We start from the raw sequence: 72,089 nt of genomic DNA on the forward strand, positions 1-72,089 counted from the left end.
CGAAAGCAATGCTAGGCAATCATTCGTCCCTTTATTTCTTCGGAAGCCAAATTGAGTATCTGATAACAAACCTTTCGTCTCGACCCAAGTGTCGAGACGTCGAAGAATAATTTTTTCGAACAATTTTCTGATGGAGGACAACATTGCAATAGGTCTAAATGAGTTGTGATTGGAAGCTGGTTTCCCCGGCTTTTGAATGGCGATAACTTTCACTTGTCTCCAGTCAGGTGGAACAATATTTTGCTCAAGAAACTTGTTGAACAATTCCAACAAACGTCTTTTTGCGAGGTCGGGCAGATTCTTCACCAAATTGAATTTAATTCTGTCCAACCCAGGAGCGTTATTGTTACAAGACATGAGTGCTATGGAAAATTCCATCATTGAAAAGGGGCTATCAATGGAATCATCATTTGAAGAAGACTCCCTAATAATGCTCTGCGTAGGAACAGAATCTGGACAAACTTTCCTCGCAAAATCAAATATCCATCGATTCGAGTACTCCTCACTCTCATTTCCTACGTTACGATTCCTCATTCGTCTGGCCGTATTCCAAAGAGTGCTCATTGAGGTTTCTCTTGACAAACCTTCGACAAAATGTCTCCAATAGCTGCATTTCTTGACCCGAAGTATGTTCTTGTACTTGGTTTCTAAAACCAAGAATTTTTCAAAATTCTGAGGAGTTCCTCCTCCTCGTTTTAAAAACGTCTTGAAAGCATTTTGTTTCGCGTGTTTAGCATCTGAGCACTCTTTGTCCCACCAAGGATTTGGAGGTCTTCTGATAGACGATGGACCAAGAAATCGTTTGGTTTGTGCTTGTTCAGCGGCCTCCAGTATCGAACAAACGAGGAAGTCATATTCTTCAAGTGGGGGGAGCTCTTCCATTGAAGTTAAGACACTTGAAATATTACTTTGGTATTTAATCCAGTCAATATTTTTTGTCAAATCATATGGAATATTAACTGAATTAGCAATGCCTTTGTTACTGCTAATTGAGATGATGATTGGTAAATGATCGCTACCATGTAAATCAGGAAATACTTTCCAGGTGCAATCTAGTCGAATTGAAGTCGAGCACAGAGATAAATCTAATGCACTTGGACGTGCAGGAGGTCTTGGGATCCGTGTCATGCTACCCATATTCAATACTGTCATGTTGAAATTGTCGCAAATATTATATATTAGAGATGATCTGCTATCATTGTAAACGGAACCCCACATCATTCCGTGCGAATTGAAGTCTCCTAAAATCAAACGTGGAGCAGGAAGGGCTTCGACAATTTCATTAAGCTGTCGTTGTCCAACTTGAGCTCTTGGTGGAATATATACCGAAGCAATGCAAATGTCTTTTCCTTTAATGTTTATTTGACAAGCAACAACGTATATACTAGAAGTCGAAGGAATGTTTAATCTATAAAAGGAATAACATTTCTTAATTCCTAAAAGCACTCCACCATACGGAGAGTCTCTATCGAGACGTATAATGTTAAAGTCATTAAAATTTAAGGCTATGTTTGATGTAAGCCATGTTTCGCACAAAGCAAATACATCACATTTTTGACTATGCAACAAAACTTTAAATGAATCAAGTTTTGGCATGATGCTTCGACAATTCCACTGCAGAACAGTGATTGAATCATTTGCGGCGGATGATAAATTATCCATCAAATGATACAAAACCTGAAAGAACTGGCCATTGAGCTGATAACTGTTTCAAAAAAGTTCTAGCTATTGGAAGGAATGCCGTTATGATAGTCTTTAGAGGTTCAGAAATATTGAATGCTGCGAAAATCCATTCTATAATTTCCGAAAACTTAAGTAATCCTGTTGGTGAATGTGAAACGGAGCCCACTGGATTATTGTCTTTTCTTGAGCTAGTTTCTGGATTGGTTTGTGAATTTGACAAACCAGGAGGCACAGTTTTTGGTTTTAAATTTGGCTTTTTAGCTTTAACACGGGGATCTTTTTTTGAAGGTGTAATTTTAGGTGTCTTTTTGGTATTTTATGGTTTGGTAATCTCCTCTTAACAGACCCTTGAGGAGTGACAAACGAGGTATCTTCACTATTTCCGTCAGAGTCAGATTCCTCTGGCTCCGCAGGATTTGAAAAACCGTTTTCGGTTTCCAAAGGGGAGACATGTATGACCGTTTTAAGCATTTCTGCATATGTGCGCTTAGACCGTGCTTTTAAAGAAAGCTTCATTTTGTCTTTACGCAGCTTAAATGCAGCGCACACTGAAAGATCATCATGAGGACTTTCCCCACAATAAACACATTTTTCAACATCTTTATCGCAAAGATTATCCTTATGAGGCCCTTGACATTTGATACATTTGGACTTATTACTACAGTAAGTAGCTGTATGTCCGAATTTTTTACAGTTCGTGCAATTCATAACATGCGGTACGAAAAGCCGAACAGGAAGACGAATTTATATCGATATAGACATGGCTAGGCAATGCAGATCCTGCAAATGTTACGCGAAACGAATCTGAGGAACGATAAGACTTTTTTCCATCGACAATAGATGCTGAGTACAATTGTTTGCACTCGAGTATCTTAACTCCCTCAAGCATGGAGTTTTTAAAACGGCCAACTCCATTTTTAAGTAAATCATCTGCTGTCAGACCTGCTTCAGTCACAACACCGTCAATTTCTACCTCCTTCGATGGAATGTAAACTCGATATTCAATAGCAAATAATTTACAGGTTACAATATCGTTTGCCTGTTTCAAGTCGTTAACAACAACTCGAATTTTATCTCTATTAACCTTACAGATTTCTTTGACTTCAGAGAAATGTGATGTCAAATCCTTTGTAATTTGCATCAAGTTTAAAATCTTCTCTTTTTTTCGAAGATAGACTATCCATGGTACAGTGGTACCCTGTGGATAATGTTTAGCCCTCGGAGTATTTAAACTCTTACTAGTATCCGGAATCGGATTCGGATGATCTTCCATGAGATCATCCATTACATTAAATTTTTTTGTAAATTAATAATACCAAAATAAAAACTTATGTTTAGTAAAATTTCAGATATAAGAAATGAAAAATAAATTAAATTAAATCTACCTTGTAGCTGATGTCTCTGTTCCTTTATCGTGAAGAACGACGTGAAGCTCTTCCAACGATTTCCAATTGGCAGTCTTCTGCTGTTTCCAATTGGCAGTCTTCTGTCGTTTATTGCTATCTCAGTTGCTCTGCCGTCGTTGTGAACACCACTGCACTTGCTGTGCTGCCTGTACCTGACCCCAGGTACAGTGCTTTTGCTCTTGGTGGCGATCAAATGCGATGCTTGCAGTGTAGCACCTCGCGATATATGCCGTCTCTTTTGATCCTACGCAGCGTACAAATTCTGGTACCTGGTAGATCAGCACTGGGTTGCTTTAGCACCTCTGTGCCTTTGCACCCCTTCGTCTTCGCACCTTTATGCGATGGCACCTCTGTGACTCGTCACTTCTATGCTCTCGCACCTCTGTGTCTCTACACCTCTGTGCGTATGAACGGGATGGCCTTCGTTGCTAGCTTTCCAGTCGGGAAACGCCCCGAATATTGCGTTTGCTATGGGCAGTTTAACTACCTGAAGCTTAGAATTGTCTCGGTAGCAGCCGTTAACTCACGAGCCAGTACAATCGAAACACAACCTCTTCGCTTGAATGGTTTTTACTGAATGGAGATGTTCCTACTGTTGACTCTCATATTGTATCAGTCCAAGAGTTATGCGACAGTGGCTCTACTGACGACATGGTTTTGGTCTGCGGAGATTACAATCAACCACGGTTAATTTGGGTATCTGATGATGATAACATCCTTCCTGATAACATATCTCAGCTATCGCCTGCCAGTTCTGCCTTGTTAGATGGAAAGGATTTCTTAAATCTAAAGCAGTTCAATCTACATACTAATCACCTAGGGCGTGTGCTCGATTTGGTTTTCGGTTCTGATGAACAGGAACTATGTATTGAGGAATCAGCTGCTCCACTTCTATCCATTGATGCTCATCACTCTCCATTGGTTATTTCGTTCCAACAACCTACTGCAGCACCCTCATTAAGTGTTGGAGTTAGTGAAGTCCAGCCGCTGAACTACCGCAAAATTGATTATTCAAAGTTGGCAGAGTATTTATTCAGCCTTGATTGGCAATCATTATTAGGATCATCTAACGCTGATACAATGGCACTTATGTTTTGTAATATTTTACAAGACTGGCTTGGAGCTAATCTTCCTGTCACACGTAGACCGATCTCCCCGCCTTGGAGTATGCCACTTTTGCGTGCATTGCGCCGAAAACGAAATGCATGCACGCGCAAATTTCGCCGTAGACGTTCGACTGTTACTGCCCATGATTTTCATGCCGCCAGCACTGCTTATCGGAACCTTAACGCTGTCCTTTTCAGATCTTATGTTCTGCGAGTTCAAGCAGGTTGGCGACATAATCCTAAAGGCTTTTGGAATTACGTTAACTCTAAACGGAAAACATCAAAAATACCTCCTAATGTCTACTTTGAAGATGTGACTGCATCTTCAACTGCGACCGCTTGTGAATTGTTTGCGAATCACTTTGCCTCTGTTTTCGCTTCCTGCTCTGCAACCGAGTCTGAGTTGACTTCTGCCTTAGCTACTGTACCGCATAATGTTGCTGATTTGAGTACCTTTTATGTGTCACCGGATATGGTACTTAATGCTATCAAAAAACTTAAAAGCTCGTTCTCTCCTGGTCCAGATGGAATTCCGGCTGTTGTTTACTGCCGCTGTGCTGTCGCTTTAGCTGAACTTCTATCTCAAATTTTCAATCGATCGTTTAGTGAGGCAAGGTTTCCTGAAGTTTGGAAACAATCTTACATGTTTCCAGTGTTCAAAAATGGAGACCGACGAAATGTCCAGCAGTACCGTGGAATTGCAAATCTTTCAGCCGGAAGTAAATTATTTGAAATTATCGTCTATCAGTTTATTCTCCGTCAAACCACTAGTTACATTTCACCTGACCAGCATGGATTTATGCCAGGCCGATCCGTTTCAACTAATCTACTGCAATTTGCGTCAACTTGCATTAACCATATAGGAGAGAAAGCACAGGTCGACGTTATATATACCGATTTGAAAGCAGCCTTCGATCGTATCGATCACGAAGTTCTTCTTCGTAAGCTCAGTTTACTTGGCGCCACACACCAGCTAACTACTTGGCTACGATCTTACCTCACCCAAAGAATTATACGTGTTAAACTAGGTTCTTGTGAATCGTCCGCATTCACCAATAGATCAGGTGTGCCACAAGGTAGTAATCTGGGTCCCCTGCTGTTTACTCTCTTTTTCAGTGATGTAGCTACGGTTTTGGGTGCTGGATGCAAGCTTATATTTGCTGACGATCTCAAGCTCTATCTAGTAGTAAAGTCGATTGAAGACTGCCATCGATTACAAACCGTGTTTATAAGTTTCGTGGAGTGGTGTCGCTCCAATCTGCTGATCATTAGCATCGCTAAATGTTCCGTAATGACCTTTCTTAGGAAGAGCAATCCGATCATCTTCAGTTACAGCATTGATGGTATAACCCTACATAGAGTCAGTGAAATCAGCGATATCGGCGTTATTTTTGACCACAAACTGAATTTTAACTCTCATTTAGCTAACATAACTAAAAAAGCGTATAGGCAACTGGGATTCATTTCAAAAATATCCCGCGACTTTACTGACCCATATTGTTTGAAATCACTTGATTGCTCTTTAGTCAGGCCAATACTTGAGTTTGCATCGCCAGTTTGGAATCCACATCAGCTAACTTGGAGCTTGAAACTCGAAAGAATTCAGAAAAGGTTCATACGATTAGTGCTCAAGAATCTACCATGGCGTGATCCGCAGAACCTTCCACCATACAAAGATCGTTGTCAGCTACTAAACCTTGAATCATTAGAACGTCGTCGTCGTAAACAACAAGCCGTAACAGTAGTGAAAGTCCTGAATGGTGAAATTGATGTACCCGAACTGCTATCCCGTATAGATCTACGAACCTCTAGGAGAACTCGCGATGTATCGTTACTATCGACAAGATCTCATCGCACAAGTTTTGGATATCACGAGCCAGTTACTTCTATGATACGCACTTTTTCACAAGTAGATAGTGGGCCGTATGAATAAAACATAAAACAATAAAGCATGCTTGAATTTCGGTAGTAAATGCTACATGTGGATCACGTTCCTGTCAAAAGCAGAGACTTTACTACACAACAACGTTCGAACATGTAGTATTTACTACAATTTTTCGGTAGGTAGCTCCAGAGGATGCTACTCGTGTGTTTGCTGATGAAGTGAAATAGAGAAATTAAAACCGAACCAAACTTGTTTTACTCTGTGGATTATGTTTTTGAGAAGATACTACAAACAACAGACTTTACTACATTTTATTCATACGGCCTAGTGTCTTCGAGTTTGGCGACTCATCAAAAAAATTTGCATCCATCATACGCAGACTACAACTTCTGTGATATATTTTATTTTATTTTATTTTTGTATGTATTCTGCTTTCAATCAACGACAATTATATTAGTGTTCTGTATGTATTATGTCATTATTTTTAGTATAGTTGAAAAGATAGTGGTTTTTATGCCTGTTTGAGAACTATGCCATTCGATGTGTTGGTAAACTCAAATGGGCTTTTTCCCACTCAAATCATTTAGACTACAATTTCCGATGATTCAATACAAATAAATAAATAAATAAATAAAATATTAGAAAATATGGATATCGAACGTGTTATTCATACGAAAATAACTCTAACTTTACGTTTGATTCCATCCATTAAATGCCGTTTAGTTTTGTCATTCATATGCCTGGAAGTCTTCCTACTTTTTGTAAAATCGTTTATCATTATTTATCTGTTCTATAGATTTCCCAAGGCTACGCGTCACAATGACAAGCTCTGACAAAGCTCTGAGGTTTTTCTAAAGATTTTTTTATGAAAGAGTTCTATCTTCAAGAGAGCCCACTACCGCTTGATAGGTCGCAACTACGAGCAATTAGGTGGATTCGCCATTTACGGTACAACATGGACTCCATTCGCTTTATACCATTCCAAAACAACTTTGACGTAGTGACAAGATGTTAATTCAGGCCAGAATAGCGAAGGAGCGCCATGGCTGCAGAGGAATTGTATCAATCGCTTCTTTTAGATATACTTCAGGCTATATTTCTTTGTTTACCATTACGGTAGTGATGAGTGCTATTTTTTTCAGAAAACTTGGCCTATTTCTACGTTCTGGAAGACTCCTCTACGCTGTTCCGTTGCATGGCAGATAAAAAGGCATTCCGGGAAGTTGCTTAAAGTCTTCTAGCACATAAGTTTCATCGTTCATCATCACGACGGAAAACTTCTTCAAATATTCGCGATTGAGCCCGGGTCTCAGCCGTCACATAATGCTGATCATTACTGTTCGGTACAGTTTTCACCCTGAATGATTTCATGCTTTGACGTTTGAGTTTGAGACATTTTTATTTTTTCTAGCCACAGTATGTATCGAACGATCTGGGCTGACATTATGCATCTCGAATCGAGTTGCTCGAAACGATTATTTTTGAAGTCGATTCGACTGAACTGAGGCATTACGTATCGCTTTCGACCTCGTGATCGAGATCCTAACAATGTGGTACTAGATTTCGACTGACGCTGCTCGAACTGTCATAATCAGAGATGCCATTTATTCAGATTTATCTGTATTATACAGATTTTTACATGCGCATACAGATTTAACACAGAGTACAGATTTATTACAGATTTCTTAAATTTAATACAGATTTATACAGATTTCACCAAAAGTATTAAGGAAAAAATTAAACTATCTATTAGTATTTGAGCTATCTATTAGTATTTGATTGCAATGACGAGATAAACGTTTAGGAATCAACGTACAAATCACTTTTTAAAATATATATTTTTTGTGCAGATATTTAATGAAGAACACTGAAATCCATTTATATTAAAATTTGTAACTAAATTGGACTTAAAAGTTAGACAAGTCTTGGCATCATGAAACATTATTGCCAGACTGACAGTTGTATTACCTGACTCGACGTTGCATATTGGATTTTGGAAATCCATCTTAACTTATGAAGTGAACATTTTCAAATTAGACAAGTTTATGGCACCATAATACAATTGTTGTTGATAGGAAAAAACTATAAAATTTCGTCGATGAATATAATATAAGATATGAAATTTAATCTACCACTCTATAACCATAATCTATTAGAATAACACCTTTAAACATAATTGTATTGTAGAAATTTTATTTTATTAGCGAATACAGATAAATACAGATATTTTATATGAATCAATACAGATTTTCTAACCCTTCAAGATATATTCCTATCCGTGTCAGCATCCTAAGTGCCCCTGACTCAACTTTATTTTTCGATACATCCATGCAGCGCGAAGTGCGTGGAATCCCGGATCATCTACGTTCGACGGAAATCCCAAAAATATTTTCAAGTAAGTTCAGGCATATTGACTCTGAGAATATGTTTTACACGGACGGATCGCGAATTGAAGAAGCGACAGGGTTTGGTATGTTCAACAATAATGTTTCGGCCTCATTTAGGCTTCAAGAACCTGCATCTGTTTATATAGCAGAGCTAGCAGCAGTTCAATATAGTTTGAGTGTAATCGTCACATTAATTCCAAACCATTATTTCCTCTTCACAGATAGTCTGAGTGCAATTGAAGCCATTCGCTCAAACATGACTGGCAAGACTGAACCGTTTTTCCTGGGCAAAATAAAACAGTGCCTGAACGACATATTGAACAATAATTATCTAATCACTATAGTCTGGGTCCCGGCTCATTGCTCCATTCCTGGCAATGAAAGAGCCGATATTTTAGCCAAACGTGGTGCTATTGAGGGTGAAATTTATGAGCGACCGATTGCTTTCAACGAATTCTATAGCTCGTCTCGCCAAAGAACACTTGCCAGCTGGCAAGCTTCTTGGGATAAAGATGATCTGGGTCGGTGGATGCACTCAATTATTCCGAAAATATCGACAAAGGCATGGTTCAGAGGACTGGATGTGAGTAGGGATTTCATTCGTGTGATGTCCAGACTCATGTCCAATCACTACACGTTAGATGCACATCTCCTTCGAATTGGGCTCTCCGAGACTAATCATTGTGCTTGTGGCGAAGGTTATCGCGATATTGATCATGTCGTTTGGACATGCGTGGAGTATCGTGATGTCAGATCTCAACTAATAAATTCTTTGCGTACCCAAGGTAGACTATCCAATATCCCAGTTCGAGACATTCTTGCTTGTCGTGACCTTTCATACATGAAACTTATTTATCATTTCATAAAGAAAATTGGAGTTTCAATTTAATAAAGGCCCCTTTTAAGACTTAGTTCTGATCCCAGCTGCGTCCATGAGTTCAACCAATAGCTAAATTAGAATAAAAATTATGTAATGATACAAACAAACTCGAAACAGTTTATGAAATTATCAACAAAATGTCTGAAAATAACAGCTTATTTTATAATTTATAGAAGTTAATCGTTTGGTTCAAATAATATTTCCGAGTAGATTTCATAATTAATGACGAGTTACCTAAGATGATATTTAAGCTATAAGAGAATATGTTTTAATAAATTCAAAACGTTGTGACTTTGTTAGAATTAAATTAGGATAAGAATATTATGTAAAAGTGATGCTACGGCGAAGAAAAACTTATGTAAACTGCCTTAAGAAATAAACGTATTTATGAAAAAAAAAATACAGATTTTCTACGAAAATATCTGGCATCTCTGGTCATAACATACATAGGTAAACAAATATACATTGCAATCATAAAAAAAATTAAACTGAATTATTGTTTGGGTATTTTCGATTACATTTATTCAGTTCAAGTACTGAAAAGAAGCAAACTGCTTGTAATACTGCGGTTTTAAGTTGCCGCACGAAATTAACATGAACACATTTCTGAAATTTAAATCAAGAAGCAGATTCGTTTCCGCTCCATTTGAAAACGTAAAGAATTTTTTCAAGCGTGTTCTTGTACACAATTTATCGATGAACTTTTGAAATTATAATAAAAAAAATTCTTTATTTTTCATGTATTGTTTCAAGTCTAATACAATTTACGTCATCCATATGTGTAGTTTTAATCAAAGGCTTTTAGGTTTTCCAGCTTTCTTTGTAGTATTTTATCATATTTATTAGGAGATATTGCTTTAGCTAATATACCAGGAGTAACCCATTCTTTGTAGTATTCATAATCCATTTAGGTACTATTGAAAAGTCAAATACACGCTAATAGCACGAGATTGTGATGCTTTTGGCATATTCTAAATACTTTCAAGGTGTTTTGACAAATTTTTCAATTTACTAGAGTTAGATATATGGGTAAAAACATTATTTGCTCATTGTTATCGAGCGAATAAGCTTTTTCCTACAATCCGTTTGAGCGACGTTTTCTGTCCACAGGATTCCGAAATTTTATTACAAACTACAGTTACTGGGCATAGGTTAGTTTCGACTTACTTTTGTTATTTTAAATAAACACCACGCAGCTTTCAATTAATATGCTTTCTGAACAGTTCGACTTGTACTTAATATGCCAAACACACAATATATATATATATATATATATATATATATATATATATATATATAGATATATATATATATATATATATATATATATATATATATATATATATATATATATATATATATATATATATATATATATATATATATATATATATATATATATATATATATATATATATATATATATATATATATATATATATATATATATATATATATAACGATATACAAAACAATGCATTAAAATGAAGATTATCAATACTAATATGTTTACGAAAATCTAAGATGTTATCGATAACTACCTAAATAAAAAAGAAACGTATTCGAAAACTCATAGTCGATAGTACTAAGGCTTTCGACCATTTCTTATCGAGTTCAGTCGTTTACGAGCTCGATTGTTTTGGTTCCATAATGCCAAAACTTCTCGATAATCTAATACTTCTTCGAGTGAAGTCGAACGAAGCTCGATGATCGACTTCGAATCGAGAACCATAATACGAAATGTGATCGATTCGATAAAATTTCAGTGGAATCGAGATACATAATGCCACCCCTGGTCTCTTCTGTAATATTTGCTTCATCTTCGCGTTCTTCAGATAGTTCCTGAGATCCATTTTTGATCCGCTTCCAGCCTTCCTGGCCTTTTGTCGTATATCGAAAGATTTCATAACATTATGGTGGGACTTCCAGGAAAACCAGGCTCTTTTGCTCGTTTTCCTAGCAGCCTACAGAGCAAAAAGAACCGGCAGACAAAAAGGGAATAGAATTTCGAACAAGTTTTGCTCATGAATTGTTGGTGGTTTAAAAAAAAACAGATCATAATTCATGAAATCATTTAAATTGTACAATATTTGAATGCTTTAGCACGTAGTGTTCAGAACTAGCTCCGAACCCTTTTCATTCTTCACATAACCAATTAATTTCCCAGACCTTGCTTACGGAGCAAACCGGCTCGTTAGTTCTTCCACCGATGCTAAAACTTCAGTCAGTAATGAGCGGCTGATTGGAAAATAAGTACTGTAGCATGGGCTACGGGATTATGAAACTTGGTTCTTTCCTCTCCAGGAGCAAGTTTAACGGTGCTCTCAATTACATAATTTACCTTCACATGCATGCGAAGCATGCCGAACAGAAGTCGGTGAACTATAGCCGCTGCTGTAAATAAGGAAAATCCAAGATTGAGGCAAGTAGGAAGTATGTACCTTCTTCTAACGAGCAACTGCAAAGAAAGGAAGCAATCGTTGTGGCTCATTAAATTGTGGTAATGTTAATAAAAAGAAAAAAATAATCGGTAACCTAGTTTTGGTCAGCATACGGAACCGACTGGAGAAAGCCTATAAAACATTCGTGGACGAGTTGTCGTGCTGCAGCTATATCATTCATCATTATGAATCATACTTCCCTAATGAAAGTAATTACCGCATAATTCGAAACTTTTCGTTTACTTTGAATATGAAAAATCATCGACGGAGGTAGGAAAGGTTGGTAGGTAGGTACGTATATAATGACAAGACCGTTTCTTATGGTCTTATGTTAACAGTCAAGTTAATTAGGCTTATCACTGAAATAATTAGCGTGCCGGAACAAACTTTTGGTCGGTGTTTGCCGATGGGAAAAACTTTGCACAAATGGCGATGTGGGCGTCAGCGATATTTTAAGAATTGCGTGTTTGTGTATCAGAATGGTGAAAACTTTTACCATGCGAGTCGGTCTTGAGCTAATCCATGTATTCGATTCAAACTGTATCTGTTTGTACACGAACAGAAATGCTTTCGTTGCTAATGTTTTTGCTGGTGTATTAGCTTCATGTAGTAGAGGCACGATGTTTTTGAACAGTCGGATTCATAAGCTTTTTACATTTATTTTTGTATGTTAACCATAACAATAGATTCATTTGAAATTCGAACATTTATGTTTAATTGGTCGTAGATATTCGCTACAGATACTTTAGTAACAAGGTTTCATTTTTGCCATGTCGCCATTTTCACTTTTTTCGATATCGTGTATCGCGTTATTGCGTTATCCCAATCCGTTCCAATATTCTAATTTCCGGAGGTAATTGTTTTCTACTAATAAAAGCTCAGCAAAGACATGGCACTTCGGTGCCAATTGAAAAGTGTTTTGAAAATAGCATTAACTTCACGTTTGTTTAGCGGTTCAAGTTGAACTGCTTAAGTTTTCACTCAGCAGCTCAATTTGAACTGCTTTGCATTGACATTGCACTGAACGCGGACTATCACTGAGAAAGATAACGAAAATTGAAGGAATAAGTGAAAAAACTGTGCGAAATGCAATCAGGAAGTTCGGTGAGGATAACACCTTCGAGGATAAACCGAAAATGGGTCGAAAAACAGGTCCTGCTAACCCTCAGTTGGATAAACGTATACTGAAGACGTTCGAGCAAAAGAAGGAGGTTTCAGTTCGGGATGTGGCCAAAAAAGTGGGCACTTCGAAGTGAAATGTTCTTCGTGCTAAAGAACGTTTGAATTTTCGAACCTATAAGAAGCAAAAACAACAAAAACGTAGTCCGAAACAAGAAGCATCGATCAGGTCGAGGGTTCGAAGGCTGTACAATACGATTCTTGCTGGAAATTTGAACTGCATAATCATGGACGACGAAACCTACGTGAAACTCGATTACAATTCCTTGCCAGGACCACAATATTATAAGGTGCGAGAAGGACAAGTGTTAAACCAATCCGAGACATCGATCAAAGTCGAAAAATTTGGTAAGAAAGCTATTGTCTGGCAAGCAATTTGTAGCTGCGGTAAGATTTCGAAACCCTTCATCACCACTGCTTCAATGAACAGCGAAATATACATCAAGGAATGTTTACAGAAACGACTTCTACCCATGATTCGAAGCCACAAGGATCCTGTTGTTTTCTGACCAGATCTTGCTTCTTGCCACTACTCGAAATCAACGGTAGAATGGTATACTACCAAAAATGTCACTTTCGTTCCAAAAGACATGAATCCACCAAATTGCCCACAACTTCGACCAATTGAGGAATTTTGGGCATTAACGAAGGTACTTCTTAGGAAACATGTCTCGGCAGCCGAAACCATTCAACAGTTCGAAAAAGATTGGAATAAGTAGCAAAACGCAAAAAGTAGCCAAGAAGTCCGTACGGAATTTAATGTGAAACATTCGCAAGAAGGTGCGCCAGCTAGTCTACAATGGCTAGGTAGCAAATGTTGAGAATAATATTCTGTTGTTGTAGTCTAATATTATCAGTGTATCGAATAAAATTTGAATATCTAACACTTGTGAATTATTTACAGCGAAATCAAAGTTCGTCCATACTTTTTGGGACAGTCTTTAGTTCGGCTACCGTGGCAAGTTGGTTAGAAATGTTTGTATTAATGTTTGTTTGGAACGCAATAGAGCAAGACGATTTGAAGTACATTGCCAGCGGTCCCCATTGCCTGCAAAGAGATGGATATAATTTTATTGTCAACCAAAGGCAGCATCTGCTCATTCGTTGGGCAAGTGCCATTTTTCGGAATAACTGGGTAATGCTTGGCTGCCGACGTCCTAACACAGTTCCTAGTAAAACTCGTTGAGCACTTCACTCGGCACTGGGCCGCAACGGGGATTCTGGCCAAGATAAAGGGCGATCTGACCAATGGGAACAACGGGCACTGTCCCGCCTAAGTATTCGATCTCGTTGTCACTGTTTTTCTAGTGGGAGAGGAGCTTCCATTTCCCTCCTGTGAGGATTGAGGGGCACTTTGTTCGTGGCTCGTCTCGTCAGCCATTGACGCATCGGTGGTATTTTTTATTTCCGTCTTCTTTTTGTTTTCCTTGTTATTCGCAGTCTTGATCTCGTTGCTAGTTACTGTAGAAGCGCCTTGTTGTACATTGGCTGCAGTTACTTGTTGATTAGATGGTGAAGGTGTTTTTGAAACAGGAGCACTGCATTCACTAGTTTCCGTTGTTGAGCGGTTGTTCTTGTTTGTTTTGTTTGCCGTAGTTTGCAGGTTGTTCACAAAACTGACATGTAACCAGTTGATTTTCATACGTAATCAGCGTTTTACACGGATGTATCCCGTCTTGATCACAAATGATGTAAGATGGAATTGCTTTACGTAGTTGCATACGTACCACTCGTACGCCATTCCAGATACCCGGGAAAAAAATCCGCCATACTTCCCTTTCGATGGAAAGAACTTCACCGTGCTGCGACATACTTTCCCGAACGAACCCATCGCTGGTTTGTGGGGGAAAGTCATGCACGCGTACTTCTATTGCATTGTCCACCAAGTACACAGAGATTTTAAATTTAACATTGTCATCATCAACACTGTGCATCCCGTTATTAACCGAAGCAAATGCAATTGCATCTCTTTCACGTTTGAACATAATGTACACACAGTTAGACACCTTGTTGAATTGAATCTAACTTACATCATTAACGTTTAGATGCATTCGTTCCTTAAGCAAGATTCTAATTTCAGTTGCTGCTGGTCTAACTTTGCAGCGCTTGAAATCAATATAAACTGAATTTGGCCTTGTAGGCCAAGCTTCAGGCTTTGTTAAATCGTATTTGTCCACTTCGTGCACTCTATTGTTCACTGCACTGTATTGTCTTTGTTTCTGTTGTCTCGACCGTAAACGATTTGCGACTGTGTCGGATGAGATGCGAACACGAACTGCATTCCCTCCTAGTCTTGTCACAAACCCAAACAGTCTCTCTCTCTCAACAACAATAGCCCACCCCAGCCTTCTAACCCATCAAACCCTCCCCAAGTCTTGTCTCACACCATCTTTCTCGATACGTCTTACCTTACTCCCCGGAACAGTCTGTCCGCACCAACACTAACTCTGAGTTCCCTACACAGTCTACCACAATTACCCCTCTTCATACTCCCCCACACATACACCATTCGTGCTAAACCTTCCCACATTAACGACAATCTCCTCTCATTTCTCGATACACCACCAACCGCTGATATTGACCGCGGCCCTGAAGGAAGACAACACATGCCGTCGTTCACCGCGACCTGGAATGGAACCTTCAAAACTATCAAACAAATTATGTCTTTTGAAACATAGTCTTAAGCTTCAGCACTCTACCCCCTACACTTGTCTTTCTCTGTCTCCCCAACGAAACCCAACCCAATGTATTTCTCGGATTCTTAAAAATTTAGCTTTCAGCTGGTGATCGGCAGTGGCCGGTGAATTGAATATTGCATGAGTCTTCCAGGTAGCGTTGGTAAATATCTATGTTGGCCGCATCCTTCGGTCCGTGTGGGTCCGCGGGAAACACACCCAGGCTACGAAGGCCCAGTGGGTGGCCCGCATGCTGGTCATCGACGGAATGCTGGTCACGTTACGGAAGAGAATGAAAGAAAAGGTGGATCGGAAGCAGGAGCATCCGTATTCCATCACGGACAATATCGTTGTTTGGTACAGCTTGATCAGGTCTCCTGGGTGGGCACCCCACCACGATCCGGTTATTGTACGAAGAAAGTTGATTCTCTGTTGGCATTTTCGTTTCAGATACTTAATATGACATCCCCAGGTGCATTTGAAGTCGAACCAGATCCCGAGATATTTGAATGTAGCTGTCGATCTCCAAGGACCATTGCAAGATACCCTCGACAACTTGTCGACATGGGCTCTTCAAATGGGTATCGAGTTCTCTACGGAGAAACTGAGCTGGTTGCATTTTCAAGGAAGCGAAAACCAGCACAACTACAGCTTCAACTAAGGGGTGAAACCATAGCTCAGAAGACCCCCTGGTTTCACCCCTTAGTTGAAGCTGTAGTTGTGCTGGTTTTCGCGTCCTTGAAAATGCAACCAGCTCAGTTTCTCCGTAGAGAACTCGATACCCATTTGAAGAGCCCATGTCGACAAGTTGTCGAGGGTATCTTGCAATGGTCCTTGGAGATCGACAGCTTTGGGTCCTATAATAGACACAACGCTGTCGTCGGCAAGTTGTCTTAGCGTGCAAGATGTGTTGATACATTCATCGATATCATTTACGTAAAAATTGTATAACAGGGGGCTTAAACTTGAGCCCTGAGGAAGACCCATGTAACTGAATCGTATTGTCGACAAATCACAAAGCGCGAAATACATGTGTTTCTCGGACAATAGATTATACAAAAAGTTATTCAGAATTGGTGAAAGACCATGCTGATGCAACTTCTCATATAGGATGTTATGGAAACTGAGTCAAAGGCCCCCTTGATGTCTAGAAATATTGATGCTATTTGTTCTTTACGAGCAAATGCCATTTGAATTTCTGTTGAGAGCAACGCAAGACAATCGTTCGTTCCTTTGCCCCTGCGAAAACTAAATTCTGCATCTGAAAGCAAGTCATTAGTATCGACCCAATTGCAATTGATGGAAGAGAATCATTTTTTCGAACAACTTCCGGATATAGGAAAGTATAGCAATCGGTCGATACGAATTGTGATCGAAGGCTGGTTTCCCGGGTTTTTGAATGACGATAACACTCACTTGTCTCCAGTCGTGTGAAACAATATTACCCTCGAGGAACTTGTGGAATAAATTCAACAAGCGCCTTTTGGCAGAATCAGAAAGATTTTTCAACAAGTAGAATTTAATTCTGTCTAACCCCGGGGCTTTATTGTTACACGACAAGAGAGCAAGTGAGAACTCTACCATAGAAAACGGTGTTTCGTTTGTATTCGATGTCGCGACGCGGATGATCTTCTGTTCCGGAATAGAATCGGTGCATACTTTTCTAGCGAATTCGAATATCCAGCGATTAGAATATTCCTCGCTTTCGTTCGTTGTGTTTTTTTTTGCGCATTTGTCGGGCTGTGTTTTAAAGAGTGCTCATCGATGATTCTTTTGTTAATCCGTCAACAAACCGTCGCCAGTAACCTAGTTTCTTTGCTTTCACTAAGTTCTTCATTTGCTTATCTAGCGCCGCTCAATTTCGATAATTATCAGGTGTTCCATATTTTCTGAACTTTTTGAATACTAAAGATCTTTCCGCGTTCAGTGATGAGCACTCTTTGTCCCACCACGGGTTAAGAGGACTAATGTTAGTATACGCGCCGGGTACACGTTTCGTCTGAGCTTGAATCGCAGTGTCGAGAACCAAGCCAGCCAAAAACGTGTACTCTTCCTCCGGAGGAAGTTCTTGTGTTATCTCTAGTTTCTCAGATGTCGAATTTGCGTAGCATTTCCAATCAATGTTTCGTGTGAGGTTATACAGAACATTAATTGTCTCCGATGGTCTTAATCCGTAGGCGATTTAAATCACGATAGGTAGAAGATCGCTACCTTGGGGATCAGGGATCACCTTCCACGTGCAGTCCAACCGTAGCGATGTCGAGCAGAGGGATAAGTCCAGCGCACTTGGTCTTGCTGGTGGTGCAGGAATTCGTGTCATTTCTCCCGTATTCAAGATTGCCATATTGAAGTTGTCGCAGATATCATGGATCATAGTTGATCTGTTATCGTCGAGAAGACAGCCCCATCCCGTACCGTGTGAGTTAAAGTCTCCTAAAACCAACGTCGGTGCAGGAAGGAGCTCTATGATATCACTGAGCCGCCGATGCCCAACCGAGGCTCTTGGGGGAATGTAGATGGAAGCAATACAAAGGTCCTTGCCTTTAATTGTGACATGACATGCGACAACTTCAATTCAAGGGGATGATAATTCGATAAAAAGAATAGCACTTTTTGATCCCCAAAAGTACTCCTCCGTAGGGATTATCTCGATCCAGCCGAATAATGTTGAATTTGTGGAAGTTTAGTGATATATCGGAAGTTAACCAAGTTTCGCACAATGCAAATGCGTCACATTTCAGATTATTTACAAGATATTTAAGAGGATCTATTTTCGGAATGATACTTCTACAGTTCCACTGTAAAACAGTGATCGAATCCTTGACCTCGTTCGAAAAATTGGCCATCGAAGGAAACGATTGCTGAGAGGAGGGGCCATTTTGCAGACGGAAAATATGAAGCGAATTTTACAAGTCCAGCACTTGATGTATTTTCTGGCTCCTTTGAGACGTTCGGGGTTTTTGGTGTCCCCGGAAGTGTTGGATATTCTTTCTCAGATTTCAGATTTGGGTATAAACTTTGGGTATGAGTTCTTTTTGTGGAGATTTTCTTCACTATTACCGGTGCTTTCAGAAGCGGAAATCGGGTACTAGTAGTCCTAAAGTAAATTTACATATCCACTAACTAACAAGATCTGAAAACTAGATGAATTTACCAGTAAGTTTTATAACAATTTACAATTCGTTTAGTTATCACTTCTGCAAAATACTCATGAAAATGAAAATTTTTCACTTATCGCACTGTAATACCGGTACCGAAAGTTGGATCTGTATGACCTTTTCGGGAACTTTTTGAAAAAATTCAAGACCTTATATTTGCATCTTATTTTTAAAAAAAGGTCTAAGAAATTTCCGAGAAAATTGAGTGCGCATTTTTTCATAGATTTGCATATATTACCTTCTTTTTCCGGAGCCGGAAGTCGCATAAAATTAAAATTTAGTAGCAAGCTATGAGACCATAAGACATTTCGTTGGAATTCTAGTTTGTAAAAATCGGTTCAGTCATCTATGAGAAAAGTGAGTGACAATGTTTTTTAACATATGAGGTGCATATAACCCTGTAATCTCGGAACCGGAAGTCGGATCGGGGTACAATTAAATAGCAGTCAATTGTGTTTGTGAAAATCGATTTACCATCTCTGAGAAAATCGAATGACATTATTTGTCACATACACACAGAAATTTTTGTAATTTCAACGAACGAACTGAGTGAGTCTCAACGAACTGAGTTTTCACTGTAATTTCTATATGAGAAAGGCAAAACATGAAAAACATACATTTGTGTGTACACGAAATCGCTGGTCCGAACGAAGAGACAGGATGAATTTCATCAACGGATCAAAATTCATCAAAACAACGGACAATGCATCCCTGAAAAGCATTTTCTTTAAGTTTATAAAACGTGTTAGTCTTCTCGAACTCCTTCAAGATAGAAGATGTTTCACTATCATTCATTAATTAGATGATTTAACGATTATTTTTGTAAGCGAATTTCTAAGATTGTTCACCCATAAATATGAGACAATAACAACGTAATCTATATTAGAACAAAATGATGAAAATCAAAAGATTGGCAGTTTATGTGCAGAAACACGATCGTGGAACGAACACTAAAAATTACATACAATAACGACCAAAATTTTACAGTAATAACTTGTCATGATGCACATACAAATTCCGGAGCTGCGTTTCAAAATTTTCATGCCATACATACCGTTTGATGTAACTTCCAAACAGGAAATGCTCATCATCATCATCATCATCACCTTAATCTGTGACTGTAGTAAAGCTAACAATCAATGACCGAAAACCCCAGCCTGCCAGACAGGAAAAAGATGGATGTTTTACGAGCCCAAGGGAACAATAGGAAAAATAGTGCCGTTGATACCGGAAGAAAAAACAAAGAACCGAACAACGATGACGGTGACGTTGGTTACCATAATTATGATGATGAAGGTATAGAGCTGATCAAACTGTTTAATAGTGGAATTGAGGTGGAACGAATCCCAACAATTTTGCCAACATTCATTTTCCGACTTGGTGATTTCTATGAATATTAATGTAAATTGTGTATACAATCGGCTGAAACTGAATTCAACCGATAATAATCAACATGTCAAGAACTAACAAGGCATCAAAACAAAGTCATGGTACTACAATTCGATGCGGAGCTTGACCTTCTATTGCGGAACCTGCTCCTTGAATTCTGAACCACCGACCTGGCAACTTGGCCAGAGTAAAAGTTAGATGCTCGAAATTATGGTAACCAAGCAAATCCATTGAAGTTAGTCTTTCAAATTATTTCTGTGCTGTTCTCGTGAAACTCAAACTTTTGTTGAATGCGCGTAACTGAACTTCTTTCCTGTGTTGGACCAAGTACCAAGACTCGTGCCGTAGTGGTGTAGGCACACGGAAAGACCGAAATCAGCATTTTGGCGAAAAAATTAGTTGATTTTCTGATTTTAGTTAGTTATTTTTTGAGACAACTAAAAAAATTTTACTTTTGCTAATTTAGATTTTTTATTTCTGATTCCCTTAATAATAATAAAATATTTGTTGAAATGGCTATTTTTTTAGTTGAATTAACCAATTCAACTTGCTGTCATTTCTTAGCTAAGGCACACTTGATTTCCATTCAACTAATTTTTTAGTTGAATTAGAGAAATAAAACGTTGTTTTCAACCAACATAAATGGTTGAATTGGCTTCGGCAATTTGCAGCTATGTGGCGCACTGTCACCGAAAAAAACGTTAACACCGTAATGACTACTAGCCACTAGATGGCACACTACTACCGAAAAAAATTTCGTCGCGGTTGTCTTTTCTATATTGGCAGGTAGAAATACGATGTTGTATTGGAGAAAAAGACATAAGCGAAACATAAACTGCTTTTTGAAAATTTTTCTTCTAAGCCGCTGCTTTCTTCATTCGACTTCGCAAAATCGACTCTCTCACTGAAAACTTTGAGCACTCGGAAAACAAAAACCGAATACAAGTAATACATCGGGCGGCGTAGCCCGGAAGGTTGGAAGATACAAAAAACATCATTTGACATATACAATTAGAGTGCAACATTCGAAACTCACTTCACTGTTCCGCGTAAAAACATTATTTCGCACAATCGCTTCAAATGCGCACAAATTCTGAATAAATATACTTTCCACTAAGAGTGTACGTCATTTTTACAAATCGTATCAGAAATTTATATATGGATATATCGTAACACATGCGGAAAACATCAAAACAATTTGCAAGCAGTTTCAACAAGACTGTCCTTTTTAGCTTTTTAATAGATTGTTTTGCTTTGACACTTCTCATGGGTTTTTGACTAATAAACTTGTTAATTAAACCAATTTCATTTTTTGTGTTCTTTGTGCTGTCCTTCAGTACTGATGGTGATAGAAAATAGAAACAAATTTTCTGATTTTAATAACAAAGTTGTCAATGAGAATTTCGTGTTGGATTGAAATATTGCTGATTTTTGTCCAGGATATTCGTCAACTAAACAAATTCTCTAAAAATAAGAGTTTTTCCCAGTAAAGTAAATTCTCAATTTTAACTAATTTCATAGTTATTTTGGAAATTTTGTTGTTAAAATCAACTAATTCAAAAACAGTATTACGAATTAGGCACAGAGCTAATTTCGGTCGTTCCGTGCAGAAGTATGTCAAAGGTCAAAGGTAAGTTTGAAGTTGTTCGACGAATATTATGAAAATGATGTTCATTAGAGCCAGTTTCTTCTTTTCTTGCACTGAGTAAATATTAATCAGAATTTGTACCATGTTTACTTAGATATCGGTAAATTTAAATTTTCTCACTATATAGTAGTTCCACGTTTAGTGAAAGTGAAAGCTTATTCTAACTATGTGCATATAACCTTTGTATAGATTGTGTCTATGAAAATGTCTGTGAATGCTCCACACAAAGGTTTTGAAATATTGCAACCTAGTATGAGAATCATCAAGTTGAATCATCGATTCGATTTTCTGCGATAATTGTCAACTTGCGATTCTCTCTTGCAAAATTCCACACAGCAACAATCATTATCAGACTGTAATTTTTTTAAGGGCCGTGAAATACTCAGAGTAACAGATCGACTGAAAAGTTCGTATCGTTTCTATGAGAGGGCGCCACTAGAATTAAATCCATACCATTTTCAGTTAGTACCAACCTTCAAAAGATACGTGTATAAATTTGACAGCTGTCTGATTATTAGTTTGTGAGATATTGCATTTTGAGTGAAGCTACTTTTGTTATTGTGAAAAAATGGAAAAAAAGGAATTTCGTGTGTTGATGAAACACTACTTTTTGATGAAAAAAAGTGCCGCCGATAACAAAAAATGGCTTGATGAGTGTTATCCAGACTCTGCACCGGGCGAAGCAACAATCCGTAAGTGGTTTGCAAAATTTCGTACTGGTCATATGAGCACCGAAGACGATGAACGCAGTGGACGTCCAAAAAAGGCTGTTACCGATGAAAACGTGAAAAAAATCCACAAAATGATTTTCAATGACCGTAAAGTGAAGTTGATCGAGATAGCTGACACCCTAAAGATATCAAAGGAACGTGTTGGACATATTATTCACGAATATTTGGATAGGAGAAAGCTTTGTGCAAAATGGGTGCCGCGTGAGCTCACAATCGATCAAAAACAACAACGAATTGATGATTCTGAGCAGTGTTTGGAGCTGTTATATCGAAATAAAACTGATTTTTTTCGTCGATATATAACAATGGACGAAACATGGCTCCATCACTTCACTCCGGAGTCCAATCGACAGTCAGCTGAGTGGACTGCACGCGATGAACCGAACCCAAAGCGTGGAAAGACTCAACAATCGGCCGGTAAGGTTATAGCGTCTATATTTTGGGATTCGCATGGTATAATTTTCATCGACTACCTTGAAAAGGGAAAAACCATCAACAGTGACTATTATATAGCGTTCTTAGAGCGTTTGAAGGACGAAATTTTTAAAGAAAAAGGCCTCATTTGAAGAAGAAAAAAGTTTTGTTTCATCAAGACAATGCACCGTGTCACAAGTCGATAAAAACCATGCTGAAATTGAACGAATTGGGCTTCGAATTGCTCCCTCATCCACCGTATTCTCCAGATTTGGCCCCCAGTGACTTTTTCCTGTTCTCAGACCTCAAGAGAATGCTCGCTGGTAAAAAATTTAGAAGCAATGAAGAGGTAATCGCTGAAACTGAGGCCTATTTTGAGGCAAAGAACAAATCGTACTACAAAAATGGTATCGAAAAGTTGGAAGATCGCTATAATCGCTGTATCGCCTCTGATGGCAATTATGTTGAATAATAAAAACGAATTTTGGCAAAAAAATGTGTGTTTCTATTAAACGATACGAACTTTTCAGCCGAACTGTTATGAAGTGGAGCGAAGAAATGTATAAAAATTCTCTCGCGGTTCATGCATTGAGAGAATCCAGTTCTTCTAGCATCTTCTACCGGATTGAAAATGTTGTATACAATATAGATAGCAATTTAGCAGCTTCTGTCAAATTTTCGGCAATTACGGCAATAGTTGACGCATCGAAATGAAATCATTAAATCGTATCTGAAAAAGACAGCTACTGTTTGTATAGAGGTAACGTTTATTGTAATGTCATTTGCAATCATTTCTTTCTGCTATCTTACATTATGACTAAGGCTACCATCCTTCCATCTTATTAGAATCAAATTTAGAAAACATATAGAATTACGCTAAAATAATTCCAAGAAATATTAATATAGTAAAGCGTTATTTAGGGGTTTGGTACCACGTAGGTACCGGATTTGTGCTAAGTACACATAACTATTTTCATTTTCTACGTTTCGCTTTCAGCTCATCAGTGCGTCTGCAGTTTATGTTAAACTGCTAACGCCACCTAACGGTTCAACATAAACCGCTCGGCAGACGTGAAGTTAATGCTATTTACATATAAACTTATCACACCGAAGTGCTATGTCTTCACTGACGTGCCCACGTGGTACCAAACCCCTAAATAACTACTATCTGTTGACGGCCAGAACGTCGTCACTTAGTTTCGTTTCTTTCGGCACGTCAGTACAGACATAGCACTTCGGTGTGATAAGTTTATATGTAAATATCATTAACTTTACGTCTGCTCAGCGGTTTATGTTGAACCGTTAGGTGGCGTTAGCAGTTTAACATAAACTGCTGACGCACTGATGAGCTGAAAGCGAAACGTAAAAAAATGATAGATAAGCCGTCATTAGCAAATGGAATAACTATTTTAATATATAAAAGTATGCTTATTGCCTTTCTTATATAGCAAGGTTATGCAATCACTTGATAAAAAGACTAGTGAAAATGGGCCCGGATGTCCAAGTGTCCTACACCATTCCGTACAGTTCATCGAGCTGAGCAATGTCTGTGTATGTATGTAAGTATATATGTCAAATAATGTCACTCCTTTTTCTCAGAGATGGGTGAAGTGTCGACTTCCGCATCGAAATGTATTACCTCGACTGATTTTGTTTTAATTCGTAGAAATGTTCTGCCTTTGAACTATTATTTTACTTCAGTGCATATTTTTACTGCATCGATTTTGGACGGTTACTCTCTGCAAATAAAAACCATCAGACTTTCTCCGTCATATCATACTGGAGTATAAACGTGCTTGTTGTATAAACATTTGCAATGGATGACAAACAAAAAAAAAAACACCAATGGAATCAGGAAATGATTGTTTGAGGCGAAAATGCAATGATGGACAATCAGTTGAATAAACATTGTATTGCGAAAAGTTCACGTATGCACAAACAACAATTCTGATTGGGTCAATTCAGTTCATTAACCTCTTGTTGCTCGAGACATCATCGGAAGTTGTGTTTTTTTTCGGCACCGTCATAGCTGTTTTAAATGATTTGTTAAAGCCGATTCCGTATTTTCCCGAAATCGATGAAATTGTCAACAAGAACAGTTAACTTAAACTGAACTGAAATTTTATCGGTAGTGTTACATTGTGCATTCGCTTAGGGAAATTGGGAGAGGAGTTAATTGTTTTCCTATGAGACAATACAAAGACAAAATAAAATCTATCAAAAGTGACCTTACACGCCGATTTGAGAAATCGATGTGAGTTTCATTCCAAAAAGAATTACATTCTAATTTTTCAATTCACACTCATATTTGCACCTATGTAGACTTTAAAGTAAGGTTTAAAATAAAACTATTTTAGAAAGTGTAAAAGAAACATTTTTATTATTTTAGTATTTCGGTTGTTTTTTTCTAACACAGAAGAGTTGGCATCACTGGAAGTACGATGCGATGCCTAAGTGTTGCTCTCGAAAAAGTCTAATTACAATGTGTATCGAACAACTTATAGTGAAGTGATTGATCGAAACAGTTATTTTGAGTGATAGTGCAGCTGTGGCAAGCGTGTTTCGATTAGTGAAAAGTGTTATTTTTTTAATATGGCTCATTCGCGAAACTAAAAAATATTCAAGCGACGGAAATTGCGAATTTACCGCCCAAAATTAAACGACGTCAATCGATCGAAGCACCATCTGCATATCATTAACGGTGTTATCAGATTTGGATGGAATAAAAATTTACAAGTCAATCGTGTGATTAAAACTAAAAATAGAAAATTGGTCTCCAGCAAACCCATCCGCGAATGTTTATTTTATTTTAATTTCAGTAGTAGTGTGTCATCTCGCATTGCTCACAGCAATGCGAATACGAGAAGCAGGATGCTGGTGATTTTTTACTTATTTCTAATCCCGTTATATTTTTTTCCTTCCTAAAAAACCTGATAGACTAAAATTTGTCGGTTATATTTTTCTTCGGGTTAGAAGCGTTTAAGACACTGAATATTTTTTTGCGACCGTGCTTAACTAAGACGAATGTAAATATAGTTGAGATAGCTAGGGGGATCCATTTGGTATTTTGCCTTTCTCTATAGAAAGGTATTAGAATTGCTGGAAAAACCGACTTTCGAACGGAGCCTCGGAGACCCATAGTGTTATATACCATTCGACTCAGTTCGTCGAGATCGGAAAATGTCTGTGTGTGTGTGTGTGTGTGTGTATGTGTGTGTGTGTGTGTATGTGTGTGTGTGTGTATGTGTGTGCACTTTTCGAAGATATTTGAACGCGCTCAATTTTCTCAGAGATGGCTGAACCGATTTGAACAAACTTGGGCTCGTTTGAAAGCTACTGTCGGGCCATTGATCAAGTTCGAAGATCAAATGGCTGTGATTTTTGGTTCAGGAGATATGATTCTATAAGTGACGTAACCGACAAAAAGCGTTGTATTTGAACGCGCTCAATTTTCTCAGAGATGGCTGAACCGATTTGAACAAACTTGGACTCGTTTGAAAGCTACTGGCGGGCCATTGATCAAGTTCGAAGATCAAATGGCTGTGACTTTTGGTTCCGGAGATATGATTGTATAAGTGACGTAACCGACAAAAATCGTGCTATTTGAACGCGCTCAATTTTCTCAGAGATGGCTGAACCGATTTTAACAAACTTGGGCTCGTTTGAAAGCTACTGTCGGACCATTGATCAAGTTCGAAGATCAAATGGCTGTGACTTTTGGTTCCGGAGATATGATTGTATAAGTGACGTAACCGACAAAAAGCGTTGTACTTGAACGCGCTCAATTTTCTCAGAGATGGCTGATCCGATTTTAACAAACTTGGACTCGTTTGAAAGCTACTGGCGAGCCATTGATCAAGTTCGAAGATCAAATGGCTGTGACTTTTGGTTCCAGAAATATGATTGTATAAGTGACGTAACCGACAAAACACGTTGATTTTTACCGCTCTTGTATATATAAGGGTGCCAAAATTTTGGGATCAACTCTATTTTCGTAAAGTTCTAGTGCTCAAAAGTTCAAGCACCTCGAAAAAAGCCTTCATGCAAAATTTGACCTAAATTGGACATGCTTAAGGGGTGCTGCCCGGTGGTAAAGGTTTGACAATTATCGATCTTGAAAAAGCACCATAGGGGGGAGTACATGAAATTTCCAAAATAAAAAATTTTTTTTGATGCCAAAACTCTTAAAACTGCATAAAACATCGAAATTTAGTGTTATCCCGAAAAAATTTTTTTTTGAAAAAATCAACTTTCTGGGACTTAGAAAAATTTTCATATTTTTTCTAAGTCCCAAAAAGTCGACTTTTTCAAAAAAATTTTTTTTCGAGATGACACTAAATCTCGACGTTTCATGCAATTCTAAGCCTTTTGGCATCAAAAATTTTTTTTCGATTTCGAAAATTTCATGTACTCCCCCCTATGGTGATTTTTCAAGATATATGAAAATTTCACTAAGTGGACTAAGAAGGCTTTTTTTATTTTAGATTAGCATCACTGTTCTCATACAAATAGGCAACGCAAATGTCAAGCACTAGTTTGGAAAAATGATGCTGACTGTGTGACATAAACACTGAAGCATGCTTTTGTGAACTACTCGAATCAATCTGAATCAATTGGTGTCAAAATTAGTATCCAAAATTATTTAATAAAAGTATGAAACATATTTTCATGAGACTGTTATGAAAGAAGAGAAAGGCATTATCACACCACTAGGTGGATTAAGAAGGGTTTTTTTAATTTATTTTGGTTAACATCGACATTACTTCGTATCTCGTAAGGCCTGTCTGTTCGAGTGATGATGATCGAGTGCTATTTTTGCAGTATTACGGCTGTGTATTAAAAAAACATAACACAATATGAATTGATAGCCAATCTCCAAATAATTTTTTCGAGGATAATTAACATTCCGGGTTTTCTTCGTTGATATCGGAGACACGTTGATTCCTGCGATGTCCTTGTTGAAGAGTTCAATGTTGTGTGCTCTTGAATACTCCGCCGCGAGTGATGCTTTAGAAGATGCTGAGTTGGTTGAAGCTGCTGAAGGTACTTCCTCTAAATCGTATTGCGAAGTAGATGGTTGTGGTTCTGTTGTTGACTGCCCTTCTGTTTCCGACGTATGACTTTCCTTACACGCTTAGAAAAAGTTACTCAGAGTTTGAGTACTAGTTACTCATTTTCAAATGATACATGGAAACATCAAAAATTGAGCAGTTACCATTAATAATGATGAGTAAGTCTTACTCTAAATTTGATAATTAACGCAAAAACTCGTTTTTATGTTGTTATGTGCCATCGACGCAGTTATTGTGTCCAGAAGGGATTTGTACTGTACTTCAGAATAGAAACAAATATGCTCAAGTGTGTCATTTATGAGGAACAAGTGTCTGAGCAGCACTGACATGTGTGTTAAGCTACGATTGACACACTACTCCAAGCGATCGCCACTTGATATGATATCTCGAAGTTAGAAATCAATTGTAAACGAAATAATAAATAAACACAGTATGATTATTTTATGTATTGCGTGTCAATTGCTTAATATTTTAATACAATACAATTGAAAAAGAGGAGCAATTTTACGCAAATTTGGTATATGTAGAATAAAATTTCATTCAGAATTTAACTAATTACTCTATTTTTGGCACATGGGCAAATAAAGCATTACTCAGTAAATGAGTAGATTTTACCCAAAAATCGTTTCCAGTGGATGAACTCAAATTTGAGTAACTTCGAAGTTACTCTAAATTAGAGTTGTTCCACTTTTTCTATAGATGAGTGGGATCTTACTCATTTTTGAGTAACAATTTTTAAGCATGTAAAGGGTGATTTTTTAAGAGCTTGAGAACTTTTTTAAACAATAAAACGCATAAAATTTGCAAAATCTCATCGGTTCTTTATTTTAAACGTTAGATTGGTACATGACATTTACTTTTTGAAGATAATTTCATTTAAATGTTGACCGCGGCTGCGTCTTAGGTGGTCCATTCGGAAAATCCGCTTTTTTATCGACAAATTTTGTTCAGCGATGAGGCTCATTTCTGGTTGAATGGCTACGTAAATAAGCAAAATTGCCGCATTTGGAGTGAAGAGCAACCAGAAGCCGTTCAAGAACTGCCCATGCATCCCGAAAAATGCACTGTTTGGTGTGGTTTGTACGCTGGTGGAATCATTGGACCGTATTTTTTCAAAGATGCTGTTGGACGCAACGTTACAGTGAATGGCGATCGCTATCGTTCGATGCTAACAAACTTTTTGTTGCCAAAAATGGAAGAACTGAACTTGGTTGACATGTGGTTTCAACAAGATGGCGCTACATGCCACACAGCTCGCGATTCTATGGCCATTTTGAGGGAAAACTTCGGAGAACAATTCATCTCAAGAAATGGACCGGTAAGTTGGCCACCAAGATCATGCGATTTGACGCCTTTAGACTATTTTTTGTGGGGCTACGTCAAGTCTAAAGTCTACAGAAATAAGCCAGTAACTATTCCAGCTTTGGAAGACAACATTTCCGAAGAAATTCGGGCTATTCCGGCCGAAATGCTCGAAAAAGTTGCCCAAAATTGGACTTTCCGAATGGACCACCTAAGACGCAGCCGCGGTCAACATTTAAATGAAATTATCTTCAAAAAGTAAATGTCATGTACCAATCTAACGTTTAAAATAAAGAACCGATGAGATTTTGCAAATTTTATGCGTTTTATTGTTTAAAAAAGTTCTCAAGCTCTTAAAAAATCACCCTTTATAAGCCCGTCTACGACAGCGATCACAAATGCTTAACGTGGTGTAAAATTTAACCATGTACTTTCGAGCTTCTAATTTTCCAATTATGGTTTCTTTTAATTGGAAAAAATTTCTGAAACACACAAAACCAGGAAAAGGTTTACAACACTTTGGGAAAACCATATTGTAGTATTTTAACTGTTTCGAAAGAGATTTGTTATAAACTGATATCTGTTCTACGATGCATAGCTATTTATATGTGAGACAGGTAGAATTTAAGTGAGCAATTCGCCGGTACATACGTTGGTTTTAAACAGTATGTAGGCACTGGCACACGGTACACCTCTTTGATTCACCATGTGTTTATTCGTTTTGACGTAGTTACGTTAGTTCTACTGTTTAAATGATTATCTTCCAACGAGAACTTGAAATTTCGCATATATCTGCAAATTGTTTTAGCTGTAACTTCTTCATTTTTCAAAAGGCACGGATGGGATCGCCATCAATATGTAGGTTTTAACAAGAGCTTTAAAATAAAAATTATCAAAAAAATCGAAACCCTGATTTTTTTTAATTTAATATTATTGGTTCATTTTGAAATTATTGAGAAAAAAATCAATTTTTTTTTCATTGTATATTTTTTAGAGTGTCCTATTGATTCGCTACAACTTCTTCCTGAACGCCTTTTTTGTACAATTAACGGTTTCCGAGTTACAACGATTTGAAAAAGGCAATTTTTGAGAAATGCTAAACTACATACGCCCTTTTTAAAAATCAGTCGTGAGTCGGATTGACCTCTCCATCCAAAACTTATGGGTTGCCATACTGAAGCCATGAGCAAAGTTTCATCCAAATCGGAGAGGGTCGAGTCTGATGATCTGCTAAGCATTTCTGGAATTGCTCTTCTGTCATAGGTTAAAGCAATGTCAATGTTTTTAATTGAGTTTTTAAATGGGATATCGAGAGAGTCCTACAATAAGGTAGAAGGATTCTCTCAAGTGAATTTTTTAAAATTTTTTTGGACCAGATTCATGATGCGAGATATTATTTTTTTTAAAATGTCCTAAATGTATAGTGCTAAATGTATATTAGAAAAATAAGTACAGACAATGTTATTTAAAATTTTTTCCACTCGGTTTTTATTCTTGCACTATAATTTTATAAAAGTTCTCATTTCGTAACTATTCCGCAATTCAAATGTGCTATTTTAGAAGATCTGGTTAGTTTTCACATGGGATTAGTATTAAGGTGCTATCAAACTTATTACTATACTCAATAAATGTTTAACAAACTGATATTTGAATGTTTAAAATAATTTTCGAACGTTCTGAATATATCGAAGGAAATGAAAGTATACAGTAATTGAATTCAATGTTCTCATCAATTATGTTATTATTATTTCCATGTAAGAAGAGTCACTATTTATCTGACCTCATTTCATTGCTTGCATTCGATGCATATACAAGCAGAACATCAGCAATTACACAAATCAGTTGATGAATGACTGAAATGAGCGGAAGAAATATTACCTTCAGGATCTAGGAACAGCGAGTAGAATGTATTTACGCCTACCTGTGAGAGGAATTCCCACCAACGCCATTAAACCGAGAGTTGCATCCAGGTTCCAATTGAACGCTTCGTTGAAAATAAAAACAGTTACGAGTAGTGCCACAAGTCCGAAGTTGAAAATGGCCGTGACGTACTGTTTGTAGTTTTGTATAATTATAACATCACGCTATTGGTTCAAATCCCAAATGATAAAAACAAGAGAAAATTGAGTTAAAATTTTTGAAGAATAAACTGTTGGAGCGCATACCTTCACGACGCCTACGATTAAAGTAACTGTGTACAGAATTGTTGTTATAGCAAATATGTTAAAGCAGATTTTTCCGTTGTTGATCTCAGTTTCTGAAACATTTATTAAAACAATATGTAAGAAAATTGTAGTTCTAGCGTAATAGTAAGCTATTCTAACAAAATAAGAAATATTGGAAGCTAAACAACTTCGATTGATAACATTCCATTAAGTTAGAAAAAATGAAACCGAACAATGATGAAAGATTCCTGCGGTTGGATAAATAAATATAATATTAATAATAATAATAATAATAATAATAATAATAATAATAATAATAATAATAATAATAATAATAATAATAATAATAATAATAATAATAATAATAATAATAATAATAATAATAATAATAATAATAATAATAATAATAATAATAATAATAATAATAATAATAATAATAATAATAATAATAATAATAATAATAATAATAATAATAATAATAATAATAATAATAATAATAATAATGATAATAATAATAATAATAATAATAATGATAATAATAAAAATAATAAAAACATGTTTTAATCCACCTAGTGGTGTAATGATGCCTTTCTCATATCAATATCATATAAAACTGTGGTATTCTTCACAATAATTTTTTTCGATTCTTAAAAGAGTAACCGAAAGTGATTTGTTTGACCGTCTACTGATAAAAACTATCAATTGGAGAAGATTTCAAGTCGATAAGGATTTTTCCCCCTTTTCAGTGATGGTATAAAATTTTTAATATAATATTCAGCAATTTTGTATGGGACCACAAGACCTTTTATTTGAATCTAAGTTTGTGAAAATCGGTTCAGCCGTCTCCGAAAAAAGTTAGTGCAAAAAAACGTAACATTCACACACACACACACACACACACACACACACACACACACTAGGGGCAGCAGGGACTATGTCTAAGGGCTTAACGACCCCTCCCCCGGCAACTGCGAGTTGTAGGGCTTGCCTAGGATGTGGTGGGGTTTGGCAGTGGGCTCTGCTAATCCTCTATAAAAAGCTGCATGTACCCGCAAGCAAGTCCTACTAAAGCGATCGTGTGCCGCTCAAAGTGCACAGGCCTAGCAGGAGTGCCGACTCGGCACGTTAAGACTAACGCCAGTGAGGTCCTAACTATGGCATACTGGCTACTACACCATCCATGGATACGATACGGTAGATCGGAATATATAGAGATGCTAGGGCTGACAGTTGCGATATTCTACTCCTTCAGTAAAGCAGGATGGAACCGGCTTGAAATGGCGAGTAGGCTAATGCCGCAGCTGCCTTCCGTCCCATAAAACCGTGGCAGGCCTTATGGCACGCCGTCTCACTTTCAGCCACCTGGTTGGGATGACTGGGTGGAAGTAGGTTCAGATGCCCTTTACCTGATTTGCGCTGATCCGGCTCTGAGCGTAAAGCCAACCCTCGCATGGCCTCACTGCACCGCATAGGTAACCATGGGATCATGATAGCGACTACTTTCGGCTGGGTTTGACGGTAGCCATAAGGGGGGCCCTTATAAACATGAGTTTTACACCATCAACATCGGTGTCGAGTAAGGAGATAAACCCTTTCGCAAGAGGGGGTTTGAGGAGGTCTCCATCCAGAACGGGTGCGAGAGAGGAGAGCGAGGCGGTAGCTGAGGGAACGAGCGACAGCAATGCCCATGTCAAACCAGTGGACCAGCCTGAGTCCCGGGAGCAAGTTAAGGAAGTAGTCAAGCCGAGTATGACAGCGGCCATAGAACAATTCGACGCGATTATTGAATTCACGTAGGAGAAATCCAACATCAGCTAGGAGCTGAAGGTGACCTTGCTGAAGCCGTGAACGTAGCTAAAAGGGACCAAGAGGCGTTGTTAGTGCGGCTAGAGGGTGGCGGAAAGTCGGAGAAGTGTTCTCAGACAGAGCCCTTCACCTTCGATACCGATTAAAAACAGGAGGCGGTCGACTATGCGCTCCGGCTCGCGATTGAGCGGAATAAATAGCGCCGGAAACGCGCTAGGGATTGTCCAGGAAGTAAACGCCTGACTCCCAAGGCCAAAAGGAGCAAAGACCATGGCGAAAATGATGGGGCGAAGGAACGTGGCGAGGGGCTCAACCCAAACCTCGGCACTCGACCCCCGGATCCGTGCCACGTAAGCGAACCCGGCGAGAATCCATGGGTGAAGGTCGCCAAGAAGAAAAGGGTCCCAAAAGATGCTGGGCCCATTCCACGGTAGGAGGACTAGGGACAAAGGCGAGGCTTTGTTGGTTAAGGCCGACATAGAAAAGTACGCCGATGTGCTCAAGGCCATGCGGAGTGAGGCAAAGCTAGCCGAACTTGGCAAGGAGGTTCGCAGTATCCGTCGCACGAAAACAGGAGAGATGCTGCTCGAGCTAAAAAAGGGAGCACAGGTGGACGGAACGGAGCTTGTTGCGTTGGCCCAACAAGTCTTGGGCGACACGGCCGAAGTTAGAGCCCTGCGTAGCGAGGTTGCACTCCAGTGCAAACGGTTGGATGAAATCGCCACCGCAGAAGAACTGGCCATGGCCATCAAGGAGCAAGGAGGTGTGGATGTCCCCGGGAATCCATCCGTATGAGGAAAGGACCACAGGGTACCCAGATAGCTACATTCAAGCTATCGGCCACGGATGCTAACAAGGTCCTCAAAGTGGGCAGGCTAAAGGTCGTATGGTCGGTATGCCCAGTGACCGCTTACCAACCTCCGGCGGTTGACATGTGCTTCAGGTGTTTCGAACCTGGCCACAAGTCGTGGGACTGCAAAGACCGGAGCAACCTCTGCAAGCGTTGCGGCGGCGAGGGGCACAAGGCGTATGCATGTGAAAGAACACCACGTTGCATGCTATGCGCGAGCAAGAAGAGAGCAACAAACCATGTCATGGGCGGATCTACTTGTCCAACATGTGGAGGGAGTAAAACAACATGCAAGTAGCACAGCTGAATCTAAATTACTGTGCAGCTGGCCAGCAACTGCTGCACCAGTCAGTGGCGGAATGGGGCATTGATGTCGCGATTCTCTCGGACCCCTATCACACACCGGTAGATAACGGGAACTGGGTGTCGGACGAATCCAAGACTGTGGCGATCTTGACGACTGGTCGATACCCAGTGCAAGAGTAGATGAAAACGCAAGCGGAGGGAGTAGCCATAGCGAAGGTAAACGGAGTGTATTACTGTAGCTGCTACGCTCCACCGAGATGGTCAATAGACCAGTTCACCCGGATGGTCGACAGGTTGACCGCAGACCTGGTGGGTCGAAAGCCGGTGGTGATAGCCGGAGACTTCAACGCATGGGCAACGGCATGGGGCAGCCGCTATACTAATAGGAGAGGACAGACGTTACTGGAGGCCCTCGCCAAGTTAGACGTCGTGTTAGCGAATGATGGATCGAAAAGTACCTTCCAGCGGAACGGAGTCGAGTCGTTTATCGCTTGACTTTCTGTAGTCCCGGCCTAGCCGGAGATTTTAATTGGAGAGTTGATGATGACTACACCCTTAGCGACCATCTAGCCATTCGCTACACGATCGGTCACTTGGCGAGAAGCACATGGAGGAGTAATATTCCCAAAATTCTAGTGTGGAAGGTTGCTAACTTCGACCGCGAAACGTTTTGCGCCGCCCTTGAATTGGAGGAGCACAACGCGAACCTGAGAGGGGACGAGTTGGTCGCTATCTTGTCACGGGCGTGTGACGCGACCATGCCTAGGAAGGCCCAACCGAGGACCAACAGACCACCGGTCTACTGGTGGAACGAGCAAATTGCACGCCTTCGCGCATTCTGCCTCTGGGCTAGAAGAAGGATGCAAAGAGCTCGATTAGCGGAGATGATTTTGGAGAGGCACACGGTATTCAAAACGGTGAAGTTAGCACTAAACAAGGCCATCAGCGCAAGCATTGCGGCGCTTTCACGATTGATGGCCAACAGCTCGCCTGTGCGCTCCAGTAAACGTAGGTTACTGGCAAGAGTGGCAGTTTCGATCCTCAGGTACGGCAGCCCGGTATGGGCGTCGGCACTTGGTGTGGAACGCAACACACAGATGCTGGAGAGTACGCATAGTCTGATGTGTCTTCGCGTGATCAGTGCATACCGCGCTGTATCGAGGGATGCGGCCTGCGTGGTTGCAAGTATGATGCCTATCGGTCTGATAGTGAAGGAAGACGCGGAGTGCTACAGCATGCGAGGAGACCGGAACGCCCGTAGGGCCTCCAAAGCCGCTTCTCTACGCAGATGGCAATAAGAGTGGGACAGCTCAACCAAGGGTAGGTGGACGCATCGACTCATACCTAGGGTCTCGAGTTGGTTAGATAGACCTCACGGAGAAGTGAACTTCGGCCTGACGCAATTCCTCACAGGCCATGGGTGCTTCAGATGGTACCTCCACAGGTTCGGCCACGCGACATCTCCTGTACGTCCTGGCGAGATCGAGACGGCAGAACACGTCTTGTTCGCATGTTCCCGTTTCGCGGCTCAAAGGAATGAGCTACTGGAGGCATGCGGCATTGACACCACACCGGAGAACCTGATCCAGAGAATGTGCCACTGCGTAGAGAACTGGAACGCAGTGTCGACCGCGGCATCCCAAATTGCGGGCATATTGCAGCGAAAATGGAGTGCGGAACAACAACAGGCAGCCGCGACCGCTAGTCGCGTGCAACCGTAGTAGGCTCAAGAGGGATCAGCGAATAAACATCGGTCCGGGAGAACCTCCTTCGCCGGGGAGTTCTTCGTCGGAGTAGTCTAGATCCATCGTCGGGGTCTAGACGAGTAGTACGTAAAACTGCTAGGATCATCGGGGCATCAGTGAACCGGAAGCTATCCTCCAACCGGGATCACTGGATCGACCCAGGCATCCTCTCGGTCGGGCGTTGACGGGTATCGAAAGCGTCGGTTTCGGGAGAGCCTCCTTCGTCGGGGAACTCTCCGTCGGTGTAGGCAAGATCCTTCGGCGGGGGCTAGTCGAGCAGTCGCCACAACACCGATTCGAGTCGTCGAGGCGCCATGCTCCAACCGGAATCGCCGGACCGACCTCGGCACTTCTTCGGGTGTCCCGTGTGGTGTAACAGAGAACTCGGTGTCGGGAGAACTTCCTTCGCCGGGGAACTCTCCGTCGGAGTAGTCTAGATCCTTCGTCGGGGACTAGGCGAGTAAATCGTGGCGCAATACCGCTAGGATCGTCAGGGCGCCAGTGAACCGGAAGCTATCCTCCAACCGGAATCACTGGATCGACCCAGGCATCCTCTCGGTCAGGCGTTGAAGGGAATCGAAAGCGTCGGTTTCGGGAGGGCCTGCTTCGTCGGGGAACTCTCCGTCGGTGTAGGCTAGATCCTTCGGCGGGGGCTAGTCGAGTAGCCGCCACAATACCGATTCGAGTCGTCGACGCGCCAGCGAACCGGAAGCCATGCTCCAACCGGAATCGCGGGACCGACCTCGGCACTCCATCGGGTGTCCCGTGTGACTTCCCTCGTCGGGAAACCCTCCGTCGGTGTAGACTAGATCTTTTGGCGAAGACTAGTCGAGTAGTTCCGCGACGTAGCATCAGTTTTGGGTCGTCGAGGCGCCAGTGAACCGGAAGTTATCCTCCAGCCGGCATCACTGGACCGACCTCGTCATCCAACTGGTCGATCCCTCAAGAGCTGATCCCCATTCTGCATAAATCTGGGGAGGGTGCTGTGAGCACCAATAGCCTTCCACCCCGAAGTAATACCTAGCGGTGGTGCCGGGGAGGTAGGGTTGGAGATCTTTTCGCAGTTTCATTGCAGGATTTATTGTAATGTGCAGATTGTTCACAAAACTGACATGTAATTAACTAATTTGCATAGGTAACCGGCGATTTACAAGGATGCATTTTGTTCTGACCTCAAATTACATAAGATGGTATTGCTTAACACTCTGAATACCAAGGGAGTAAAAAGTTACGCGAACGATCTAGGCTACCATGAAAAGTGGGAACGCTAATTTTGACTGACTATATCACGTCTATCACAACATAAATGGAAAAGAAAATTTTTCAATTACACTTTGTTAATGAAAGTTATGATCAAAAACATAACCAAAAGTCCAAGCCAAAACTTCGTAGTTTCGACACATTTTTAATTTCAAAGCGATGACATATGCATCTTTATATATCAATAGATTGCATTTGACATCAGCTTTAAAAGAAATCAATTTCAATTTTACTGAAAACGTCTCAAAAAATTCGATATTTTCACAGAAATTTTAGATTATTAGAAGTATTCTAAGAATGCTAAATACAGCTAAGCGTTTTTGTACAACAATCGATTGAATTTGATACCAGCTATAATGTACGGGAAAAATAATTTTAAATTTACTAAACATATCCAAAAATTAGATATTTTCCAGAAATTTTAAAATGAACTCAATGAACTTGGCAACGTTTACAATTTTAGGAGTAAAATCTTATATTTAAAAAAATCTCATAAAAGTTTTCGAATTTAATACATTGGAAAATGTAAAACAAACATCTATGATCTTTCATGTAGATTAAATCTGGTGTTAGCTAAAATTTGTAAAAAATAATAATTCTATATATATATATATATATATATATATATATATATATATATATATATATATATATATATATATATATATATATATATATATATATATATATATATATATATATATATATATATATATATACTAAAAATCTAATAAAAACTCGATATTTTTACTTACATTTTCAAATTTTAACAGTACTAGGAACGCAAATGCAAAGAAAACATCCAAGCTTTTGTGCTCATCAATCGATTGAACTCAGAAACAGGTAAAACTACGTACATCAAAACGAACACCGCCTGGATATTTCGTAGAGTTCTCGGAAGAAGGAACTCAACAAATTTGCACGAAGTGGTTGTGGCAAGCGATCTGCGAAAAATTTGAAATGGATTGTTGATTCTATACTTGATATATTGGTGTTGAGTCTGATCCAATCCTGTATATGTTGTCATTGAACCACTCCACCATCCCGTATCCCTATTTTTGTGAATGTATGCATATTACAACCAGATAATAGTCCGAACTTAATGCTAATCCTAATTGGAGTTAAAATATAGATTTTTGATTTTTTTTACAAGAAAACGAAATTGTTTCACTCTACATATTTTATCAGTTTTGGAGTTCAATCGAGTTCAATGAAATTTTCTACAAATTTTAGTTAATATCAAATTCAATTTACATAAAAGATCATAGATGTTAACAAAAACATACATTTTCCAATATATTAAATTCGAAAACTTCCACGAAAATGTAGATTGTTTGAGATTTTTATGTAAATATAAGATTTTACTCGTAAAATTTTACACGTTGCTAGCTCATTGAGTTGGTAAGCAAAATTTCTTAGGTTGCTGTCAGAGTGAACACGATTTGCGAAGCGTTTTGATGCGATGCACTCACTCTGACAGCAACCTTAGACGTGCACTTACATCAAATCCATGTAAGTGTCTATAATTTCTTGAATTTTAAAAACTTCTGTGAAAATATCGATTTTTGGTGAATATAAAATATAAAATTTTAGAAATCTTAGCTGAAAGTAAATTTAGTCGGTTGGTACACAAACATTTTTGAATGCGTGCTAAGCTAAGTCACAAAAAAACTCTAAGATTCGAAAATTTCTGTAAAAACACAAAATTTCTTGAGATTTTTCAGTAAATTTGATAGAATTTCCTGTTAAAAATTTTAATTGAAGCAATACTCAATTGATTGGTGATCAACAATGCCTTAATGTTTGATATGAATTTCATGCTAAGTGTCAATCAAGTTTAGATTTATTTTAATTTCAAAATTTCTGTGAAATATCAAATTTTTTTATATTTTTTTTAGTAAATTTGAAACTATTTTTTCCCGTACATTATATAGCTGGTATCAAATTCAATCGATCGGTGTAAAAAAAAGCTTAGCTGTATTTATCATTCTTAGAATACTTCTAATATTCTAAAATTTCTGTGAAAATATCGAAGTTTTTGAGACATTTTCAGTAAAGTGGAAATTGATTTCTTCTAAACCATATAGCTGATGTGAAATGCAATCTATTGGTATAAAAATAGGTATTATTTTTAAAAAAAATTTCAAAACCGGACTTCTAACCCCTGAGATATGGCCAGCCAAAGTAAGCGTTCCCACTTTATTTAACTCCTTTGGTATGCGGAGTGTTAATGCAGTCACAACTTGCCAAAAAGCTTGGTTCTCAGTTCGCTTTCTCATCTCATCCAAGTCAGTCGATAAAACAAAACCGCTTACGTTAGGGACGGAAGAAACCAAGTACAGTATTGTGTAGTGAACAATAGAACGACCTCAAAATGAGTGATCCAAACGAACAAAAGCTACCGCCGGTATGAAAAAATACAATTATTGTTGACTTCAAACAGTGCAAAATTCGGCCTTCGATTCGAGAACTTGAAGGTTTGCTTAGGGAGCAAATGCATCTTGACATTAAACGTGTGCATTTACTTCAATGCAACAAGGCAAATAATGTTGTTTACATCCAGTTTTATAAGAAGTTGGATGCAATTCAATTCGCAAAAGACAATAACAATGTGCACTATGCAGTTCGTGCTCGCATCTCACACGGTCGCAAATCATATACGGTCGAAACAACAGAAACAAAGACAATACAGTACAGTGAACAATAGAGTGTACGGAATGGTCAAATACGATTTAACAAAGCCGGAATCTTGGCCTACAAGACCAAATTCAATTTATATAGATTTCAAGCGTTGCAAAGTTAGACCAGCAGCAAATGAAATTGAAATCTTACTTAAAGAACGAATGCATCTAGACGCTAATAAAGTAAGTGAGATTCAATTCAACAAGGCGTCTAACTGTGTGTACATTATGTTTAAACGTGAAAGCGATGCATTTGCATTCGCTTCGGTTAACAACGAGGTGCACAGTGTTGAGTGTGATAACATTACATACAAAATCCCTGTGCACATGGTGGACAATGCCATAGAAGTACGCGTGCATGACCTCCCCCCGCAGGTCACCGATCAGTACGTTCGGGAGAATATGTCGCGGTACGGTGAAATCCTTTCCATCGAAAGGGTAGTATGGCAGCATTTTTTCCCCGGTATCCGGAATGGCGTGCGAGTGGTACGTATGCATCTACGTAAGGCAATTCCATCTTACATCATTTGTGGTCAAGGTGGGACACATCCGTGTAAAATGCTGATTAACTATGAAAATCAGCTGGTTACATGCCAGTTTTGTGAACAACCTGCACACTACGGTAAACCTTGCACTGAAACTGCGAAAAGAACATCTTCAACCAAAGACAAGGTCAACCGTTCAACAACGATAACTAGTGAGCGTAGTACTCCTGTTTCACCATCAAACCAACCAACAACTGCAACCAATGTACAACAAGGCGTATCCACAGCAACTAGCAACGAGCTCAAGACTGCGTCCATCAAGAAAAACGAAAAGAAGACGGAAATCAACAACAAAACCACCGATGCGGCAATGGATGACGAGACAAGTCACGAACAAAGTGCCCCTCAACCCTCGCAGAAGAAGAGTGACAACGAGATCCACTTCAAAAAATGTATGATTTAAAAGATCGGCTGATTCGGCCACGTAAAGCTTGTACGCAAATAGGCCTAAATAAAAATACCTTTTCAAATAAAAAAAATGTGCACTATGTGGAACACGAAAACATTAAGTTCAACATTCCAGTATATATGGAAGATAGTGCTATAGAAGTGCGTGTTCATGATCTTCCCTCAAGCGTCATCGATCCTTATATTCGCAAAACTATGTCCTAATACGGAGAGATTCTCTCTATCGAAAAAGATAAGTGGAAGAACTTTTTCCCCGGTATTCTAAATGGCGTACGTTTATTACGCATGCGCTTGAGCAGGCCTATACCTACTTATGTGACATTCGGTCAGGATACAAGAATCCCGTGCAAATCCCTTGTTACCTATGTTAATCAGATGGCCACATGTCAATATTGCCAAAAAGCTGTTCACTACGGTAAGCCATGTGATAAACTGAACAAGTAGACAACTACACCAAAAGACAACGGTGCTTCCTTCACACCAACCCCAAGCAACCCCAGTACACCTGTGACAGCCACCAACAACAATGAAGCATCCCCTTCAACGAACAAAGAACAAAGTATACCAGCTGCAGTTAACAAGTTACCCTCTAACCAACCAGCAACTGCAACCAATGTACAACAAGGCGCATCTACAGCAACTAGCAACGAACTAAAGACTGCGAACAATACCACCGATGCGGCAACGGATGACGAGACGAACCACGAACAAAGTGCCCCTCAATCCAATATAAAAAAAATATTTAAAAATTGGCTCAATACGCAAATAGGCCTGATTAAAAATCTTTTAAATAAAAAAAAGCTTGGTTTTCCTGTAAGCACTGTCCACAGTGTTCTTAAATCCTCCGATACATGATTAAAAACGGATCTCAGGAACTACCAGAAGGACGCGAAGGTGAGGGAAATAATGCAGAAGAGACCTGATCTTTCGGTACGTACTGTGGTTAGAAAATGGTATGGCAAGGTATGAAGTCGGTCAAGGAGAAAACTGTATCGAAACCTACATGATTAACAGAATGTGGCGGCTAAGACCCGGGCTCGCAAATTGTATCGCGAATATTTGACGAAACTTTTTTTTTGCATGATAATGGACGATGAAACTTATGTGTTGGAAGACTTTATGGACGTTTCCGGAATATCTTTTTATACCGTCATGGAACGGAACGGTGCACAGTGATGCCAAGGTGGCAGAAATCCAAAAACTAAATTTAATTTTTTCCTGCACTGTATTAGTTTTTTTGAATTCTCAGATAAGTGAAGGATTACAGCTTAAAGTATAAAAATTTTTGAATAAGAAATAATCTCTCCATATCCTCTCAAAGATAGGGTATTGTAAACTTTCTTTTCATCCTTCCATACAAAATATATGGCGCATGACGATGTTTTGCGATTAGAGTTATATATAGGTAGGAATGGGCTGCCACTGTTCAATAGTATTTGATTTTGTAGCATTTTTTCTCTACTTTTCAGAAAATACTATGCGATACTGCACATGTCTGCACTTTAAAGGTTGTTTTGAAATGTTTGCGGGGTCGACAATAAAAATCACAAAGACAAGGGCTATACTTTTGTAAATGAAGTCGGTGCGAGTGAAATTTAAATAAACGGCTACATGATAAATAAAATCAGAATATTTATAACATACATAACATAAAACACCTTTATCAATGTAGTTATATAAATATATTTATAGACGTTGGAAATAAATTAGTAGCGTTTTTTTCTGTTAAGTTTCATGATTTTTAGTGAGGGTATCATTGCAGGACCATTTTTCAAAGTATAGTTCGTCGTCATGTACCACTTTCTGTTATCTTTCTGGTAAAACTCGGATACCACGTTTAAAAAATTCCTTTTGCTCAGATTCGACTAATGAATCGATCTAATTCTATGCCATGAAGATCTTCATGTTGCGTCCGCTGTTCATGAAATGCTCTGTTCAAACTCAAGTGTTATATGTATATGGAACCAGTGATGGTCACCTAATTTGAGTAGCTCATAATAAATAGCGCCCAGTTGATCCCACCACATGCACTTTTTCTGTTGTCCGGAACTTTCTTGTAGTCCATATAAAAAATTCTAAAATTTGTTCAGCATCATTTTTTTCGTCATTTTTCATTTTACATAGTATAATAAGATACATAATAAAAATCCACTATTATTAGTAAAGCGGTAGTATTCAACCAAACTTTATTTACAGGGTCCGGCACTCGAAGTGTAACCAACTTCAGACCTTCGAGCCTGGCGTCAAGGTAAATGCGACATATTATCGGGAAAGTATTCTGGAGGTTGCTTTGAAGCCGTGGGCAGATAAACATTTCGGTGGCAGACCATGGACGTTTCAGCAGGACTCGGCACCGTCTCACAAAGCTCGAGTGAACCAAGAATGGCTGAAAAACAACGTTCTGAACTTCATCACGTCCACACAATGGCTCTCGAATTCACCAGATGCGAATCCAATGGATTATTCTCTTTGGGCCATTTTGGAGAGCAAAGTCCGAACTAAAAGATACACCAGTCTCGAGGCGCTGAAAAAAGTTATTGTCCGCGAGTGGGCCAAAATACACCTGCAACACGGAGAACCCTTCGATCATAAAATTGCGATATCGCAGTTTTCGATGTTTGCAATAGTTGATTTAACTAATTTCTTTTTGATTCAACGAATATGGTTTTTGATTTGCATATATTCAAGTAGTTGAAAAATATGTTGATTTGAATGCTGTCAAATGCCAGAGACAGTTGAAAGCAAAACAATAATTGCAATGCAAAATCAACAACTTTTTTAGTTGAAATCTATACGCGTCGCTTCAAAATGTCAATGAAAACAACATCGATGGTTAAAGCGTTTGGTGAAATTGTGTTCATTCGATTTGAGAAATTTATGATAACAAGTGTTTATCTAACAGCGGTGTTGTGATAAAGTTAACCTTGTTTAAGATGAAAAAGATTTGGTGACAAATTAGAAAATGTTTATGAATGATCATCTCGTAATCTTTCAGGTATGCGCAAAAATTTTATACTTCAAATTCGATCATTGATTTACTTCCAGCAGGCTGTTTTACTTCCAGCTGTTTGATACCGATGATGATGTTCATGCATTAGCAATAAAACGCTTTTTGACATGAATTTAATTTATAAAAGTAACAGGAGCGAAGGGTTTCAAACACACGGAACGCGCTGCGATTGAATGGCGCGTTTGAATTGCCGTCGCAAAATTCCAATTCCCAGCGGTTGATGCAGCCAAGCTCATATAAATTGACTAAAATTATCAGTGCATAACTTTAGTTCAACCGTTTGAAGGCATCATCTTTCAATACCCATTTTAGGTAAATTTAATAATTTCGCTAATTTACTCGCCCCTCCGGGCACTTTTGCTGATTAAAAACGCTTGTCTACATCAATCATTTCCGATCGAATCAGAGTTGATTCAACTATTTGCAATGTCTAAAACAAATAAAACCGATTTATTTTTCAACTAACAGAATTTTGTTTCAATAACAACACCAGTTATTTCAACTAAAATATTTGTTGAAATTGAAAGGTATGTGTCCTCACTAATTGACAGCATTTTTTTTTCAATCAGTTAAATTAGTTGTTTCAACCATCGTTTCTGCTAATCGAAAAACAAAAATGACAGTTTAGTTAAAACAACAATCGATTAGTTGTACCAAATTTTAACCAATCGAATTCAGAAAATCAACTAATATTTTGGTTGAAATGGGATCGCGGGTGGTTCCGTGAAGTCACATTCGGGCAGCTTGCGATTCGTTTTTTGACCGTCTCAAGGCCATAGTCAAGGCAGAAGGTGGTCATATCGAGCAAAAGTGATTTAATTCTTAATTTTGTATTATTTTTACACATTTTGTACTTTGAATTAAGTAAAAGTAATTTTCCAAACTGAATTTATGGCCTTTTTAATTGGTTACACTTCGAGTGCCGGACCCTGTAGTACTTGTGTTTGTGTTCTTTCATAAAGTCGAAAAACTTAAAAATGCAAAATGCAGAGCATTTTCCAAAAATTAATATTTTTGTGTAAAACAAAGAGAAACACTTTTTTTATTGTTATTCTCCCATCTTTACTCATAGTGCAATAAACTTCATCAGTTGTAAGTTACAACATTCAGAAAATAAAAATATTAAGATAAGCCCTTTTTTTCTCATTGTATACATTTTCCAAATAGGTTTAATCATTATTTGAAACATTAGTGAAAGCTCCTGATGAATCACGAAATAAATAAAAAATACACAAGTTAATTTATTGAAAAAAATCATCACTTTCCGGTCCGCAGCGAACGGTGCATCATGTCACTTTTAGGTGGATCGAATATTTTTTCATACATTAGCAAGATGGAGATATATTCAGAGACCTCAAATAATTAATAAAAATCATCCAGCTGATGTTTATCGACGAATTTAAGGTTTTTGCCAACTTTTGTATGGAGAGGCATCACTGTCGGTGTACGAGAACATTTAAGGCCGAAGAAAAAGGCCAAGTTTCTCAAAACAATATTTGGTTTGGCAGGCAATACGCAGCTTTGGTCGAGCAAGCCAAAGCTTCATCACTACCGGAACGAACAAAGCAATATACGAGGTCTGTTCAAAAAGTTCCCGGAATTTTTTAATTGCGCGCGTCTGGAGAGTCCGGTGGTCAAAATTTTTTTTTTATTGTGTTGGTACATATGTCCCTAATGTATGGTGAAATTTTCAGCTAATTCAATTAATTTGTTTACATTCTGTCTTGTAGCGGCTGGTGTAGACGTGTTTTTTTTAGCTCGGCAATTTTTGTTAGTTTAAACAATGGATGAATTGAAGAGTCAAAGAATTTGTATTAAATTTTGCGTGAAAAATGAAATAAAGTGTAACCAAGTGTGCGAAATGTTACAGAGAGCCTACGGTGAGTCTGCTATGAAAAAACAAGTGTTTACGAGTGGTATAATCGTTTCCAAGATGGCCGCGAAGACGTTGAAGACGACGAACGCTCCGGTCGACCCAGCACGTCAATAATCGATGAAAATGTGGGAAAAGTGGAAAAAATGATTATGGATGATCGCCGAATCACTATTAGAGAAGTTGCTGATGAAGTTGGCATATCAGTTGGCTCATGCCATCATATTTTTTCAAATGTTTTGGGCATGAAACGAGTGGCAGCAAAATTCGTTCCAAAACTGCTGAATTTTGATCAAGAATTTTGGCTAAACACAAGACTTCAATCATGCCCCAACCTCCTTATTCACCAGATATCGCTCCGTGTGATTTTTCCCTGTTCCCAAAGTTAAAGAGACCCATGAAAGGACAGCGTTTTTCATCGATTGAAGAGATAAAGGCAGAATCGCTGAGAGTGCTACAGAGCATTACAAAAAGTGACTATCAGGGGTGTTTCGAAGACTGGAAAAAACGCTGGCATAAGTGTATTATATCTAGGGGGGATTACTTTGAAGGGGACCATATAGATATAGACGAATAAATAAATAATTCCGGGTACTTTTTGAACAGACCTCGTACAGTGATGAATGCTTAAAGAAACAATTGTTACCATTTCTACGCAACCATGATGCTCCATCGTTATTCTGGCCTAATTTGTCACTACTCCAACGATGTTTTAGAATGGTATAAAGCGAATGGAGTCCATGTTGTACCGAAAGAGACGAAACCACCCAACTGCCCGGAGTTGCCACCTATCGAGCGGTATTGAGATTTCGTGAACATAAACATAGAAACAACAAATTTCAACTGTAGTAAAAATTTCGAAAATTTTCGATGAAAGCAACTAAATCAGTTTCAGAGAAGTTTGAACAGACCCTAGTTTTTTGTGTATAGGAACAATTTTTGAAAATGTATTGCATTTTTATTTTATTTCACGAATAAGATTAAAAAATCTAATATCTCAAAAAAGGTACTCTTGTTTTTTTGTGTATGTTGTGGCAAGAGAAGTAATAATTCGGATCTACTCGGGAAAATTTGAATTCTATTTTGCCGGTGTCAGTAGCATAGCGTAGTGAAAAACTACACTTGTTACACGACCATACATGGGGACTCGAATTTAGTGTTCGACCCCCTCAAGTAGAAGGTAAAATAGAATTTAATTCTTTCTTCTGATCATGCTTATATGAGCCTGCCTAGGCTAGCTTTATAACTGATTCAATCTAGAACACCTAGCTGTCGTTTCATTTTCATACCTTTCGCCTCTCCCAGTTAATGCCTGCCGAAAAGAACCAATCAAAACCGATAAAGTAGACATTATGTGGCAGTGAAAACCAAATAACAGAGCCTAGAAGCGATGGTTACAGATTAGTGCATTTGTTTGCAAGATTGGAAATATTATTATAATGTGTAATAATTCTAAGTTAGATTTCCTAACAATATAATCGAAAACTTACTCAAAAGGTAAACAGAAATATTAATGAAATTGCTACGCTTTTTCATCTGGTATCGGACCTTTTTTCAACAACATGCAAACTATTCATACAGCTTTGAAATATCTTAATGTTAGATTTCTTGCATACATCGGTAGATAATATGTTCAACTTACTTCCATTATGTTCATATATCATGGAATCACTTGACACAATGCAACTTATGAGTCCCATTATGCACAGTGCACAATAAATGTAACCAATGATTGCTCGCGCGGCCATTTTGAATGGTGATTAATTTTCGATAACAATATCAAAAGAAAACTCGAACTTCTCTCCTTAAAAGTTACCACAGAACTGTAGCTCAATCAATGGTGAATATCGCATCCAGCGTTGGTTTAGGGAATACGGGTGTCCGCTCACATTTTCATCCTTATTCATTATGAGAGCATTGTGACTTGCTGGGGTTCTAAGTTGAAAAAAAAACTCAGTACCTAATATGTGCTAGTAAACTTGGTACTGTTAGAAAAATAATCGTTACGTAATTATGTCATCATCGTTTTGGACTTTGAGCTAAATATAAGTCAAAACAGGCCAATAAATAATCGCCACGAACGAAATAAGATGCATGCACCCCACACTCATCCTACAGAAAGAAGGCAGCTTTGCATGCGCAGGCAGATTTATGAATCGAAGCACGATAAAGCATTGTTTATTTAGTGAGAGCCATGTTGTTATGTCTCAAAACAATAAGCGCAATGCACATATCGAAAATGCAGACTTTTGCACTTCAGAGATTGGTGTCATTACATAGATTTGCGTGCTGTCAATATGAAACCGTACTCTACTATTGAGTGTAAAATAATTAGATGCAATAAGTGAGTTTATAATGCCATTTTATTAACGACATGAAATGAAAAGGATTCTACGCTGGTTCCAATATTGGGATAACTTTGGCTCACTTGCACACTTCTCGTCAGCAACGGTAGTATCGTGTAGACTAATAATGTTGAGTTCCAAACTGAATGGCTTCAGCTGGTACTAGTGGAAGAATAGTACTGGTATTTTATCAGGTACCTTCCTCAAAAACAAGAAAAACTAGTAATGAGGAGGGATATGGCGAAGCTATTTCTGGAAATCTGTTCCTCGACGATAAGGGACCTTTCCTTGTAATAAGTTCGTAATCTGGAGTCGTTGGAACTAGAACCTTTTCAAAATTTAGCAAAAAGCCTCTGTGTAGGGGCCTGCCAAAGCTGCCGAGCGGCTGGACTTACAAAAACTAGCAGTAGGTAATATAAAAGACGTAACCACAGGCGTAACGTATGCAAACAACGTTTGCATTAAAAAGTGGATGGTCATAAAAAGGCTAAGAAAGATAATTGTTTTTTTTTTTTATAAATTTTCCATGGAAATTAGTAATATGAACTAAGCCCAGAAATCCTCGATGGGACGCAGCTGTGGGACGTTGGGCGGGTTCGACAAATTGGATACCACATCGATATTCAGCCGCTCCATCTCCTCCAATGATCGCTTCGAATAGTGAGCCGATACCAGATCCGGCCAGAATACCGCGTCTTCGCCGTTGATGAGCGACGCAACTTCCGTACTATAAATTTCCCCGTTCAAGGCCAACCCGGAGCGAAATACGAATTGCCAGTCGTTGTCATACAGTGTGAGATAGAGCTCGTTGCCCATCACCACCGTCGCGATTCACTGGAAAAATCGAGTTGGAACACGCACACTTCTGAACGGGGTTGCTTCACTGGTTTTGTCATCGCGGTTAGATTTTTACTGACTCATGGGTTACTATGACTGATGCTGTCTGGGTAGTTTCGTCAGTGTGGGTCGGCAATTTTTGTCCATTTTTGTAACTGCAAACGTTAATGGTTCTAATGGTTCCAAAGTTTGTCCCGGGTTGGCAGTTCAGTGCATAGGACGCTGGTCTTACAAGCCAGTTGTCGTATGTTCGAGCCCCGACCTGGAAGGGTTCTTAGTGTCAGTAGGTTCCATAGTACTAGCCATGCAATGATTCTGTACACTAAGAATCGGCTGCGAAGTCTGTTGAAACAGAAAGGCCAAATTCCCCAAAAGGAATGTAATGCCAAGACTTTGCTTTCCAAAGTTTGAGCGAATTGTATACCAATTTTTGCCTTTCTCATATAGAAAAGATATACAATCACCGTAAAAACCGACTTTTGAACCGAGGCCTGGAGGACCGAGTGTCATATACCATTGGACTCATTTTGTCGAGTACGCAAAATGTCTGTATGTGTATGTATGTGTGTGTTTGTATGTATGTGTATGTGCGTATGTGTGTATGTAACGTTTTTTTGCACTAACTTTTCTCGGAGATGACTGAACCGATTTTCACAAACTTAGATTCAAGGTTATGTTAAGGTTATGTGGTCCCAAACAAAATTCCTGAATATTACTTGGATCCGAATTACGGATCCGGAATTAAAATTTGAAAATAAATGCACCAGCTTTTCTCAAAGATGGCGCAACCGATTTTCACAAACTTATATTCAAATGAAAGCGCTTACCGACCCATACAAAATTCCGGATCTGATGCCCGGTTTCGGAGTTATGGGGTAAAATGTACAAAAAAAACAAAATAATTGTACTACTTTTTCTCAGAAATGGCGTGACCGATTTTCACAAACTTGGATTCATATGAATGAATTATTATCCTTCAATAAACTTCTGAATTTCATCTGAATTCGACTTCCGGTTCAAATTAATTATTCGCTTTTCTCAGAGATGGCGTGACCGATTTCTACAAACTTTGATTCAAATGAATGGTCTTATGGTCCCATACAAAACTTCTGAATTTCATTTGGATCTGACTTCTGGTTCCGGAATTATAGGGTAAAGTGTGTAAAAACTTTTATAATTTATACTTTTTTTTTGAAGGGCGAAATAAAAACCTGTTTTAATCCACCTAGTGGTGTAATGAAACCTTTCTCATATCAATCATACTATCATATGTAATACTGTGGTATTCTTCAAAATAATTTTCTTGGATTCTTAAAAGAATAACCGAAGTCGGTTTGTTTGATCGTCTACTGATAAAAACTATCAATTGGAAATGATATGAGGTTGATTTAGAATTTTTTAAGGTTTTTCCCCATTTTCAGTGATTGTATACAATTTTTAATCCACTTTACCTTCTATTTCCGGATCCGGAAGTCGGAGCCGCATGAAATTCAGGAATTACGCATGGGACCACAGGACCTTTCCTTTGAACCTAAGTTTGTGAAAATCGGTCCCGCCATCTATGAGAAAAGTAAGAACACATATTTTATTATCATCACAGTGATTGCATAACCTTTCTTTATGAGAAAGGCAAAAATGTAAAAAGGTAAAAGTAAACACTATTTTTGATTTGAAAATTATTTTGTCCCAAAACTGGTAATTATGTTCCCCAACAACCATTCACATATTGTAAAACATACATTTTAAAGAAAAATGACTAAAATTTATCATGTCCATTACTAATACTTTTTACACACATTGGCCAACTAACTATACAGTATAGTTTGCGATAAAAAAAAAATTGTTTGCTTTAGAAAAAGTGTTTATTGAAAAAAAAGCACTTATTTAAAACTTTTGTGATTCTACGAAAATAACTCTTCCCAAGGATGGGTAGAAAAAAGTTTGACTCTTCAAAACACAGTAAAACAGATTAATTTTGAAAAAAAAAATGAATAAAGTATTCAAAGTGGCATTCGGAGACAAAGCCTACTTGTCCGGAAAGTTGCAATAAGTTCTGTGAAGGTATTTGACATCAAAAATAAATTTAAATTCCCAGTCGATTTTTTTAATGAACAAATTTTTCGAGATGACACTTGACGTTTCAGACAATTCTAAGGCATTTGGTATCAAAAAAATATCTCCCGCCTCTTATGGTGATTTTTCAAGATCGAAAATTTTAAAATTTTAACCGCCGGGCATAAATTTGTCATAAGAATTTATTTAGGTGTTTTAACTTTTAAGCACTACCGCTTTACGAAACTAGAGATGACCCCAAAATATTTTCAATCTAATGTACATAACATAAAACATTACAAGGAATAACAGTTCGGCTGAAAAGTTCGTATCGTTTAATAGAAACACACATTTTTTTGCCAAAATTCGTTTTTATTATTCAACATAATTGCCATCAGAGGCGATACAGCAATTATAGCGATCTTCCAACTTTTCGATAAAATTTTGGTAGTACGATTTGTCCTTTGCCTCAAAATAGGCCTCAGTTTCAGCGATTACCTCTTCATTGCTTCTAAATTTTTTACCAGCAAGCATTCTCTTGAGGTCTGAGAACAGAAAAAAGTCAATGGGGGTCAAATCTGGAGAATACGGTGGATGAGGGAGCAATTCGAAGCCCAATTCGTTCAATTTCAGCATGGTTTTCATCGACTTGTGACACGGTGCATTGTCTTGATGAAACAAAATTTTTTTCTTCTTCAAATTAGGCCGTTTTTTGAAATTTCGTCCTTCAAACGCTCTAATAACGCTATATAATAGTCACTGTTGATGGTTTTTCCCTTTTCAAGGTAGTCGATGAAAATTATACCATCCCAAAATACAGACACCATAATCTTACCGGCCGATTGTTGAGTCTTTCCAAGCTTTGGGTTCGGTTCATCGCGTGCAGTCCACTCAGCTGACTGTCGATTGGGCTCCGGAGTTAAGTGATGGGGCCATGTTTCGTCCATTGTTATATGTCGACGAAAAAAATCGATTTTATTTCGATATAACAGCTCCAAACATTGCTCAGAATCATCAATTCGTTGTTGTTTTTGATCGATTGTGAGCTCACGCGGCACCCATTTTGCACAAAGCTTTCTCATATCCAAATATTCGTGAATAATATGTCCAACACGTTCCTTTGATATCTTTAGGGTGTCAGCTATCTCGATCAACTTCACTTTACGGTCATTGAAAACCATTTTGTGGAGTTTTTTCACGTTTTCATCGGTAACAGCCTCTTTTGGACGTCCACTGCGTTCATCGTCTTCGGTGCTCATATGACCAGTACGAAATTTTGCAAACCACTTACGAATTGTTGCTTCGCCCGGTGCAGAGTCTGGATAACACTCATCAAGCCATTTTTGGTATCGGCGGCACTTTTTTTCATCAAAAAGTAGTGTTTCATCAACACACGAAATTTCTTTTTTTCCATTTTTTTTTCACAATAACAAAAGTAGCTTCACTCAAAATGCAATATCTTACAAACTTATAATCAGACAGCTGTCAAATTTATACACGTATCTTTTGAAGGTTGGTACTAACTGAAAATGGTATGAATTTAATTCTAGTGGCGCCCTCTCATAGAAACGATGCGAACTTTTCAGCCGATTGTTAGTCCTTTGGGTTGTTCGAACCGTTGACGTAGTACTACACAACTGTTGTCAAAATCACTGTACCGTTTGTTTGTTTATGTTGGTGATGACAGGTGTTGTGTCAACATAATTCAATTTAAAACGAAACATTTTTTGTACGAGCCCTTGCACGGACAAGGGTTGGCGGTTCAGTGCATAGAGTGCTGGTCTTACAAGCCAGTTGTCGTATGTTTGAGCCCCGAACTGAAATGGTTCTTTGGGTCCGTAATATCATAGTACTAGTCATGGAATAATTCTAAACGCTAAGAATCGGCTGCAAAATCTGTTGAAACAGAAAGGCCAAATTCCACCAAAGGAATATAATGCCAAGACTGCTTTGCTTTGTACGGACAAGTCGGTTCTACTTGGATTGTGTGAAGAGGCTCAGTTTGAAAAGTCGCGTCCATTCTATGCGAAATGCAAAGAGATTTAATGTATATGAAATTGTCGTCTCTGCCAGGGGAAGCTATGATTACGACTTGGTTGGTAAACGACTGGACAGTGCTCCCCGCGGTACCGGCTGGGGTACGAGCAACCACAAGAAAGATCGAGTAATCAACCCCGGTGGGACCTTGGTCGTATGCTGACAGGGAAGGGGGTCCTCTTAGGAGGATATCGGAGCGTCTGTACTTCATGTTAGGAGCGGCTTCAAACAGCGTTTGTTCTGGTATCCAGCGGCTGAGTATGAAATGATGTATCCCGTCCAGCTAATACCAAGGTTGCTACCCCACCAACGGGTTCATCCTAGTGCTAGTTGGTACGTTAAAGAGAGCATGCACGATGATCCTCCGGTGAGACAGGAGGTTGGTGTAGGCCTAATAAGAAAGAGAAGAGAATACGACCAGGAACAATCAGCATAGACTCACGTGACGAAATAAGGACTACGATTGGAAACCTGGATCATGGAAATGCAAGTCGTTAAGTTTCACAGGCTGTGACAGGATAATATACGACGAACTAAATCCTCGCAACTTCGTAGTCGTAGGAGCTTTGTTGGTCGATACAGAAGGTGTGGAAAAGCAGACATCGAGCGGCTACCTTCTACCAAAGCGGTGGCATAACGAACGTCGAAACCGAACGTCGCGGTTTAACATCGAGCTGCTCCGGGATGCTGGAGTAGCCCAAGATTACGCGCAGCAGTTGGCAGTGGTACTATCAACGGAAGAGCAGCTTGGTGCAACTACTCTTGAAAATGGCTGGAGAGACATCCGTTCTGCCATAGGTATCACTGCATCAGCAACGCTAGATACGGAGGCTCCGAACGTAAGGAACGCGACTGGTTCGACGACGAATATGAACATTTAGTGGCCGAGAAGAATGCAGCTTGAGTGAGCAAGCTGCAACACCAGACGAGAGCAAACGAGGAGCGATATAGACACGTGCGGAACAGATTAAACTCGGTATCCCGTAGAAAAAAGTGTCAACAGGAAGACCGAGATCGCGAAGCGATGGAACAGCTGTTCCGTGCTAATGACACAAGGAAGTCCTACGAGAAGGTGAACCGTTCGCGCAGAGGCCATGTGCCATAGGCCGATATGTGCAAGGACACCAACGGAAGATACGTACACCGGATCTTCTCACGAACGACTGTGGAGTGATCGAGAGATGGCGGCAGTATTTCGACGAACACCTTAATGGCGATGTGGTGGACTACGAAAATTGCGGCGAGGTAACGAATTTGGGAATGCGTGCGGAGGACGATAGACTGCCGGTCCCAGACCTCCAAAAAGTCGAGGAGGCGTTGACCAACTACCAAGCGAGGTACTAAAACACGGTGGTAATACACTAGTGAAAACATTGTACTGGGTCGTTACCAAGATCTGAGAGGACGAGATTTTACCGGAGGAATAGATGGATCGTGTGTCCCATCTACAAAAAGGGCGACAAGATGGATTGCTGCAATTACCGCGCGATCACTCTGCTGAACGCCGCCTACAAGGTACTCTCCCAAATCTTTTGCCGTCGACTTTCACCGATGGGAAACGAATTCATGGGACAATATCAGGCAGGATTTATGGGCGAACGTGCTACCACGGACTTAGTGTTCGCCATCCACCAGGTGTTGCAAAAGTGCCGCGAATACAATGTGCCCACACATCATCATTTTCATCGATTTCAAATCAGCCTACGACACAATCGATCGAGATCAGCTATAGAAAATCATGCACGACTACGTATTCCCGGACAAGCTGATACCGTTGGTCAAGGCTACGATAGATAGAGTGACGTAAGCGTTGTTCGAGTATCAGGGATAAACTCGAGTCTCTTCAAAACTCGCAGAGGGTTACGGCAAGGTGATGACCGAGCAAAATTCGCCGTCGTATGAAGTTAACTATCTACAAAACGCTGATTAGACCGGTTATCCTTTAGGGGGCACGAGTCCTGGACAATTCTTGTGGAGGATCAACACGCACTGATACGTGGAGAAGGCGAATGAACCATGAACTGCACCAGTTGCTGGGAGGACCAACCCTCGTCCAAACGGCCAAGGTCGGGCGGTTACGGTGGGCCGGGCATGTTGTTAAAATGTCGGAGAACAACCCGATTAAAATGATCCTCGATAATGATCCGACCGGAATAAGAAGGAGAGGCGCGCAGCGGGCAAGATGGATCGTTCAAATTGAGGACGACCTGCGGACCGAGTTGAATGGAGACGCCTCCTGTATACAGCAGAGATGCGCATGGTCTACGACTGAAAGAGTAAGCATCTATGAGTACGGCTTGGTAAACATGGAAAATTATACATTGTTCGTTATTTATTAAAATTTCGATCACGAACTATCTCAAATATATAGTTTTATCAATTCGAATCGATACAACCTGACCAAAGACTGCGCGTTTTTCTTTCGTCAAAACGTACGACATCAGTGCAGTGAATAGCAAGCAGTACAGACTACCATATGCACTTGCACATTTGATTGAATTTGGATCTCCCAATAGCCAATTTTCTGTAATAGCGATCCTTTTCAAGGAGGAAGCGGAACCTTCTCAATGGCTTTTAGAAAATCTAATTTTTGCTCTTTACGAGGTTCGCAGGTTTGCTCTCTGAGAATTAGATCTTTGGTAGGACCAAGTATACATCCACAATCGAGAAGCGAGCGTCTCTTGTTTATGAAAAATAATTGTTGCGGTTGTTGAATGGCGGTTCTGTATTTTTTTTTGACTGTAGAATTGAATTTTCATATATATCAATGATAATGATTACGGCGGCATCTCATCGGATTATTGTAGCAGTATAATACTAATCTGAAACTTAATCTAATTTAGGCAGTTTTCCCGGAAAAAATACCGCAAGAAATTAATGTTTTCATAAACTAATTTTATAAGGCGGCCCGAGGCGGTCACCTCACTCGCATCACCCTCAGTACGGCACTGTCTTTTTCCATCGAGACCGAAATTTCCCAAGCATTGGGTGTTCATAAACAGAAGGCCATTTCAAAACGTTGCATTTTATAATGTTTAAAGTCCTTCGTCATGAAGAAAACAAAGATGTGTTCCTCACTAAAGGAAGCGAATGTGCCGATTTATTTATTGTCATAATGATTCAATGTTGCCACTACGGTATATACAGGATATCCTTGGCTCTCTAATTGATTGCATAAATCTATATTTGACCAACATGACCATCTACGGGAATGTGTTTCCTTCACTCCTATGAAGGTATTGCCGTCATTGCTAATCGAATGTGGCTGAACTCTTCTGTGATTCCAATCTATATTGAATGAGTTTAAACAATTCTCAGAAAACAGTCATTTAATTCACATGTTGTTATATAAAACTAAACAATAGATTACTAAACAGCAACAGTTTCTGTTGCAATTAAATTCTCCTGACGTACGAAGCTTCGAACAAAGACGCTATCTTTGTTGCAACCAAACAATCAACCGAAGTCGAACAGAGGAGCAGCACTCATACTTCAGTTCGTTGATCAATTTATATTACAGAACCCGAATCAGAATTTTACTTCTCAGAAATATAGGTGAACCATTTGGCGGCATAAAGCAAAACAAAGGAAGTACCCGATATTTTGTATAATGCTGATCAGAATAGGTACACCAACCCCCTTCCTGAACCTGAAGCAGAAGTTATTCTCTTATCGAAGGTTTCCACCTGAGCGGACATGCGTCGGCAGTATTTTAATGTATGCTGATCCTGAACGGATCTAAATGCCGCAATAACGGAAGGTCGATCCAAGTTATAAACGCGCGTCGTCTAAAATACTATGTTTGTGTTCTTTGCTTCGTTACGACCTAACATCACAGATAAGGACACTGAGAAGTTTTCTTGGCTGAATATTTGCCTTTTCTTCGTGCTCAAAAATGTTCATTTAATTGGTATAAATTGAAAATTGTTTGTGTCTATTATCCTTCCGGGACACCATTTTGCGAAATGCATTGAAGAAACAAACTAGCTTTAGAAACCGCAAGAAATAATGAGACAAAGCGGATTGATCAGATAACATTGTTCGTTCACCTGAAAGCTTTCAAGCCCAAAACCCAACGCGATTTTCTCAGAACCAACTTTTCTCAGCCCCTTGGTAAAACTTCTCGAAAATGAGCTTGCAGAACTTAATAAGTGATATATAATATTTGATCGTAGCACCACTAAAGTTATATACCGTTCGACTCAGCTCAACAAGATCGGATAATATCTCTGGGTGTGTGCACCTTTCAAAAAGTTATTTCTTCAATCATTTTTTTCGAAAATGGTAGAACCAATTGCAACAAGGCTAGGTTCGTTTGGAAGCTACTTTTAAAATGTAAATCTAGTACAAAGATCAATTGACTATCACTTCCGGTTCAGGAGATGGTACAAGTGACGTAACCGACAAAACGCATTTTTATCTCCCGGCGCTAATTTCTCGATAAATGCCTAATCGATTTCATCAAGCATAAACTTGTTTGAAATTACTTTTGAACAGTGAATCAATTTCAAATATCAATTGGCTGTTACTCTCGGCTCCGGAGATATAATCGCATAAGAGACGCAACCGACAAAAAATTTTTTTTTCTCTCTGCTCAATTTGATCGAATATTGCTTAACCTAAATCGGTTAACTTCATGTTCGCTTGAGAGTTACTTTTGGTTTGAGAATCAACTTCATAGACCAATCAACTGCCATTTTCCGGTTCCAAAAATACAATGGCATAAGTGACGTAACCAACAAAATACTATCTTTTCTCTCCGGTCAATTTTCTCGCATATGACTGAGCCAATTTTCACAATCATGAGCTTCTTTGAAAGCTACTGTTAGTTTTTATATAAAGTTCGAATATTAAATTGCTGTCGTTTTCGAAACCGGGGATATAATGATAGAAGGGGCGTAATCGACAAAAAGGAATTTTTACTCTGCTCAATTTACTCGAGGACGGCTGAATCGATTTTAACTAACTTAAGGGTTTCGTTTGAGACCCAGATTTAGGTTGTAAATCAACTGCGAAATTTAATTTTCTGTCGTTTTTGGTTTCAGAGGACGTAACCAGAAAAATCGGTACCAATCACCAATAAATTTTCTCAGTTAAAACAGTTTTCATCATGTTTAAGCTCGCTCGAGACTTATATTGGATCGCAGAGATCATACGGTTGGCTTTCTCGGTTCGGGAGAAATAACCGATAAATAAGTGACGTAACCGACAAAACGCATTTTTCTATCCACATATTTTTTTTAGAATGTGGCCACTAATCTGGTTTAGATTTATTTTTGCTGGTTTCGGTAATATTACCCGTATTATTCTTAACCGAAATATTCTGAATGAATTTGTGTCAAAAATTAGCCCAAATTCGTGTCAGAAATTATCTTAATGAAAAAAGGCGGGTGGGTAATGTCTGCGACATTACTGTATGACGTGAATACGTATAAAACTGACACGCTTCCTTCACACTTCCGAGTATCAGCTAGTTAATCGATTACGTGAATTGTTCAAGCTTTCTTTTTCTTCACTACTAGAATTTGAAATGACGCACCTGCACTAAAGTACGGATAAGATACAGTAAGCATTCTGACATGCAATTAGATATTAGGAAATAATTTGTATAGTTCCTTATAATAAAAAAAGAAAGACATATACGTTGAAAAACTGTTTTTATTCCATATCATATGAAAAATTTCTTCTAATTAAATGCAAACAAACAATAAAATGTCTGACACCAGTCAACAAATCGCATTCAAACCAATACACACTGAATCCAATTAAAAAAAAGCCGAGAAAAATGCGAAAATGTTCCAATTTGAATCTATCAGACTGTAAACCTTCACTAAACTATTTATATTCACTCCCGATTTGCATATTTTAATATATAAGTAATTCTAATAGTTATTTAGATAAAATTTGGAGCCATTAGAAAGGCTGATTTTACATAATGTTACATAATGTTTTCCACTTTTCGTTGTGTTTTTCTTCAGTGCGAACGAACAGCAGCAGGATGACACAATCACTCATTTTTTATAATTTTTTTTTTATTCCGGCCAATATGCCATAGATATTGCTTTACGTGTCCGATTGAGCCATGTTTCTATTAAATACATTTTTTATTATTGGATCTCGTTGTCAGCCTTTTTATAGGTGGAGAAAAGCTTCCATTTCCCTCCTGCGAGGATTGGAGGGCACTTGGGGCACGTGGATCGTTTCGTCATCCATGTCAACGCATCGGTGGTATTGTCGTTGGTTTCCGTTTTCTCTTCGTTTTCCTTGTAATTCGCAGTCTTGGGCTCGTTGCTAGTTACTGTAGATGCGCCTTGTTCTATATTGATTGCGGTTTGATGGTGAAACAGGATTACTGCGCTGACTAGTTTTCGTTGTTAAACGGTTGACCTTGTCTTTGGTTGAAGATGTCCTTTTTGCAGTTTCAGTGCAAGGTTTGCCGTAGTGTGCAGTAGCGGCCCTTAAGATCGTGGCCCTTAGAGTGCAGGTTGTTCACAAAACTGACAAGTAATTAGCTGATTTTCATAGGTAATCAACGTTTTACACGGATGTATTCCACTTGGATCACAAATGATGTAAGATGGAATTACCTTACGTAGTTGCATACGCACCACTTGCACGTCAATCCGGATACCGGGGAAAAAATTCCAGCATACTATTCTTTCGATGAAAAGAACTTCACAGTACTGCGACATACTTTCTCGAACGAACTGATCGCTAGCCTGCTGGGGAAAGTTATGTAAGCGTACTTTTATTGCATTGTCCACCATGTACACAGCGATTTTATATTTAACATTGTCATGATCAACACTGTGCATCCTGTTATTAATCGAAGCGAATGCAATTGCATCTCTTTCACGTTTGTACACAGAGTTAGACACCTTGTTGAATTGAATCTCACTTACGTCATTAACATCTAGATGCATTCGTTCCTTAAGCAATATTTCCATTTTACTTTGCTGCTGGTCTAACTTTGCAGCGCTTGAAATCAATACGAATTGAATTTGGCCTTGTAAGCCAAATTTCAGACTTTGTTAAATCGTATTTGCCCATTTCTCGTACACTCTATGTCGTCTAGACCGTAAGCAATTTTCGACTGTGCCGGATAAGATGCGAGCATGAACTGTAATCCTGAGTAAAGTCTAACATCAAAAAAAGAACCAATTGAAATCTGATAATGATAGCAACATCAGATTGAAATCCTAATATGATATCGACTCATCAAATTTTCAATTAATATCACATTGTGTTATCATTTTGCTGTTCAAAGGCAAAAGTTTTGTGAAACTCAAAAAAACAAAATATTTAAATCAACAACTTAGTGAATCCATTGAAAATGAGCAAAATTCAAATGGCAACACCAAAATACAAGGTTAGGTTTTAACTTATTCCTTCAATCATATGTTGCTTTTTGCTTTGACATCCTGCCGAGATCCTGCAGTTGACCGCAACCATAACCGCGAAGAAACGATTTTTTTCAACATTTTTTCAACTATCACGCAAATAATCCTCCTTCTTTTTAACTACGAGAATACTGGTGTCAAACCACACGTCTGGAAGGCATTAGATAAATTGGCGATCATCGGTACCACGTTTGTCTGAAGCAGGTCAATCTGAATAGTGGCTTTGGCATTCTCATCTGGCTGATCGTCTGCCGTAAAAGGAGCTTATTTCAGAATTGGATATGAGAAATATATTTGACGTCATCGATTTCCTTCTAGATACGTTAGATATCCGATCCTGTAACAATTTTTGCGTTCGGTTTGAAAAATATGTTTCGATATTTGTAATCATACCACGTCGCTAAGTTCATTCTAAAGTTTTTAGACCATTATTTTCAGTGCATCCAGAAATCGGGGACCTGGATGGCGAAAATAATCTACTCTTCAAACCCGTTCTGAAAATACCCATAACTTTATATCCAACAGTATGGAAAAATTCATTGTTTACGAAGTTCGAACATCGAACATTGAATGTCTCAGATTTCAGAACCTAGAGCTAATTCTTAATAATACTTTAGTCCTTTAAGCCACTAAAGTAAATATATGTTTAATTTGTATCTTCCTAAGTAGTCCACAAACTGTGCCGAAGACACTCTTCAAAACAATTCTCATTCCTAGTTATAAATCCTTAGAACTTCATATACTCACTAACGCTAGATACTATGAGAAGTATTTTATCAATCATCTAATAGATCTTGGAACTCTAAAAACAACAACAACACTGCTTGTCGTATAACCGAACATTTTCCGTCTACTTATAGCTAGCACTTCCAGTCCATAGCAATCGCAACAAGTTCGCATTCCGAATCACCTTAGTTCGAAACCGGATTCTCTCCGCGGTAGTGCGGAGATGGCATGAAATCTTTTTTCTTGTTTGCGAGTAATATCGCCTAAATGTATACCATCTCGGACCTTTTTTGCCTGTTCTATTTTTAGCATATGCTTGTGACGTGTCATTTCGAGAAAATCTAGAGAACAAACTAGTTTTCAGTTTGATGTCACATAGCATTTTTTTTTGCTTTCGATTTTGATCTTTTAACCGTTAAAACTACCAAAACGATAGCTAAATGAGTAATCGATATATACGAACAGCACACCATCAAATTGAGTTTTCTTTTTGATCTCACACTCCACTCGGGATCGCTCTTGTTTGAAGCGAAACTAGCCCTGCGAACGTCCCGCAGCAGAACTGCTTCCTGTGCGAATTGATTCAATACTAAAACTATTTTGGCAAAGGGTTTTCTTTTTACGGGATTTCGTTTGTAGCTGTTTAACAAATGGGCGGCTACACAAATAGCAATAAACAATGTTTTGATGTCGATTTCGGATTTGCATATTTCAGTGGAAGAAACTATCAAAATGCTCTACGCGAGTCATTTCTGGCATTCAAAAGGGTCAAATTGTGGAGTTCTCTACGATATTAAACACTATTCGGAGCATTTTGCAATCAAACATGCTGGCTTTATTCGCACTCTTATTTTCGCTCTGTTCACAAAGCTAATCAATTTTTTCAGATTTGCACGGAACTGATGATGATTATCTCCTATTTGCAAAGAAGCAATATTTATATTTCTTTAGGTAATATTTGGAGCCATTATAAGGGCTGATTTTGCATAATGTTTCCCATAATGTTGGCTCAATCAAACTCCAATTTCATATACAGAGAAAATACAAGTTCATTTTTCCATCGGCAAACCCCACCTCAATGTAATGTTTGCATCCGATGGATATATAGTATTTCAAACAAACATTTGATGACAAACGCCGAACTTTACTGTTCATAAGGAGTGTATCGAAAAGTAGTTAGAAACATTGATTATTGAATAAAAAAGCGAAAAAACATATTTTGACATCAGTTTTCGATATATTGTAGAAAAAATTCATTTTTATGCATTTTACTAATCCTAGAAATTCCTAGTTTCTATGAAACGCTCGCACTTTGGACTTGACATTCTTCATTAAATTCTACACAGATACTTTTGTGACTTTTCTGGTGGCAGCTGTCCAGTTTTTTTAAACTCCTGCATGTTTTGGGACACTGTACCTTCCTTCCGATAGTGCCGCTTGACAATTGCACAATACCTTTCAATTGGCCGAAGATCCGGGCAGTTCGGTGGGTTGAAGTCCTTTTCCACGAATTGTACATTATTTTTTGACAACCACTGTAGAACGGAGTTGGCATAGTGGGCTGAAGCCAAATCCGGCCAGAAGAGAGGAAGAGCCTTATGCTTTCTGTACAGTGGCAGCATTCTCTTCTTCAAACATTCTTCCTCGTACACCTTGGCGTTAATTGTGCCCTTCGTGAAGAAAATCGACGACCGCAAACCACAGGTACAAATTGCTTGCCAGACCAATACCTTCTGCCCAAACTTTTCCATCACCACCGTGGTGTCAGCGTCGTCCAGGTCCTGGTACACCGATTTCGTATAATATTGCGGTCCGGGCAGCGCTCGAGAGTGTTTCTTGGTGTAGGTTTCGTCGTCGATCAGGATGCATCCGTCTTTATTCTGTAGAATACGGTTATACAGTTTTCGCGCTTTTGTTTTGGCCTGAACTTACTGTACCAGGGACTTTTTCAGCACCTTCTGTTTGTTGTACGTTTTCAGGGAGTTCCGAACTTTGATCCGTTGAATCATCCCGATGCTGGTATTGAACTGCTTGGCCAAATCCCGCGTCGAAGCCGATGGGTTTTTCCTGATGTACTCAACCACTTTTAAGTCCTGGCCGGGCTGGCTGGGACCCGTTTTCCTACCGGATCGGGGCAAATCCTTCATGGAAAGGGTCTTACCGAACTTCTCGATAATATTCTTGACACTGGTGTGGTGCACTTTCAATCGTTTTGCAATTTCGTTGTACGTGACACCACTTTCTGAGCACCAAGTGTGCAAAATTTTCTTTCGCGTTTCCGGATCAATTCGACTCATCATAGAAACGATAAACCGTACCGAAACCAATCGATTGTGCAGCTGTTATTGACATGTAAACAAACATATCACCGCAAAACACGCTGCAAAAAATTTAGCTATTTCAGAGTAATAACTGTTTGAATGTTGCTAACTACTTATCGATGCACTCCTTATATGTAATTACAAGTGAATTCGCTCGAGTAGCTTACAAATTCAGCTACCATAGATTTCAGATACGTGCTTACGAATCACCCCTCTATGGATTGGATGGATTTTCACTGAATTTAATATTCAAATTTTTATTTTGATTAATATTTTTTTTTGTTTCGGTTATAAAGATTTTAACCTTAAGGGCATTCGCCTCTTCGGGTCAGAAAAACTTTCTGACCCTATGTACGGGGTTGGAAATCGAAGCCAGGTGGGTTGCGTGAAAGGCATCGATCTACCCATCACACTATAACCGTCCCCTTTGAATAATATAATTGTGATTCTTTTTATCGTATTCCATGTTGAATAGTGAAAAATATATACAACGAGCACAGTGTTGTAGAATTTGTACCTAGCGCGAACTTATTTAGTCATATTTCTGGAGCCACATCAAACAATGAGAAGCCATGACAAAGCACAAACCTCCAGAAAACGAGGGAAACGTGCTGCTTGATCCAATTTGAAATTGATTGAAAATCATCTGCATCATATGAAGCAAATGTAGTACTTTAACCTAACCCTGAAAATCTGTAGCGAACTGCTTAAATTATTCATCGAAGTCAGTTTTTTATTTTTTGTTCACGTTTTAATGATTTTCTACTGAAATGTCGATTTAAATTCAGAAATAGAACAATAGATCGCAACGGAATATCTTCTGTCTTCCATTTTACTATTCACCTAGTGCTGATTTCTCTCGTCTCTTAACATGCATACGAAATCAAATTTTTTGTTTTAAGTTTATCCCAAATGTACCGGTTAAATATGAACTAATATCAAAAATAATCTCGAAATAATATTCTTTTTGAAGTAGATGTTTTCCAAATCTAGTTCGCAAACAATGAAAACCGAGCCACGTGCTGTTCAGTGATACATTTGAAAATAACAACCAAACCGAATTGCACTCGAACAGAATGGTACTTACATCAAGGCAAATTATTCCTACAGAGTACATATGGATGATTCCGAAACGTCGTGCAGCATTGTTCTCTAGTCATTAAAGTCTCATCAACCTTAACCTCTTAGTGCAGAACGGAAGGCAACAGCATAGACAACGATTTCTTTCAGCCAAGGACCTCGGCATACGACACGGTAGGAGTCTGCCGGCGACAACAGAAGCTAACCAGAGACAGTACCGAGGAGAAAAAAAAGGTCGCTTGTGTGCCATTCCTCGTATTGTGCAACATTTTATTCTTTCCGGTTTCCGTCAACCTTTTATGTGCCCTGTTATAAAACATTGTTTATGCATTGTGAATCCATCCCACCCTGTGCGGTTCTGCTCCCACAACAAGCAGATGCATACATGGTTGAGTTTACGTGTCGTACCTTAGAGGCATACAATGAGTATAACAATTCCCTTCCCAGTTCGAAGCTGGTGGCGAGACGTGAAAAGCTTCTCCGTACTTTTCAGAGATGTTCATTTATGGGTCGTTTTCATTTTTGTTTTAGTCAGATGGTTTCAGGACAAAAATTCCAAAAACTTTGGATATCTAGGCTTAACTCGAAAAAATGATGAATGGCACATCCCCACCCCGTCGCTGACAGGATGTTTTGATCGGTGTCGCAGACAACGAACACAGAAATCGCTTTTCATATGCATAAATCTACAGCAATCCAGTGAGATGAATAATAGTAACGTAAAACTTTAAAACATTAGGGACGAAATGCCATTGTGTTACTTCGATTCGATTCGAGAAGCAACAATGTTGCAGCATACAAAACACGATGACGTACGGTTGTTGAAAGTAACAACCTGATCAACAACATCAGCATCACTACAATACAGAACGAGAAAATAGTTTACATCCCATTTTTTTTCATTTTTGCCTGCTACGTCGCTCCCAGCACAGCACAAGTTTCCTTATCTTCGATTGAAAAGTGAGTTAGATTGACGCTTGTACGACATAAATGTCAACTACTCCTTGTGCTTGATACTGTTTTCAATGCACAACTATATTGCATTATTCGAGGAAATTCATGTTCGAGAGTCTACAGTTATTGTCTTGTCGGACATGCATGAGATCGTTTTCGTATCTCTTTCGAAACAGTTATGAACCACTTTCAGTCGGGACGGTATCAAGATGAGCAAATCGAATAAATAAACGGTGCCAGTGCTTCCGCACTCAAGGTCAGTTACCATTGATTTCCAGTGCTGCAGAATTGGTCATATACTCTGCTAAAAATCGACAATTTACGTCTGCTTAGCGGCTCAAATTGAACTGCCGAGCTTAGCACTAAGCAGCTCAATTTGAACTGCTCGGCACTGATGAGTCAAAGACGAAACGTAAAAATAATAAAATCGGCTATGTACCCTAGCACAAAATTTGGCTAACCCCTAAATAATTAAATTAATCAGGTTTATCGGGTTGGCAGATTTGGATAGTCGATACCCAAATAAACTTATTTCAGTTTTAGTGGTATTCAGTTTTCGATTCGAAAGGTACCCAAAAATTTAATTCGCACAACGATTTCTCAAAGTTGTCTACACTGCCATTCGAACATTTTGAATCAAATGTAAACTATACAACTCCTCAGGTGAATTTAACTGACTTCGGCTACATCGATTTTCGAATTCCAGGTCCAAGTATCGAACCGTTTCTCAAAGCTCAATCGTTTTCTCAAAAATGCCAAACCGAATTTCAAAAACAAAAATTCAAATTAAAGAATTTATGGTCCCGTACAAAATTAATGAAATTTATCTAAATTCTGACTTCTGATTCTTGAATTACAGGATGATGATTTTTTAACTTTAAACCGATATAGAAGATTACCATCCCAAAAAAGCTTCAAAGTTGGACTTAAAAGTATTGCAGTTCATTCATCATATTAATTTATGGCTATACGTATCCGTTTATGTCATGCTGGTTCCTGAATACCGGCTCTAGAAGTACCGTGAATAACCGTAAGCTCTAAAGTGGAACTTACTTCGACATATCATGGAATGTTCAATCGATTGTCACACTTTTAAATTCAAATTTGATCAGATTTGCAGTTTCTATATTACACGATAATGTCGGAATGACTAAAATCTCAAACTGCTTCCTAAAACGATGGTCATTAAAATAATGTCATGAGAACTAAAACACCGAAAAATATTCATGCAAAAAAACACATGCGGATTAATAAAAAACCTTTATTAATCCACCTAGTGGTGTGATAATGCCTTTCTCTTCTTTCATAACAGTCTCATGAAAATATGTTTCATACATTTATTAAATAATTTTAGACGCCAATTGATTCAGATTGATTCGAGTAGTTCACAAAAGCATGCTTTAGTGTTTATGTCACACAGTCAGCATCATTTTTCCAAACTAGTGCTTGACATTTGCGTTGCCTATTTGTATGAGAACAGTGATGCTAATCTAAAACCCTTCTTAATCCACCTAGTGGTGTGATAATGCCTTTCTCTTCTTTCATAACAGTCTCATGAAAATATGTTTCATACTTTTATTAAATAATTTCGGATACTAATTTTGACACCAATCGATTCAGATTGATTCGAGTAGTTCACAAAAGCATGCTTCAGTGTTTATGTCACACAGTCAGCATCATTTTTCCAAACTAGTGCTTGACATTTGCGTTGCCTATTTGTATGAGAACAGTGATGCTAATCTAAAAAACCCTTCTTAATCCACCTAGTGGTGTGATAATGCCTTTCTCTTCTTTCATAACAGTCTCATGAAAATATGTTTCATACATTTATTAAATAATTTTAGACGCCAATTGATTCAGATTGACTCGAGTAGTTCACAAAAGCATGCTTCAGTGTTTATGTCACACAGTCAGCATCATTTTTCCAAACTAGTGCTTGACATTTGCGTTGCCTATTTGTATGAGAACAATGATGCTAATCTAAAAAAAGCCTTCTTAGTCCACTTAGTGAAATTTTCATATATCTTGAAAAATCACCATAGGGGGGAGTACATGAAATTTTCAAAATCGAAAAAAAAATTTTGATGCCAAAAGGCTTAGAATTGCATGAAACGTCGAGATTTAGTGTCATCTCGAAAAAAAATTTTTTGGAAAAAATCGACTTTTTAGGACTTAGAAAAAATATGAAAATTTTTCTAAGTCCCAGAAAGTTGATTTTTTCAAAAAAAATTTTTTTTGAGATGACACTAAATTTCGATGTTTTATGCAGTTTTAAGAGTTTTGGCATCAAAAAAAATTTTCGATTTTGGAAATTTCATGTACTCCCCCCTATGGTGCTTTTTCAAGATCGATAATTGTCAAACCACCGGGCAGCACCCCTTAAGCATGTCCGATTTAGGTCAAATTTTGCATGAAGGCTTTTTTCGAGGTGCTTAAACTTTTGAGCACTAGAACTTTACGAAAATAGAGTTGATCCCAAAATTTTGGCACCCTTATATATACAAGAGCGGTAAAAATCAACGTGTTTTGTCGGTTACGTCACTTATACCATCATATATCTGGAACCAAAAGTCACAACCATTTGATCTTCGAACTTGATCAACGGCCCGACAGTAGCTTTCAAACGAGCCCAAGTTTGTTAAAATCGGATCAGCCATCTCTGAGAAAATTGAGCGCGTTCAAATACAACGCTTTTTGTCGATTACGTCACTTATACAATCATATCTCCGGAACCAAAAGTCACAGCCATTTGATCTTCGAACTTGATCAATGGCCCGCCAGTAGCTTTCAAACGAGTCCAAGTTTGTTCAAATCGGTTCAGCCATCTCTGAGAAAATTGAGCGCGTTCAAATACAACGCTTTTTGTCGGTTACGTCACTTATACAATCATATCTCCGGAACCAAAAGTCACAGCCATTTTATCTTCGAACTTGATCAATGCCCCGATAGTAGCTTTCAAACGAGCCTAAGTTTGTTAAAATCGGTTGAGCCATCTCTGAGAAAATTGAGCGCGTTCAAATATCTTCGAAAAGTGCACACACATACACACACACACACATACACACACACACATACACACACACACACACACACAGACATTTTCCGATCTCGTCGAGCTGAGTCGAATGGTATATAACACTATGGGTCTCCGAGTCTCCGTTCGAAAGTCGGTTTTTCCAGCAATTCTAATACCTTTCTATAGAGAAAGGCAAAAAGCCTTCTTAGTCCACTTAGTGAAATTTTCATATATCTTGAAAAATCACCATAGGGGGGAGTACATGAAATTTTCAAAATCGAAAAAAAAATTTTGATGCCAAAAGGCTTAGAATTGCATGAAACGTCGAGATTTAGTGTCATCTCGAAAAAAAATTTTTTGGAAAAAATCGACTTTTTGGGACTTAGAAAAAATATGAAAATTTTTCTAAGTCCCAGAAAGTTGATTTTTTCAAAAAAAATTTTTTTTGAGATGACACTAAATTTCGATGTTTTATGCAGTTTTAAGAGTTTTGGCATCAAAAAAAATTTTCGATTTTGGAAATTTCATGTACTCCCCCCTATGGTGCTTTTTCAAGATCGATAATTGTCAAACCTTTACCACCGGGCAGCACCCCTTAAGCATGTCCGATTTAGGTCAAATTTTGCATGAAGGCTTTTTTCGAGGTGCTTAAACTTTTGAGCACTAGAACTTTACGAAAATAGAGTTGATCCCAAAATTTTGGCACCCTTATATATACAAGAGCGGTAAAAATCAACGTGTTTTGTCGGTTACGTCACTTATACCATCATATATCTGGAACCAAAAGTCACAACCATTTGATCTTCGAACTTGATCAACGGCCCGACAGTAGCTTTCAAACGAGCCCAAGTTTGTTAAAATCGGATCAGCCATCTCTGAGAAAATTGAGCGCGTTCAAATACAACGCTTTTTGTCGATTACGTCACTTATACAATCATATCTCCGGAACCAAAAGTCACAGCCATTTGATCTTCGAACTTGATCAATGGCCCGCCAGTAGCTTTCAAACGAGTCCAAGTTTGTTCAAATCGGTTCAGCCATCTCTGAGAAAATTGAGCGCGTTCAAATACAACGCTTTTTGTCGGTTACGTCACTTATACAATCATATCTCCGGAACCAAAAGTCACAGCCATTTTATCTTCGAACTTGATCAATGCCCCGATAGTAGCTTTCAAACGAGCCTAAGTTTGTTAAAATCGGTTGAGCCATCTCTGAGAAAATTGAGCGCGTTCAAATATCTTCGAAAAGTGCACACACATACACACACACACATACACACACACACACATACACACACACACACACACACACACACAGACATTTTCCGATCTCGTCGAGCTGAGTCGAATGGTATATAACACTATGGGTCTCCGAGGCTCCGTTCGAAAGTCGGTTTTTCCAGCAATTCTAATACCTTTCTATAGAGAAAGGCAAAAAGCCTTCTTAGTCCACTTAGTGAAATTTTCATATATCTTGAAAAATCACCATAGGGGGGAGTACATGAAATTTTCAAAATCGAAAAAAAAATTTTGATGCCAAAAGGCTTAGAATTGCATGAAACGTCGAGATTTAGTGTCATCTCGAAAAAAATTTTTTTGGAAAAAATCGACTTTTTGGGACTTAGAAAAAATATGAAAATTTTTCTAAGTCCCAGAAAGTTGATTTTTTCAAAAAAAATTTTTTTTGAGATGACACTAAATTTCGATGTTTTATGCAGTTTTAAGAGTTTTGGCATCAAAAAAAATTTTCGATTTTGGAAATTTCATGTACTCCCCCCTATGGTGCTTTTTCAAGATCGATAATTGTCAAACCTTTACCACCGGGCAGCACCCCTTAAGCATGTCCGATTTAGGTCAAATTTTGCATGAAGGCTTTTTTCGAGGTGCTTAAACTTTTGAGCACTAGAACTTTACGAAAATAGAGTTGATCCCAAAATTTTGGCACCCTTATATATACAAGAGCGGTAAAAATCAACGTGTTTTGTCGGTTACGTCACTTATACCATCATATATCTGGAACCAAAAGTCACAACCATTTGATCTTCGAACTTGATCAACGGCCCGACAGTAGCTTTCAAACGAGCCCAAGTTTGTTAAAATCGGATCAGCCATCTCTGAGAAAATTGAGCGCGTTCAAATACAACGCTTTTTGTCGATTACGTCACTTATACAATCATATCTCCGGAACCAAAAGTCACAGCCATTTGATCTTCGAACTTGATCAATGGCCCGCCAGTAGCTTTCAAACGAGTCCAAGTTTGTTCAAATCGGTTCAGCCATCTCTGAGAAAATTGAGCGCGTTCAAATACAACGCTTTTTGTCGGTTACGTCACTTATACAATCATATCTCCGGAACCAAAAGTCACAGCCATTTGATCTTCGAACTTGATCAATGGCCCGCCAGTAGCTTTCAAACGAGTCCAAGTTTGTTCAAATCGGTTCAGCCATCTCTGAGAAAATTGAGCGCGTTCAAATACAACGCTTTTTGTCGGTTACGTCACTTATACAATCATATCTCCGGAACCAAAAGTCACAGCCATTTTATCTTCGAACTTGATCAATGCTCCGATAGTAGCTTTCAAACGAGCCTAAGTTTGTTAAAATCGGTTGAGCCATCTCTGAGAAAATTGAGCGCGTTCAAATATCTTCGAAAAGTGCACACACATACACACACACACATACACACACACACACATACACACACACACACACACACACACACACAGACATTTTCCGATCTCGTCGAGCTGAGTCGAATGGTATATAACACTATGGGTCTCCGAGGCTCCGTTCGAAAGTCGGTTTTTCCAGCAATTCTAATACCTTTCTATAGAGAAAGGCAAAAAGCCTTCTTAGTCCACTTAGTGAAATTTTCATATATCTTGAAAAATCACCATAGGGGGGAGTACATGAAATTTTCGAAATCGAAAAAAAAATTTTGATGCCAAAAGGCTTAGAATTGCATGAAACGTGGAGATTTAGTGTCATCTCGAAAAAATTTTTTTTTGAAAAAATCGACTTTTTGGGACTTTTTTTTTTGAGATGACACTAAATTTCGATGTTTTATGCAGTTTTAAGAGTTTTGGCATCAAAAAAAAATTTTCGATTTTGGAAATTTCGTGTACTCCCCCCCATGGTGCTTTTTCAAGATCGAAAATTGTCAAACCTTTAACACCGGGCAGCACCCCTTAAGCATGTCCGATTTAGGTCAAATTTTGCATGAAGGCTTTTTTCGAGGTGCTTAAACTTTTGAGCACTAGAACTTAACGAAAATAGAGGTGATCCCAAAATTTTGGCACCCTTATATATATAAGAGC

At 38.7% G+C, this 72,089-nt stretch overlaps 1 protein-coding gene across 1 annotated transcript; it reads right to left on the reverse strand.

Moving 5' to 3' along the window:
• Positions 1-29,707: 29,707 nt before the first annotated feature.
• Positions 29,708-47,815, reverse strand: LOC131438820 (uncharacterized). The gene is made up of 4 exons (XM_058609132.1): positions 47,648-47,815; positions 31,522-31,613; positions 31,278-31,440; positions 29,708-31,209 (listed from the first exon to the last, which is right to left on the reverse strand). Exons 1-4 carry the CDS (start codon positions 47,751-47,753, stop codon positions 31,124-31,126), a joined length of 447 nt encoding a protein of 148 aa, XP_058465115.1. The 5' UTR covers positions 47,754-47,815; the 3' UTR covers positions 29,708-31,123.
• Between the last annotated feature and the right edge of the window lie 24,274 nt (positions 47,816-72,089).

This window comes from Malaya genurostris, chromosome 3 (assembly GCF_030247185.1).
Source record: "Malaya genurostris strain Urasoe2022 chromosome 3, Malgen_1.1, whole genome shotgun sequence".
NCBI classification, from domain to species: Eukaryota; Metazoa; Arthropoda; class Insecta; order Diptera; family Culicidae; genus Malaya; species Malaya genurostris.

Bases quoted from the DNA above. Each gene is read 5' to 3' on its own strand.
- LOC131438820 (XM_058609132.1), bottom strand. From the start codon at position 47,753: ATGGCCGCGCGAGCAATCATTGGTTACATTTATTGTGCACTGTGCATA. The intron at 31,614-47,647 runs GTAAGTTGAACA...TAAATGTTTCAG, and splicing joins GATATATGAACATAATGGAA to AAACTGAGATCAACAACGGA. The intron at 31,210-31,277 runs GTAGGCGTAAAT...CGCTCATTTCAG, and splicing joins GGTGGGAATTCCTCTCACAG to TCATTCATCAACTGATTTGT.